This window comes from Humulus lupulus, chromosome 7 (assembly GCF_963169125.1).
Source record: "Humulus lupulus chromosome 7, drHumLupu1.1, whole genome shotgun sequence".
In the NCBI taxonomy this organism is placed as follows: Eukaryota; Viridiplantae; Streptophyta; class Magnoliopsida; order Rosales; family Cannabaceae; genus Humulus; species Humulus lupulus.
The window spans coordinates 167,663,236-167,735,324 of record NC_084799.1 but is presented as its reverse complement, the minus strand read 5'-3'; the positions used below and the strand labels follow the sequence as shown (position 1 = coordinate 167,735,324).

Below are 72,089 nucleotides of genomic sequence, written 5' to 3'. Positions count from 1 at the left end.
GCCACAGCAGGTGGCATAATAGGTGCAGCACCTCTTCACAGAGCTTGTTGTCTCAAGAGACGAATCTGCTCTTCCTGACTTCGTAACCGAGCTTGCATATCAGCAAGTATCTGCTGCCAATTCTCAGGGACTGGCGGAGGGTTCTGGCCCTGCTCATCATTTCTAGCCTCGGCCCATGTGCCAACTAGTCGTATTGATCTTCTTGGACACATAGCTTTCCAAGTTTATCTACAATCAATGACTAAGCAGTCAGGCAATGATGACAGGTTAACTGTCTTTCCATAGTCCACCATTGAAACTTAACCAACAACATGCAATCAAGATGCGATCAAGCATTTAAACATTCATTCACATGCAACAACAATGCTAACAAGCACGCCTCATTATAATCACACAGCAGTCAAGGGCCAAGCCCTATTAGTGTCTCATGCTCCCTATTAATCATACATATTAAAACATTTACATTTCATTTAAGCATTAAGTATGTAGTCACACATATACAGTCACCAAACCCTAAGTCGAGCTTGTCTTTAGCGGTGAGTGTACATGCCCGGCCAGTCTTCAGGAACCCATAAACCTAGACCGCTCTGATACCAAGTTGTAATGCCCCGGATAACCAAGATCGTTACACTGTGTATTTTAAAATAGTGCAAGACTTGCTAATCAAGTCGCTTGAGCAATAATGAGATCCTAAAGTCAATTATCAAGTTAGGGTCAAAAGATTTTGATCATAAACAGTTAATTTTCATTAATATAGATGTTTGGTACATGGGATCCCAAGAACAGGGTATAAGTGATAATTTACAACACTCAAAGGTTTAATACAATCAAAAGCCACTCTAATGGAAAAATACAAGTTTTAGGGCTCTGTCCTTGTACTTTCCCTCGACCGTGGTGGACGAGCAGCTGACTATGTACACATCGCCCCCAGAGCTCTCCAACTCGTGGTTGGTCTAGTTTTCCTTTGCCTTTACCTGCACCACGTAGCACCTGTGAGCCAAGGCCCAGCAGGAAAACCATAAACAACAAGCACATATAACAATAGTAATATTCAATCAATCTTAATTCATTCAGTTCAGTTATTTAACAAAATTCAAGCACAAAACTAAACAATAGTAAACACATCATCTCAAACAAAAATTGTAACCAATTATACAAATGCTCAGGGTTGGCACACTTAGGCCGAGCCCTCTGTTTATTTAGTTGACCCCGACTCGCTTAGACTGAGCTGCGTTCAATACGCTTATCATCTGCCCCAACACTTTTAGGCCGTTCATTCTAGTATACATAACAATCATATAATCACATAATACACATATCCAGAAATTGCGAACCTCACTCCCATTCACAACCACAAGGGTGCAGTCTTCTTACCTCGAGTCCCGAGTGAAGAATACAGAATGGTCCCGAGCACGATCGTCAGTCCTAAGCCTTGGCGATAAACCTAGTCATAGTGTCAATAAGTAACCATCAATTTGTAATCCAAATAAATACTTAAGAAACAATAGCTAGCCTCCCGGACCTCGATTTCTACTAAACCAGTTAGTAGAAATCGTCCCAAGTGCCTAGGTTTGAACCCCCGAGCCTTCCTAAGCCTAAAACCATATCTTCCCTTAATTTCCCATTTAGGGCAACGACCCGCCCCTTGGACAGAGGCTCAATCCTCCCTGATGGGGGACACGAGCCACGACCTGCACTCCTTCGAGTCGCAGCGTGCCTAGCGAATAGAGGCTCCCAGCCTCCAAAACTCATGTGGGCCGCGACGTCTGAAGAACAGGGCCGCGACCCGAGCCCCTAAACCTAGAAAATCCTCCATTTTCTTAACATTTCTCCTCGAGCCTAACCTCAATTCACACCCTAAACCAACATCCAAACCTGAATTTAAGCCTAGAATTCCCATCCTTTGCTCTAAACATTATACCCAAATCATAATCAATTCTTACTCCTATTAGACACTCAAATTCAACTGAAACCCATAATTTACACAAGTTCTAAACTCCCCACTAACTCAGCCAAATTCGATAGATTAGAATTGGAATTCTGACCTGAATTGATGGTCTAAAGTCGTCAAAAACCCTTGATGGACCTTAGCTTTGGTCTTCCTCAGCTTTTAGCTCCAATCAAGCTTAAACCAAGCCTTTTCCTTCAGCAAGCTCATGGCCTCAACACAAGAGGGAGAAAGAGAAAGAATCGTGAGTGAGAGGGTGAGAAAGTGTGTTGAGAGGTTCCACTACCTTCTAGTTATCACTTAGAAACTTACTGAGTGTATATCTTATCTAGAAAGGACCAAATTGTCCCTTAACACTAACCCAGCCCTTCAATTAGGGTGGAATGGTCATTTCCCAATTCCCATGAATTCCTCAAGTGTTCCTATTGTCTACCAATTAATCCCGTCGTGTCCAATTAATTACCAAACACTTATTCATTACTCAATAAATCCCAAAGTATTCTCTAAATTCCAAAATACCTCCAGGCTCCCCCGAGCCAGGTATTAAACCCCGCTGTGATTATTTCGCTAATCCGCTCACTAGGACCGTCTCGAGCCATATACTGCAAATATGTCCACATAATAATGTGGTCTCAACGATATATTACATAAAATGACATTTATTCCCTCAACGGGCCAAAATTACAAATATGCCCTTATAAGCTATAAAGGGCCCACATGCATATCTAATACTCATAAACATGCATATCATAAATCCATATAATCATATTAGTCATGCATGCCACATAGTCACACATTTAACCAATTAGATGTATCTCTTCTATATAATAAGTGTGTAGATAACAAAAATTCTTGGTTTTAACGGTTTTTTATTTTTTTAATGTTTAACGGAATATTCTTATAAATAACATAATATTCTTATATTTAACGGTAGTTTGTAAACACTTAAACTTAAATAAAATAAAAAAATTGAAATAGGATATTTTTGAGATATTTTACAATGATAATTATTTAAAAATAATAAATAATTAAACAAATTAAAATAAGATATTTTTCATATATTTTACAATGATAATTATTTTAAAATAATAAATAATTAAGCAAATTCAAATATGATATTTTTGAGATATATTAGAATGCTAATTATTTAAAAATAATAAAATCATACGTTTTATAACTTAAATAAAATTTAATTAAACTTAAACTCACTTATTAGAATAATATCATATTAAACATATAATATAATCTACTGTGAATTAGCAACAAATTGCTTTTTAAAAAAAAAAAAAAAAAACTAGCAAGAAACTTAAATTTAAAATCCACATATAATATTTAATATTACATTAAATATATAATATATAATCTTTTTTTGTCACTCCCAAATTCCAAAACTAGAACAAACATAAACTTAAACAAAAATAAATAAATTATTTAATTAAAATATGATATTTATTTCAAAGTTTATATGACATTAATATAAATTTTAAAAAAAGAATTAATAAATTCTATAATAAACTAAGCAAACGTGCATATTGCATGTTGCTTGTACCTAGTATATATATATATCCAATTATGCCCTCCCATCACGCTAATCAAGGCTCTAAGCCCTATTAGCGATTTTGGGTCATTACACGGAGGATGCGAGGGCCCAGTGCTACGGACTCTAGCACCCCTCTCGCTATGCTAATTCCTGCTTGAAGAGATGCAGGAGGTGGAAGCTCTAAGGAATTCAGTTCAGCAAGAGGCAACATACACGCTAGCACCGCAGGACATGGAGCATTCACCGGAAGAGCGCATGATGGAGCGGGACCAGTAGGTGTGGTAGTTGGAGGTCAAATTCAGACTCTCTTAGCTTTCCCACATGATCGAATCTGGGATGAAGGCTGTTTCTTTGGTCTTCTAGACCCCTTTGGAATAGTCAAGGGTTGAGAAAAATACTCTGATGGGTCCATGGTTCCTGCAATTTAGAAATCAAACAGTCAGTCAAGGCAGAAACTAAATCCTGACATCACATAAATAAACTCAAGCAAACAACTTTGATAGTAGGTGGGCACTAAATATCCAACAAATCTATGAGCGGACATGTCGAATTACCATTTTTGGTGAGACACAAACCTGTCTCCAGCCAAGTGTACCAAAATTGAGCTTGATTGGGAAATAAGGTGCAACCGTCAGCCCTTTCCATCTCCGTGACTATCGGAGAGAAAAATGTAACAAAGGGAGAAGGATCGAACCATCGAAGAGAAAAAACAAGTCAGTAACTGTTCGTTTTTGGAGAAAGCTCTTACTCTCCATTACTGTAATTGCCCCAAGAACAAGAACAAATTCAACTTGTTCTTGAGGGTTCGAGGTTCATAAATAATACTGACTGAAGTGAACGTAAGTCATCTTTTTTGGGCCGAACCACTATAAATCATTGCCTCATTCATTTATTACTACATTTATTTCTCTTTTCTGTAGCTCTCTGTTCATCATTAATATCTGCTCTTAGGTATTACACACAAAACAACTCTTCATTTATTGATTTGTGCAAGTTGACGAAATAACGACTCAACACTATATATATATTTTGAGTAATAATATACCAATTTTTATTTTTGTTAATTTTTTTATGGTATATAATGCGTTCGCCGGTAACCAAAGCGTCACTCCTTCCTTTTGATTATGTCGTGACGCTGACTGAATCCAATCCATAAACTCGGAAATGAAGTTCGTTTCCTTTCGTCAAGTAGGCATACGAACCACTTTTGCTTTGACTTAGACTCTATTGGAACAAAGAAAGAAGAGGGCGGAATGGAGAAAGGAAAGGGACAAGGGCGGTCTAATTTTATTATCATGGTATATTGTCTTTTTTGTCTTATGGTATATAACATACTATGGTACATATGGTATATGTTTAATAGAATGATATATATATATACTAAGGTACATATGATATATATGTTTAATAGCAACATATGGATATGTTTAATAGCATGATATATATACTATGTTACAAATGATAATTATATTTAATAACATGTTATATCTATTTGGTGTACTGTAGTATATCAAATTAATATACCATGCTAGTATAAAATCAATTGATATGAAATAACAATAACGAAATTTGTATACTATAGCATAAACAATGCATATACCGTGTTAACATGTAATTTTTATATAATATTAATCATACAACTTTGATATACCATATCACAAAAAGGATATACACTAATTATAAAATAATATATCAACAACCCATAAAAAATGAAAAATCAACATAACTTAAAAACAAAGACTAATTGAACAAAATTAATATGCATATACCACGATATTAAAAAAAATTCGAATGTAATAGTATCAATGTAATTTACAAAATGACATACTTGATAATGTATAATATTAAGAAGGTGGTTGGGCTATTTTCCTTCAAAATTAAAAACATGGATATTGTTAGGGGTTATGCCCTAAAAAGCTGTATTAGACATTTTCAATATTAAATAAAGTAAACAATTTAAATATATTTGATTATTAAATTATTATTTAAATAATTTATAGTATATGAATATCAGAAAATTTCATATTCATTTATGATGGTATGATCTTGCATGAGTACGAGAGAATTAAGATCATACACAATGAATAAAATTGTCAACAACATATTAAAGTATGGAATCTTTAATCAATGGTTGCTAGTACGGTTTACTAAGCACGTTATTCAGTGCAAGCAATTTAGATTTGGAGTGCTGATGTAGATAAAATCTTAGTAAATGTCCCGTATATAATTATGATTATATATGACTGGACCGATATGAATTAATTTCTTTATAGAACTTGTCGTTTATTATAAAGTGTTACACCCAGATTTCGAGCATGAGAAGTTATGATCCCGAAATCTAGGCTCGTTAGGTGTAAGCTCGAAATAGACACGGTCGCCGTGTGTCAAACCGTTTCTCTGCAAACAGCGACCTCGAAGGTTCGAGGGATGTGTGTAGCCTCGAAAGTGCTATGAGCTCGCAAATAGCATGGTGTGACACTTGTATATATATCCCTGAACTCTCTCTTGCCTTCTAGAATGGTTCGAGCTCGGAATGTGTGAGTTTGAATGAGGCAACATCGTCAATGTTTACTTGTTCCAAGCATAGGCAAAGTTAGGCGACGAGCTCGTGATGGACTGATATTCTCGGTGAGTTCATGATCAACTGCTAGTCTCGAAGACTTGATGAATCTCGTATCTGAGTTAATCAGTTATATGTGAACATATTTATTGTTTTACAATCCCAATGTTTAAGGGATATTATTTAATCTGTCATCCGATCCCACATTTTATGGAACGTTTTCGTGTATGTAGGAAATAATGCATTAAATAGCATTATATCAATTGATTCACAGAATATCTTCCCGAGATATGTGGGAATGAATTATGCAACCTTCCCTATAAATAGAGAAGGAAGCTCCATTTGTATGGATCGATTTCTAATGATTTGAGAGAAAACTCTGGGCAACTATTCTCTGAAAGTTTCCAGAAAACTCCCCAGTTCTAATAACATAGACTCATGGACTAGGCAAATTTAACTGCTGAATCACGTAAAAAAACCTCTTGTGTTCATCTTTGTTCATTTCCTCCAATATCTTTTTGTTTAATTGCTCTCTTATTTAAGTTGACAAAAAACGACGTCAACAGTTTGGTGCTTTCATTGAGAGCCATTAAATAGTGCGTGAATCTGTTTAGTCAGAAAGCCTCTCGAATTAGCAATGGCTGCAAATGATCCCAATATTCCTGAGGAAGAAATCCTAGATGAAGCTGAGTACCCCCAACGCCCTAGAAAGCAACCTATGGTGAATTCTGGTCCCGATGAGAAGAGCAGTTCATCCGATTCTCGAGGACCACCTGCCCCCAAGGACGATGAGGACATGTACTACAATCCCAAAAGATATGTCCCAATTGTGGAACTAAAAAATCGTCAACTGCGTAAGCAGTTGGCAGAAATTAAAAAACGCAACGTAGAGCTAGCCAGACTAGCTGCTGAAGTGCAAGTGGCACAGGTCCTACCTCCGCAAGATGCCCAGGCTCCGCCTTTGCGGGACGTTCACGTCCCATCGCGTAGACCTCGGGGACAGCTTCGCAAAAACGCAGCCACCCGAAGAGCGGAGCAGCCTTTGCCACCAGCAGAGCAGCCTGCTCTGCCGAGACCCCGGAGAGGTAACCGGGCTGAGGCCCTGCCAACCCAACTGCAGAGGCACCAGCCGGAGTAAGGAATAATCGAGCCCCCTCAGAGGCTCGAACCCGAAATCCTAGTGCTATGCAAAATGTGCTAAAGCCTGATCGTGTGAATTCAGGGCCTTCTAGGCCCCGTAATGGATGATAGCCGCCTTCTCCAGTAAGGCATCCACCATCGCCAATAAAGCATCCCTCGCCAATTTAGAGAGATGCGCAACCGGCCCATCGCGACAGGGAAAGGAGAGATGGGCAAAGATATGGGAATAATGGAACTACTAGGGAGCGTAGGGGTCCCCATCCCGTGAGAAGCCAAGTGTGTCAATCTCAAACTATCGAGACAAGGAGGCCAGAAGGAAACCCATCTCGAAATAACCATGCAACGAGCCATGTCAGTGAAAGCTTGGGTGACACTAGATCCGTGAGTATATATATCCCAGAACCTAGGAACACTAGAAATCAAGGAGATCACCCAGATTTAAGGGAGCATCTAAACCACAATCGGAGGCGTGATAATCCCCTGAATCCAGATCTGAGAGATCATCTCAATGGGAGCAAGCACCCCGCGCCGAGGCATGGAACTAGAGTTGTAATCAACAAAAACTAGTTCCCTCTGATTCAAGCTAGGCCCCTCATAGATCCAGTCCAAGATAGGATTGAGCAGCTGGAAAGAGCATTCAGGCTACTGCAAAATGAACGAAGCCAGGAACGGGATGAAGAGTTCGACGAGGAACTCGAGCCCTTTGCCCCGCATATCTCTAGCACCCTGTTTCCTCAAGGATTCAGAATTCCTCATGTCCCACCATTCGATGGAAATTCGGATCCATAAAATCATTTAAGTACGTTCAACACAATCATGCGAGCCAATAATGTGGGCTACGAACTCAGATGCATACTGTTCCCAGCCTCCCTCACGGGACTAGCAAAAAACTGGTTTGAAAAATATAAAAGACATTCAATTGCTTCTTGGGATCAACTATCGAGAGATTTCAAGAAACAATTTAAGGCCATGGTCGACATTAGGCCCGAGGCGTTTTCCTTGACTAATGTCCGACAGCCGCCAAATGTGTCATTGAAAGGTTATCTCACAAGGTTTAACTTGGAAGTCGCTCGAGCTCATGACATGGACGATAGTGGTCATTTAATGGCTGTTCGAGATGGAGTAATGACTGGAAGTCCTTTCTAGGAAGATATGCAAAGAAAGCCTGTAAGGCCCTTAGCCTAGTTCAATCGACGAGCTCCGAGGTTTGTTAATGTAGAAGAGGTGAGGTTAGCATTGAATATGACCTCTCAGCCTATAACTACAACAACAAACGCAACTGCCTCGACCTCGGCGGACCCTACGACCTCAAAACCCCCTGGGGACAACCCTTCTAAAAGAAAGAAGAATGAAGGGAGTAATCCCGAGGCGGATGGGGGAAAGAAGAAGAAAGGGGAAAGATACTTCCCCGTATACAAGGTGTATATCGAGCTCAATGAGTCTTAGGAGAATATCTACCTGGCTAATGAAAACCAGGTACCTTTCAGACGGCCTGATCCCATGAGAAACCGAAAGGCGAAAATAGACTCCAACAAGTATTACAGATTTCATAGAGATATTAGACATACAACTGATGACTGTAGGCAATTAAAAGATGAGATCGAAGGTCTAATCTCGAGAGGATATTTCGGGCAGTAGGTAAGAATTCAGAACCCCAATCAGGCTTCCACCAGCCAGAGGGCAGCGGCTGTACCACCTGCCTAGAACAACAACTCCCGAGCAAGGGAAGATGAACGACCCCCTTCGATTGATGGAGAAGATGTCATAACCATTTTGGGGGGACCCCATATTTCAGGGTTGGGCAGGAATGCCTAGAAGAGATACGTGAATGAGCTGAAAACTAGCGACGGGTCTCCCTGCGAACCCAAACCCAGAGCTCCAAAACAACAAAGGGTTGAGTCTCAACCCATAAATTTTACTGAGGATGACGTGTCTCATGTATAGTTCCCTCATAATGACCCGTTGGTCATCGCTCTTCAGCTCACAAAAAAGAGGGTGCACCGAGTCCTAATTGACAATGGGAGCTCGGTCAATATCCTCTACAAAGCCACTTTAGAAAAGATGGGACTCGTGCTTCGCGACCTAAAAGCATGTGCAACTACGTTGTATGACTTTTTAGGAGAAGGGATTGCCTGTATGGGATCCATCGAACTCCCTATAACCTTGGGAGACTACCCAGTCTCGGTAACCATGATGATGGAGTTCCTAGTGGTGGATCTCCCATTGGCCTATAATGTACTGCTCGAGAGACTCGCCCTAGTAGGGCTGGGGGTAGTTTTGTCCTTTAGGCATCTGGCCATCAAGTTCCCATCTTCTAGTGGCATTGGGACTCTAAAAGGGGACTAGCTCGCAGGGAGGGAGTGCTACAACATTTTTGTTAGAGGGAAAAAGCAGACAAGTGCGCAAACAGTTGTTGTAATTCAGAATAAGGATGGGACGATCTTTGAAATAGACAAAGAGATCGATCCAAGAATAGAAGAAAGGGCTGACCTCGAGCCTCTAGAGGAGCTCGAAGAAGTCAAGCTCGAAGAAGCCGATCCCCCAAAAACTGTGAAGGTAGGGAAAAACCTTTCAAAAAAGACAAAGTAGCAATTAATTTGCTTCTTGAGGGAGAATCAAGATGTTTTCGCATGGTCACATTCAGACATGGTAGGGATAAGTCCAAATGTGATAAGCCATGCACTTAACATCGACAAGAGCTTTCCCCCGAAGCAGCAAAAGTGAAGACTCCTGAACGATGATAGGAAGAAAGCCTTGAAGGAAGAAGTCGACAGATTAAAGGCGAACCGGTTTATATGAGACGCCTTCTACCTTGATTGGGTCGCCAACCCGGTCTTGGTTCCAAAACCTAATGGAACATGGCGAACTTGCATCGACTACTCCGATCTCAACAAGGCATGCCCTAAGGATTGCTTTCCCCTACCTTGGATTGATCGGCTCGTAGATGCCACAGCTGGGCATGGTCTTATGTCATTCATGGATGCCTACTCTGGATATAACCATATCGCCATGCATGCACCAGACCAAGAGCATACGAGTTTTGTAACAGATAAAGGGCTGTACTGTTACAATGTGATGCCTTTCGGGCTAAACAATTCTGGAGCGACGTACCAGAGGCTTGTAAACAGAATGTTCTCCGAGCAGATAGGTAACAACATGGAAGTGTATGTTGACGATATGTTAGTCAAATCTAAACGTAACAATAACCATGTGGACGACCTCAAAGAATGCTTTATCGTGTTACGGAAATACAACATGGAACTCAACCCACAAAAATGCTCTTTTGGAGTATCGTCGGGAAAGTTTCTAGGCTTCATAGTTAACGCGCGAGGAATAGAGGTTAATCCTAACAAGATCCAGGCTCTGATTGACATGCCCTCACCTCAAAAGCATAAAGATGTCCAGATCTTAACTGGTTGGATGGCGGCATTAAGTAGATTTATCTCGAAAGCTACAGACCGCTATCTTCCATTTTTCAACCTTTTGAGAGGGGGAAAAAAAATTTGAGTAGACAGAGGAATGCGAGCTTCCATTTTAGGAGCTAAAGAAACACCTCGTCGAACCACCCATCTTGTCGAAGACTATCACAGGAGAAATCTTGTACCTTTATCTCGCTTCAACCGAGTACGTCATCAGCGCCGTGCTTGTCCGAGAAGATCAGAAGGTACAAAAACCAGTGTACTATGTCAGCAAAAGGTTACTGGGGGCAGAATCGAGATACCCGTTAATGGAGTAGTTGGCTCTTTGCCTAAGTCACTCATATCGAAATCTCTGACCTTACTTCCAAGCACACCCCATCCATGTGCTAACTGACCAACCACTGCGACAAGTCTTGTCAAAGCCAGAAGCCTCAGGCCGATTATTAAAATGGGCTATTGAGCTCGGAAAATTCGAGATCACTTATCATCCTAGAACGACCATAAAAGGGTAGGCTCTGGCAGACTTCATTGTGGAATGTACAGGAGTATCTGGCGACGAAGTTATAACCCCAGCCCATGAGCTGTGGAAACTTTATGTCAATGGATCTTCCAACGAAAAATGGATCGGGGGTAGAAATCATATTGATCACTCCAACTGGAAGTCGATTTCACTCCGCCTTGAGGTTTGGCTTCGAAGTGCCTAACAATGAGGCTGAATACAAAGCTCTATTGGCAAGACTTCGAATAGCCAAGGAGCTCAGGGCTAAAGCAATACATTGATACAGTGACTCGTAGTTGGCGGTCAACCAAATCTTAGGGGAATCCCAGGCTCGTGGAACAAAGATGGTCGCATATTTAGAAAAAGAAAAAGTAGCACTCGAACATTTCGAGTTCTATGCGATAGAGTAGGTTCCCTGGCTTGACTCGCCACACCTGGCAAGGTCGATGCGCTGAATGTTGTGCCAATTGAGCACCTGTCGACACCCAGTATTAGCGATCCTGGACAAGAAGATGTCTGCATGATTAACTCTGAACCAACTTGGATGACCCTAATAGTTGATTACCTCAAAACTGGCATTCTCCCAGCAGAATGGAACAAGGCTCGGAAACTGATGTATCAGATTCCCAGATACACTATTGTGGAAGGAAGGTTATATCAGAGAGGATATTCTATGCTGTTACTCTGATGTGTGACTCTACCTGAAGCCAATAAAATCCTAAAAGAAATTCATGAAGGATTTTGTGGAGACCACACTTGGGGGCATAGTCTATCAAAGAAAATAATAAGGCAAGGATACTTCTGGCCCACTATCAAGGCAGACGCATTCGAGTATGTCAAAAAATGCGATAAATGCCAACGATTTGCTACAATTCCGTGAGCTCCTCCATCCGAGCTAACCATGATGACTTCCCCATGGCCATTTGCGGTGTGGGGATTCGATTTAATAGGCTCGTTGCCAACCGACAAAGGTGGAGTTAAGTATGCGGTAGTCGTGGTCGATTATTTAACAAAATGGACCGAGGCCGAACCTCTGGCAACGATTACCTCGAAAAAAGTCTTGGACTTTGTGGTAAAAAATATCATCTGACGATATGGAATGCCAAGGAAAATAGTATAAAATAATGGTACCCAATTCGACAAAGAATTATTCACCAATTTTTGTGAGAAAAACATAATAATGAAGAACTTCTCCTCTATTGCCCATCCCCAAGCCAACGACCAAGTCGAAGCTGTGAATAAGACTCTCAAGAGTTCTATGAAAAAGAAATTGGAAGAAGCTAAGGGAAAATGGCCCGAGGAGTTGCCCCAAGTATTGTGGGCATATCGAACTATGACTCGCACTTCAACAGGACATACCCCTTTTTCTCTGGCATATGGATGTGAGTCCATGTTACCAATCGAGGTCAAAATACCCACTATTAGTTGCCATGCTTATGATCAAGCCTCGAATCAATCCCTGCTCGAAGTAAGTCTGGACCTTATTGAAGAAAGACGAGATGAAGCTCAATTGAAGAACGCATCATATCAGCAGCGAGCTACCCGATATTTTAATAAAAAGGTTCGGGACAGGAAATTCAGAGTGGGAGACTTGGTGTTAAGGCGTGTGTTCCTAGCTACGAGGGACCCAGCTGCTGGCGTACTCGGGCCCGATTGGGAAGGACCTTATCAAATCGAGTCAGTTATTCGACCTGGCATCTACAAATTGGCAAGATTAAACAGAGAGTTGGTACCACGAGCATGGAATGACGAACATCTACGACCTTACTATCAATAGTGTAGGAATGATGTCTCCTGTAACCATGCCTGTTCATCTTTACAAAGTTTCTGTTGATAAGTTGTTCAATTTCGAATAAAGTTCATTTTTGTTTCAATATGTTGTATTTTTTGTTTTTTTGCAAACTCTCTTAATTGAATAAGCTATGGTCACACTCATAGGATATTAAGGGGGCATCAATGGTATATATATCATAAGTTTGAAAAAATAAAGTGTTTGGATATAACCAAATGCACGAGCTAAGATAATTTGGACATAACCAAATTATTAAAAATAAAGTGTTTGGATATAACCAAATGCGCAAGCTAAGATAATTTGGACATAACCAGATTATTAAAAATAAAGTGTTTGGATATAACCAAATGCGCAAGCTAAGATAATTTGGACATAACCAAATTATTAAAAATAAAGTTTTTGGATATAACCAAATGCACAAGCTAAGATAATTTGGACATAACCAGATTATTAAAAATAAAGTGTTCGGATATAACCAAATGCGCAAGCTAAGAAAATTTGGTCATAACCAGATTATTAAAAATAAAGTGTTTAGATATAACCGAATGCGCGAGCTAAAATTATTTGGACATAACCAGATTATTAAAAATGAAGTATCTGGATACGACTAGATACGCGAACTAGTGCAATCTAGATATAACTAGATCGAAAATATATAAGTGTATGGATTACGAACCAAACACGACCTAAATAGGTTTGGAACAAACCAGCTAAAATCGATCGACACAAGTTGGAAAAATTAACCTACTGCAAGCTAAGTCGATACCAAGGCTGGAGTATTTTGCAACAAAAGTTTCAACCTCACAACTTTTGGGAGCTACCCAAGGACGAGGAAAAGAAACTAGAAAAGTAGGATATAACTAAACTACCTATCTTACATTCCATATAAGTACTTTCGAGTGCATGGTAAAAGTAAGTTCCGACCTTGACAAATAACGAGATCGGATATGGATATATCAAGCAAACTATGCGAGAATGCATAGAAACTCGAGCCGAAATCCAACATGTGTTTGTATGGATAAACAAACATAAAAGCAGACTTTTAATATAAATATTGCTTAAAATATTTCGATCAGAGAGATGTAAAGCAAAAATATTAAAGTTAAGACAAATATGGTATTAAACTATCAAAAGTAGACTCTTATGAGCTGCAAAATGTTTTTGCCTCAAGGGCATGAATAACAAAAGCTATAAACTATTACAAAAGGTTCAGAGGGACGCAGCCCATGATCGAGATTTAGGAGGCGGGAGCACCCTCCTTAGCCTTCTCAGCATCCTCCGGAGTAGCTTCCTCTACCTTCAGCCGAGCTTTTTATTTGGCCAGAAACTCGTCCTCAAAAGAGCATAAGAAGTTTGTGTCGAGATCGGCATTGCTGGCCCAGATCCTGTACATGGCCAGGTCAACTGCCCGATCCTTCCTCTGCTTAAACTCTTCGAGAAGACAAGCCTTTTCACCCTCTATTATCTCAAAGGTAGCCTTTTTCTCCTCCTCGAGCTTGGCATTTAGCTTCTCAAACTCCTTAACCTTGGAGCTCTTCTCGTTGAGCTCGGCTTTCAGTTTCTCAATTTCAGCCTCCAGCTTTGATTTAGTAGTCTTAAACTCATCGGCGAGCTTCAGCTAGAGTTCCTTTGACTCCTGCGCATAGGACATGCTTGCATGAACCTCATTCTTCACCTTATAATTTAGTTGAGCAACTGCAGTAAGAGCCTAACACACAAACAAATCAAATTAGAGCATGCTCCGAATAAAATCACAATAAATAACGAGGTAAGAGAAATTACCGAGGATATGAGTTTGGTATTCTTGTCATAAAGGACATTAGAGTCATGAGCATTGACTAGGAACTACCATTGAGGAGCCCTAAGATTGCTGATGCTTTGGCCTACCCAAGACAGGACATCCGAGCCAAGAGTGGCTCCGTGAGTCCCGACAGCGTTGTCAATAACATACTCATCAATATGAGTAGAAATCGACAACAGGCGCTCCCGAGTGGAAGCTAGTTTTTTCGGAACTGATCCGAGCATTGGGAGAATCTAGACAGTAGGAAGCAGAGGAGGGGCATCCGCCGTAGGAATGTCAACCTGGGGAGAAGAGGTCGCTACTGAGCTTGGAACAATAGGAGCTGGGGGAGGAGGAGTCTTCTCGGTCCTTTTAGGGACCTTAGCAGGCCGAGCAAACTTACGTGAGGCTCTAGAGAAATTGCTTTGCTTGGCCCCCTCACCACTGGCGAGCATATTCTCGAGGTTGGAATCCATAGTATCTGCATGATCAAATCAAATTAGAAAACAATCTCAAAATGCTCAAATTAGTGTAAAGCAGACAGTTAAATAAATTAAAGACAAATGACATGGAACCTAACTGGAACTCTCCCCCGAGCTTGTGCTCAGGGACCAAGTAATTCCCCTATCTTCGGAGGAGGCTAGGTGAGTCCCTTCCCTATACGTGGAAGTCAACCTCGAAAGCTCCCTATAGTCATTTGTTCCGTATTGGACGGCTATTCCATCCCAAACCTCATTCAGACTATACATTGTGTCGTATTTCCCTAGCCAGCTATCAAACCTATGGACCCTATCATCTACCCAAGACCATACATAAAAGTTGTCCACATCATTTGGGAATAAGATCAGGGTGTCGGGTTTATGCTTAAAGAGGGAAGGAGACCATAAGGCTGAGCTGAGAATGACCTTACCTCTGTCACTTGAGCTTGAGGCTTCATCATTGGCGTCGTTCCCTGAGCATGGACTCCTGCGACGGTGAGCTGGGGATCGTGCCTTTGAGCTTCGCCTTGGATGAAGATTTCTAGTTGGGAGAGGCACAAACTCCCACTTGGTATACTTCTTGTAGGAAGTATCATCTCTTGATTGGTCCTTCTCCAGAAGACCACAGGCACGAAGCTTATCTTCATGAAGAAGATAAGACAGGGAGCGCCTGCCATATGGGAGCTGGAGCAAAGCCTCTTTGTGCTCCTTCATCACGTCTGTGGGGGTAGGATGGTGATAATTAGCTGAAGAATCGAGTACATTATGAGTAATTCGAGCCTAAGAAAAAGTCAAGCACGAAAAGAAAAAGGATCGTAAACTTACGAATTCGTCTGAATGAATAATATTAGGAGGGAGCCAGGCCGTCTGTCCAAAAGAACATCTGCTTGAAGTTAGGAGGATGGTTGGGCTTGTCCTCGAAGATCTTCTTCTCCCTAGGGAAGCTCGAAAGGTAGTAGAAGCCATCTCCTCCCCGAGCTCGGGAGGGGTTGCTTTTCAAGCAAAAAAGATACAGAATCTCTCTTGGCGAAGGCCCTTCCCACTTCAGCTCGTGGTACAACGACCTTAGGGCTGACAAGACCTTGTATGAATTGGTCTGGAGCTGGAAGGACGTGTGTCCAAAAAAGTCCAGAAAGTCCTTAAAAAAGGACTTCAAGGGCAATAGAGCCCCCGCCTTCATAAGCTTGCGGCTCCAAGCCGCGAGCTTCAATTTATTGTCAGGGCGGGCGTCTCTCGGGGTGTAACAACTTCATTCATTGGAGGTCAGAGCTCAACACCTCAGCGAGTGGATAATCCTAGGCCATGGCGAGCTAGGATGTTAGCACTACAAGAGAAAATTCTTTCAATAAGACCGAAAGAATATTATCAAATATATACCATAACACTTTTTGATGTGTTAAGGAAAGCGGTGTTATAGTATGTCAGAGCACTTTGCATAACACTTTTCCATAGTTATAGACATGTGTTATGGTATAGCACATGATAACACTTTTGTTGTGTTATTTTAATTGTTAGATAAGTATTTCATTATGCTATTTATAAATAGATTATATAACACTTTTTTGCACTTATAAAGTAGTGTTATGATACACTTTATAATAACACACTTTCTGCATTATAGAAAATAGTTTGCATAATATAATTTTATGCTTATAAACCAGTGTTATTGTAAAAGATACAATAACACATTTTTTGTATTATTATAATATTTGGATAAGCTTGAATTATTATTATATAAACCTATACATTATAATTATTTTTTATTTCTTTGATTCAAACCCGCTTCATTTAATATACTTAAGACACCCTTAACATTGTTCAAATATATTTTTGAGTATCAATTATATGGTTCATAACACATTTAACCAAATAATAGTGTCAAAATACATTCAAGATTATCAAAAAAAAAATCCAAAAGTCTTAAGATATTCAACACTGCCTAATTAACATAAACAAAACATTCTCACAATAGACAACAAAATAGTCTTAAACAGTTACATATTCAAAAGTAAAAGGAGGAATTCATGATCTTCCGAATGTCAGCACAAAAAAGCCTTCCAAATCTTTTTTTTTTTTTGCACTTCACTTGTTGAATTTGGTAAATAAAACATAAAATAAAAACTAACGAGGTCATGAAATATCATATCATTCATCTAAAATAGTCAATAATATCATGACGCATAACCAAATTTACAATAATTGAGTTTGAATAATAAACAAGTTATTATATTACACAAATTACTATAACTATCTATACTCAAGTGACCTTAGAACTTTAATTCAATGGTGCATAATATTAATTCAAATTGGACCCGATATCATTTAGTCTTTCTCATCTTCCCTATAAAATCAATCATTTAATACTATCATAATCTTGGATTGCATATCGGTTAATGTTGAACAAGCATTTATATAATCACATAACCAAATAAATACCTCTTGGAATAACCTTTTGAGAAGGCCATGCAACTGTTGAACCAACAACTTCTCGTATTGTAAGCATCGCTGTAATGACCCAAATTATTCTAGACTTTGGACCATTAAAACTACTTATACATAGATACTATTCTTAGAAAAACTTACATACAAAATAGTCATAACTTTATTAAAAACTGTAAAACCAAGGTTAAAATACATAAAATTTGGGGTAGGATATGGGATCCCATTGTTTTGAAAATAAAACATATCTTAAATTGTAAATAACTTCGTTACAAGATTAGGGGCGAAAAAAAATACATATAAAGCATAATAAAAAAAAACTTTTTCCTCGAACCGTTCACGCAGTCCACCGAGTCCATTCTCCCTCAATACACAATTCCAAGCTGCGAAGAATCTTCCCGCCGCCATAACTATTTTCCTGCACATATAAAATAAAGGAATGAGCCTAATGCCCAACAAGGAAAATCTACTACAAGCATGAAACATATACATAAATATAAGCTATAAACATATAACATATACTATAAACATATATCATAATTCTAACCCATGTACATGGTAACTATTGGGGTTTGCTAACTAAGCAACTATAAGCCTCAAAATACAATGAGGTTTGCTAGCTAAGCAACTATAAGCCCCACAAACATAAAAGTGTTGGGGTATGCTATTTAAGCAACTATAAGCCCCAAAACATATATCATAACATATAAAAACATACTATAGCATAATCACATAAGCATATAATACTATTCTATTTTCCTTACCAAATACCGGGATGTGAGAACAAAGATGAGATTTTGGAACACTCCTAAAAACCATTAATGAGAGGGTGAGTATTTCTAAAATAAGGAGATGAAAAAGAAATGAATCTAAACCATCGAGAAGAAGAGCTTACCGAAATAAAACCTCAAGTTCAAAGAACTTAATTGCCTAACCATGAATGGAAAACAACAAGTTAGGATTTGAGTAGAGAAAAATTATAAAAACTAATGAAATATATACAAATGAACTAGGAATAGGAATACCTTGAATGCACTTATAACTGAACTACACCTCGATATTGAAATACACACTATTATCCTTACTTCCCAAGTGTTTAATAAGCTTAAAATGATAAAGCCTATAACCCCAACCCAAGTGTATAACACTCTAAAGTAAACCTAGCTGCTTGAAGGCTCTGAACTCAGCTTGAAGAATGAAGAAATGGCTGGGTACTAGGTCATATCTATAGAGTTCAAGAATGAAAAGATCTTCATTTAGCTTGAATAAAAAATAACGACTTTTTAATTAAAAATCATTTGAATATTCGTTCAGTAAAGGCTTAAGACTCGGTCAAAAAGATTATGGACTTATCAAGAAGTTATGGAATAAATGAGCTCGGTTTCAAAATTATTCAAAAATATTTCCCTAGAGCCGATATATCGCCCATGCTAGGCGATATATCGCCTGGGCTCATATTTCCGAGGCTCGTTGAAGTGTTCGTGCGAAGTTCACGTGTTTTTGTATTCCCCGAGTGGCGATATATCGCCCCGTAGAGTTGCGATATATCGGCATACGCTGAAATATTATACACATAATTGCACTTTTTTAGCCTAATTTGAATTGAGTAAATAACTTTGACTGAGTCCTATAACGATTTCAAAGCTGCTGGCAGACTCTGGGAGTTTCAAATATTACTCTTAATAAACTATTCCTCAAAAATACTTAATTTCTCAATAAACATGCACATGACAAGTGTCATGATCTTATTGGTTCTATCTAAACCTTCTTGTATAATAAATATCTTCTTCACAATCAGCAATATTAATCAAACCTTATGTTATAATTAAAATTCTTAAACTATAGGTTAAACTTATAAAATCTATAAGTGTTGCTACGAGTGTCCAACTAAGTCCCGACTTGAACCAAAATCCACAGTAATAACATACTATAACTACTACTACTACTATCTAACTAGCTAAGTAAAGTTCTTGGACTCTACAATTCTCCCATACTAAAAAGAATTTCATCCTCGAAATTTACTTACCAAATAATTCCGAATACCGGGCTATCATGTCCTCCTCCAACTCCCACGTTGCCTCCCGTTCAGAACTATTACTCCATAGGACTTTGACTATCAGAATACTCTTGGATTATAACTGCTTCATCCCTTTATCTAGGATGTTAACCGGTCGTTCCTCGTAACTCAAGTCTTTCTGGAGTGCTATCATATCGTACTTGAGGACGTGAGATGGGTATGACACATACTTTCGTAACATTGAGATGTGGAACATGTTGTGGATATCTGATAGGGATGGCAGTAGGGCTAATCTATACGCAACTGCTCCCACTTTGTCCAATATCTGAAAAGGACCTATAAATCGGGGGCAAAGCTTGCCTTTCTTCCCAACCCGCTTTACGCCTTTCATAGGAGATATCTTCAGGAAGACTTGATCCCTGACTTTGAATTCCACATCGCGTCGCTTGGAATCCGCATAGCTTTTCTGACGGCTTTGAGCAGCGAGCATACGCTTTCTAATCAGCGCTACTGCTTCTTGAGCATTTCTAACAGCTTCGGGACCAAGGAGCTGCCTTTCTCCTACCTCGTCCCAGTGTAACGGCGATTGACACCTTCTTCCATAAAGTAACTCATAAGGTGCCATCCCGATATTGTTGACTGGTAGCTATTGTTGTAGGAGAACTCTATCAGCGGTAAGTACTTATTCCACGATCCACCGAAATCAAGTACACAAGCGCGTAGCATATCCTCGAAAATTTGTATTGTATGATCGGACTGACCGTTTGTGTGAGGATGAAAAGTTGTACTAAGACTTAACTTAGTACCCATGGCTTGCTGTAAACTTCCCCAAAATCTCGATGTAAACACCGATCCTCTATCCGACACTATTGTCTTGGGGATTCCGTGCAACCTTACTATCTCTTGGACATAGATGTCTGTGTATTGATCCATTGTGTATGAGCTCTTAACAATCAAGAAATGAGCGGACTTGGTTACTCTATCTATTACTACCCAAGCTGAATCATGCTGGTTACTTGTTCGTGGCAAACCTGTCACGAAATCCATGGCTATATCGTCCCACTTCCATTCTGGTATGCTAAGTGGCTGCAATAAGCCTGCAGGCCGCTGATGTTCTGCTATAACTTACTGGCATATTAAACACTTAGACACAAATTCCGCTATGTCCTTCTTCATCCTTGGCCACCATTACATTACCTTGCTGTCGTGTGTCATCTTGGTCGACCCTGGGTGAACTGAGTATGGGGTACTGTGTGCTTCTTCTAGAATCGTCATCTTATTCCTTTAATCATTCGGCACGCATACCCGATCCTTATATCTCAATAACCCTTGACCTGATATTGAGAAATCTATGGCGTTGCCTTATCTAACTACATCCATATGTGCTACTAGTGTGTCATCACACCCTTGCCCAATCCGTATATCTTATAGCAGATTTGACTGGATAGACAAGTTAGCCAGCTTACCGATAACTACTATTCCAGCATTGATTAGCTCTTGCTGCAGCGACTTTTCTATTATCTCTTCCTACTTAGTGCATCGGCAACTACGTTTGCCTTTGCCGGGTGGTATAGGATTTTGTAGTCGTAATCCTTTACTAGCTCTAACCACCTACGCTGCCTCATGTTGAGCTCCTTCTGAGTGAAGTATTTTAAAATTTGGTGGTCCGTATAAATCTCACACCGTTCTCCGTAAAGATAATGGCGCCAGATTTTCAACACAAAGACCACCGCTGCAAACTCCATATCGTGAGTTGGATATCGTTGCTCGTACTCCTTCAGTTGCCTTGAGGTGTAGGCTATCACCTTATCATTCTGCATCAGCACGCAACCCAACCCTTACTTTGACGCATCGCAATAGACTACAAACTTGTCGTTAGGTGTCGGTACATAGAGTACTGGTGCTGAGCACAGCTTGTCCTTAAGCAACTGGAAGCTTTCTTCACATATATCATTCCAGTTGAATCTTTGCTTTTTCCAGGTCAGGTTGGTGAGCGGAGTGGCTATCTTAGAAAAGCCTTCTACGAACCTCCGATAATAACCTGTTAATCCCAGAAAGCTCCTTACTTCGGAGGCGTTCTTTGTTCTTGGCCAATCCTTCACAGCCTCTACCTTGGATGGGTCTACTACAACTCCATCCCTGGATATAATGTGCCCGAGGAATGCTACTTGTGAAAGCCAAAACTCGCATTTCTTGAACTTGGCGTAGAGTTGATGCTCCTTTAGTCATGATAGGATTAACCTCAAATGTTCCTCTTGCTCGACTTCATCCTTGGAGTATACTAAGATGTTGTTAATGAATACTACGACGAATTTATCCAAGTAGTCCTTGAAGACCCTATTCATTAAGTCCATAAACGCGGCTTGAGCATTGGTAAGACCGAAAGACATAACTAAGAACTTGTAATGCCCATAACGAGTTCTAAAAGTTGTCTTAGGAATATCCTCTCCCCGCACCTTGAGCTGATGGTACTCGGACCGTAAATCAATCTTTGAAAATACGGTCGTACCTCGGAGTTGATCAAACAAGTCGTCAATCCAGGGTAGTGGGTACTTATTCTTAATCGTTACCTTATTCAGTTCGCGGTAGTCTATGCACATTCGCATGCTTCCGTCCTTTTTCTTCACAAATAGAACCGGTGCTCCCCATGGCGAATGGCTTGGTCTAATGAAACCCAAGTCTAGGAGTTCTTGTAGCTGTGTCTTTAACTCCTTGAGTTCTGTAGGTGCCTTCCAATATGGTGCCTTGGAGATAGGCTTGGTGCCCGATACTAATTCTATCGTGAAGTCAATTTCCCGAGTCGACGGCAACCCTGGTAAGTCATCGGGAAATACTTCTGGGAATTCTCGTACAATGCGGACATCTCCAACCTTAAGCGGTGTTTCCTTTACTACGTCTGTGATGCTGGCTAAGAACGCTTGACATCCGTTTTCTATCATCCTTTGAGCTTTGAGAGATGATATTAGCGGTGTGCATAATCCTGAAACTTTTCCCATGAAGCATAGTCTCTGGCCGTCGGGAGTCTCGAACGTCACCTTTTTGCATTTGCAGTCGATGGTCGCGCCATGCCTAGCTAGCCAGTCCATGCCTAGTATTACGTCGAAGTCCTTGATCTCCAGTTTGATCAGGTGTCCTTCTAATTCTACATCCTCAATCTTGATCGATACGCCTCGTACTATCCGTGATGATAGAACTACTTCTCCCGAAGGCAACTTGGTTACAAACCTAGTTCTAAATCTTTCACAAGGTTTGTCTAGTTTTTCTATCATTCCCAACGAGATATGCGAATGAGTGGCTCCCGAATCAAATAATATATAACATATTTTATTGAGGATAGAAACCTGACCTGTGATCACCTTATTGCTAGCGTCAGCCTCTCCCTGGGTTAAGGCAAACACCCTGGAAGGAACCATCTTATCTTCATTTTTCCCTTCTGGCTTGAGCTGAGGACATTCTTTCTTTCGGTGTCCTTCTTGACCATAATTGTAACATCCCTTGGTGTTTTCCCGGCATTCACCATGATGTTTCTTCTAGCACTTAGTACACTGCGGGTACTCTACATAACCCGACCTACTGCTTCCATTGTTTGTCCGTGCCATATTATCATTGTCAGACTTCTTATTGTCAGGATGCCTTCTTTTCTAACCGTTATTGTTGTTGCTGGACTGATTGCTGTTGTTGTAGTGGTTGTTGTTCCGACTAGTCTGAGGATGATTCTGCTGTCTAGGCTCAGACTTACTAGCTTCTTCTTTACTAACATTAGCCTGCAGCCTTTCTACTTCTATTGTCGTCTCTAGAATGTCGGCATAGGTAGTGTTTCCTGGGTTTGCTAGCTTAACCCCTAGCTTGATCTTCGGTCGAAGTCCTCTAACAAACTTAGACACCCTCAGATAGTCAGTTGGAACCATTTCTGGTGCGAACTTAGCTAATCGGTCGAATTGCCGAGCATACTCTGCCACTGATAAACTCCCTTGCTTCAGGCCAGCGAACTCCTTGACTCTTGAAGCGATGACAGTCGAATTATAGTACTTATTGTGGAACAACTCCACAAATCGGGTCCAAGTCATAGTGGCAACATCATGCGTCTGCTGGACTAAGTCCCACCATATCCTGGCATCCTTCTTGAGCAAAGACGAAACACAGGAGATGCGGTCCACGTTGCCTAGATTCATGTGTGTCAAGATTGGCTCCACATTTCTTAGCCACTCTTCTGCCTCGAAGGGGGTCTGCAGTCCCTTCAAAGTTCGGAGCGTGTTGCTTACGGAACAGCTATAAACTAGCTCCTTGTGCTGAACTAGATATGGCGCATAATTCGCCACTGGCCATCCCTTATATGGACCAACTTGTTGGGGTGCTGAGGCCATTTGCTGTGGCTGTGACTGTGGTTGCGGCGGAGGCTGAGTTTGAGGCTGAGCCTGTTGACGCTATTGCTGCAATAGTTCCTCGACTTGTTGTCGCAGTCTGGCGATTTCCGCAGTGTTGTCAACTGGCGGTGCATTGCAGCTGGCAGCAACACGCACTCCCCTTCTGTGAACTGGAGGGGCTTCATTGTTCACCAGAGAAGTGTTGGAGGCATTTCCATTGGTGTGAGCAGACCTTCGGAGCGACATCTTCAATAGAGTTCTAACAATTGAGAAAAACATGTCAGAACTTTACCCTAATAGGCTCTAAGGCAAAAAATTAATCTAAACAAACATAACTCGGACCTATTAATTATGACTTCTTATGAAAATTATATAAGTCTTCTTTATTATTAGAGTGGGTTTCTATACTTAGGAAAATAAGCCATCTTTATTTTCTAAGTCTGTTTCTAATCATCCTATATGACTTAATTCTCAGGCTCGAAACTCATCTTTGTTCCAAAGTTAACCATATTGAGGGAGGGCTGGGATCAGTAAAATTGTTCCCACTACTATGGCCCCATAACTCTCAATATAGAAACTCGGTTCATTGATTTGTATCCACCCTCACCGAACTTAGTCATTATTTATTAAATTTGTTATTTATTATGATTGCAAAAGAAAATCAAACTCATACATGATAACAAAATAACCATGATATTAATTTGGAAAAAGATTTTCACTATTTACAATCATAAAAGAAAACAAATAATAAATTAAAATAAACACTGAAACTAATCTATTCTAAAAATCGGGATCTTCTACATCTGATCCTTCATCTAGCATATCTTCCTCTATCTCTTCATAGTCATCATTGTCTTGTGCCTCAAAATTCCCTCGAGGAAGATTCGTAAAAATTCTATGTTTTTGTTCATTGGTAAACTGAAATTCCATTTTTGAAGTGAACCTAAGTATGAGAAAATAATATCTCATATCTATCGGCAATTCATCTTCATCATCTATCGTCTCCCAAATTTCTTCTAAGGCTGCAATCACGATAGGATAATCTCTAAAAAGTCTAATTACTAAAACGTATTGCTCTGTTGACCTCATCATGATCTGCTTAGATTCTTGGAGGTGACCTATCTCCCCGTGGAACAAAAGTAGCCTTCGACTGATTCTTTCTAGCACTCCTACGGTCTTTTGGGGTTCTCTAATTCTTTTTAAAGCCTTAATGGCTTGGATATCCTCATAATTTAATGTTCTGTTCATTCTTAACTGAAACATAAAGGCTAAAATCGTTAGCTATACATATAAACATAATAACTATAATCATAAACACTTACTTGGCGGTCAGATTCAGAGCTTTGAGTGTGTGTATCAAGGAGAACTTCATGTGAATGAACCGTTTCTCTGATACCAACTATAATGACCCAACTTATTCTAGACTTTGGACCATTAAAACTACTTATACATAGACACTATTCTTAGAAAAACTTACATATAAAATAGTCATAACTTTATTAAAAACTGTAAAACCAAGGTTAAAATACATAAAATTCGGGGTAGGATATGGGATCCCATTGTTTTGAAAATAAAACATATCTTAAATTGTAAATAAATTCGTTACAAGATCAGGTGCGGAAAAAAATACATATAAAGCATAAAAAAAAACAACTTCGTCCTCGAACCGTTCACGCAGTCCACCGAATCCATTCTCCTTCAATACATAATTCCAAGCTGCCAAGAATCTTTCCGCCGCTATAACTATTTTCCTGCACATATAAAACAAAGGAATGAGACTAATGCCCAGCAAGGAAAATCTACTACAAGCATGAAACATATACATAAACATAATATATAAACATATAACATATACTATAAACATATATCATAATTCTAAACCATGTACATGGTAACTATTGGGGTTTGCTAACTAAGCAACTATAAGCCTCAAAATACAATGAGGTTTGCTAGCTAAGCAACTATAAGCCCCAAAAATATAAAAGTGTTGGAGTTTGCTATTTAAGCAACTATAAGCCCCAAAACATATATCATAACATATAAAAACATACTATAGCATAATCACATAAGCATATAATACTATCTTATTTTCCTTACCAAATACTGGGATGTGAGAACAAAGACGAGATTTTGGAACACTCCTAAAAACCATTAATGAGAGGGTGAGTATTTCTAAAATAAGGAGATGAAAAAGAAATGAATCTAAACCACCAAGAAGAAGAGCTTACCGAAATGAAACCTCAAGTTTAAAGAACTTAATTGCCTAACCATGAATGGAAAACAGCAAGTTAGGATTTGAGTAGAGAAAAATTATAAAAACTAATGAAATATACAGAAGTGAACTAGGAATAGGAATACCTTGAATGCACTTATAACCGAACTACACCTCGATATTGAAATACACACTATTATCCTTACTTACCAAGTGTTTAATAAGCTTAAAATGATAAAGGTTATAACCCCAACCCAAGTGTATTACACTCTAAAGTAAACCTAGCTGCTTGAAGGCTCTGAACTCAGCTTGAAGAATGAAGAAATGGCTGGGTACTAGGTCCTATTTATAGAGTTCAAGAATGAAAAGATCTTCATTTAGCTTGAATAAAAAATAATGACTTTTTAATTGAAAATCATTTGAATATATGTTCAGCAGAGGCTTAAGACTCGGTCAAAAAGATTATGGACTTATCAAGAGGTTATGGAATAAATGAGCTCGGTTTCAAAATTATTCAAAAATAATGCCCTAGAGCAGATATATCGCCTGGGCTAATATTCCCGAGGCTCGTCGAAGTGTTCGTACGAAGTTCACGTGTTTTCGTATTACCCGAGTGGCGATATATAGCCCCCTAGAGCTGCGATATATCGGCATACGCTGAAATATTATGCACGTAATTGCACTTTTTTAGCCTAATTTGAATTGAGTGAACAACTTTGACTGAGTCCTATAACGATTTCAAAGCTGCTGGCAGACTCTGGGATTTTCAAATATTACTCTTAATAAACTATTCCTCAAAAATACTTAATTTCTCAATAAACATGCACATAACAAGTGTCATGATCTTATTGGTTCTATCTAAACCTTATTGGATAATAAATATCATCTTCACAATCAGCTATATTAATCAAACCTTTTGTTATAATTAATTTTCTTAAACTATAGGTTAAAGTTATAAAATCTATAAGTGTTGCTACGAATGTCCAACTAAGTCCCGGCTTGAACCAAAATCCACAGTAATAAACATACTATAACTACTACTAGCTATTACTACTACTACTACTATCTAACTAGCTAAGTAAAGTTCTTGGACTCTACAATCGCATAGTTAGGATGAAATAAATAAGCACCAGGCACAACAAAAACATCAACCCATACACGCACAAAATCTGGTCCAAGAGGAATTTCGTGCAGCTCTAAGTCAGGATCACTAGAAGCCCAATGACCTTCAGCAATAATTGCATCTGACCAATCGAGCAAGTAGCAAGCATTCATTGCTTCTGTAAAGTTATGGCCCTTTTTAACTCCAACACTCTGAAAAATTAATTTTGAAGACAATATATTAGTTTTTTGTTTCCTTAAAAAGAAAGAAAACAATTTGAAGATTTACCTTAGGAGAAAGAATATAGTTGGATTGTGGAATATTGTGGGACTGCCCCTCACATGTTGTTGCTATACCACACTAAATATAAACAACAAGATAAGTTTCATTTCAAAAATACAAATTTTTAGTTATATAAGTGCGAGAAAGTTTTTTTTTCTTTTTCTTATTATTTTCTATGCTCAATGTGCATTGATTTTGTTTGTTATCATGTACACACAACATTTGTTTATTAATTAAGTGCTTAGGAACTAGCTCTATGCTGGACAAACACCCCATTGATAATGTTCCTTTATATATTATATTTTATGACTAGCCTTCTATGCTAATTCTCTACTTATAGTCTCAAACAAATGGCATGTGATTCTATTATGCTTCTACAAAGATATTTCCACTTTTTTCGAATTGCATCACTTAAAAAGTTTGCATGTTATTCCTAAGTTAATTTTTTTTTATGTAATTTAGCCCATTACATATCATTTTGGTGTCTTCTCAATATGCAACTGAAGCATCATTAGACATTGGAATGATTGTATCCTCATTTGTCCATATTATTTATTGCTTCAAGATGTTGTTATGTGTTTTTAGCTATTCATATGTGTTCTGTTTTGGTCCTTTCAGGTGTTATTGTGTTCCATGTTACAACTAAATTGAATGTCTTCTATGTGTTTGCTAAAATGTGTAACAAAATAATAGATTCATACTAACTTTCCTTAGTTGATAAGTGTGTGGTTGAAGATTAAATATAATTATTATGTGAATTATTTGATAATGTATTTTACTTGTTTGTTATATTCTGCATGTTCTTGTTTTGATTGTTTTTTATTTTTTATTTTGACGATTATGTTATCAACCATAGTTTAAGAAAAAGAGAACGTGTTAATTATTGATTATCTTTACCAGGTGCATGTGTTAGATCGAAGAGTAAGAGAGAAGCTAAATTGGGGTACTTGAGTGAGCATCATACTTGATTCTTCTCCTCTCTGTCAGATTGTGTTCCGGGTATGTTTATGTATTCAGCTCATCGAAACCCAGTCTTATTTTTGTTGTCTATCTATGTCTTTAATTTTGTTTTTATTTTATAAAGTTGTAGTAATTTTGTGTGTGTTTTGGTTATATTGATACAAGTTTCACAAGATGTCATTCTATAGATTAGTCTTGTATTTTAAGTCCAGCAAAACAGTTACATATAATTAGTTGGTATTTGATTGCTCAAAATTTTTATAATTATTCAATTGTGGGTGTTGATTGGGCATCCTTGTTTGATGTGGATTTTATAGACTGTTAGTTGACAAAATTTTAATTAATGCCAATGTCTCTCTGATGCAGGGAGGTCTCTCAAAAGAGCTGGAAGGGGACAACTTTCATAACATAAAACAAGCAACATTCTAAAGGATATGAGGAAAAAGACGAGGAAATTAAAGAGAGGAGATTGTAAGAATTCTTTAATATAGACCTCATTTATTTTGTATGTGTGTGTAGTTTATTCAGTTTTTATGTTATATATAGAAATCTTGTTAGGCTAGTTGGCTCACTCTCTCACAACATTCTCTCTCTATGAATCAAGTTGTACATATATTTATATTTATGTTTTTTTTTTGTTGTATTAGTTCTAATCTCTATTTTTTTTGTATGAATGGGGAAAGTTTTGGCATTATTCCGTTGATGTGAAAATGGTCAAGCATAATTACCATTTCAATTCAATTATTTTTTTTTTCTTTTTTGTAATGGACCAACTAATGCTAAGACTTTGGACCATTAAAACTACTATACATAGACACTACTTTCACGAAAACATACATAAGAAACATTCACAAACTTTATTAAAAACTCTAAGTAAATGTTGAAATTCATAAATTCGGGGTATGGGATCCCATAGTTTTAAATAGTAAACCATAACTTTAACTTAATTAAAATTGTTTACAAAACCAAGTGCGGAAAATACATAGAACATAATTAAAAAGACTGAAAATAACTTCATCCTCGAATCGTTCACGCAGTCCACCGAATCCATTCTTCCTCAATACACAACCCCAAGCTGCCAAGAATCCTTCCGCCGCCATAACTATTTTCCTGCATACATAAAAATAAAGGAATGAGCCTAATGCCCAGCAAGGAAAATATACTAAAAACATAAAACATACACATAAACTATATCATAAACATATACTATAAACATATGTCATATACTACTACAATGGCCATTATACTACTTGGGGCTTGTAAACTAAACAAGTCATGTGCTCAATAGATTGGTGGGGCTTGCTAGCTAAGAAAGTCATATGCCCATAATTACTGAGGCTTGTTAGCTATACAAGTCATATGCCCAAGGTCTATAAACATACTATGCATAATGTAACATAAGATAACATAACATAACATAAAATATCATAACATAAGATAGCATAACATATCATATAAACATATAAATTCTATCCTATTTTCCTTACCAATACCAGGATTTGAGAATAAGGACGGGATTTGGAACACTCCTTAAACCAACCATAAAAAATGTGAGTATTTCTAATGAAAGATATGATCAAGAAATGAACTAAACCACCAAGATGAAACTTACTGAAAAGAAACCTTAAGTTCAAAGAACTTAAATACCTAACCAAGAGTGGAAAACAGCGAGTTAGGATTTGAGTAAAGAAAACTAATGGAAATTAAAGAGTCATACAAAAATGAACATAAGATTAGGAATACCTTTGGATGTACTAGAACCGAACTACACCTCGATATAGAAAAAGATACTATTTATCTTACTTCCCAAGTGTTTATAAAGCTTAAATTGATAAAGCTTATAACCCAACCCAAGTGTTTATCACTCAATAGTATACCTAGCAGCTTGAAGGCTCTGAACACAGCTTGAAGAATGAGAGAAATGGCTGGGTACTAGGTCCTATTTATAGAGTTCAAGGAGTTTAAAGATCTTCTTTTAGCTTGAATAAAAATAATGAATATTACTTGAAAATCATTTAAATATTCGTTCAGCAGAGGTTTAAGACTTGGTCAAAATGTTCAGAGGCTTGCTAAGAGGTTAAGGAATAAAATGAGTTCGGTTTCAAAAACGTTTGAAAAACTTGCCCTAGGGCCGATATATCGCCTGGGCTTATTCCCCGAGTGTTCGTCGATGCGTTTGTGCGAAGTTCACGTGTTTTCGTATCCCCCGTGTGGCGATATATCGCCCCTATAGCTGCGATATATCGGCATACGCTGAAATATTATACACGCAATTGCACTTTTTTAGCTTAATTTGAATTGGGTAAAGAACTTTGACTGAGTCATATAACATTTTTTAAAGCTGCTGACAGGGTCTAGGGTTTTTAAATATTTCTCTTATAAAACTATTCATAAAAATGCTTAATTTCTCATTAAATATGCACCTGACAAGTATCATGATCTTATTGGTTCTATCTAAACCTTATAGTATAATAAATGACATCTTTATAATCAACTATATTAATCAAACCTTATGTTATAATTAATATTCTTAAACTATAGGTTAAACTGATAAAGTCTATAAGTGTTTCTATGAGTGTTCAACTAAGTCCCGGCTTGAACCAAAATCCACAGTAATAAACATACTATAACTCCCACTACTATTATCTAGCTAAGTAAACATTCTGGGACTCTACATTTTTACACCATTTTGATTTAACAAAAATAAAAATGAAGAAAACTACAACAAAACTTTTTAAAGTCACCTATTAATTTTGTTTTCCTCTTTATGTGTATGTATGAATCTTCTAAAGTATTTGAATGAAAAAAGAATGACTCCTTGTTTTCTTGTTTGTCTTTGCTTATTCCTATATTATTATATCCTTTTGTTTGATTGGATTTTTAAAATTCAGGTTTCATTATATCCTAAAATATATAGAAACATGGACATAATCTGTTTGATAAAATGCTTGTTAGAATAAAATTAGTAGTACCATATTTATTAACTTGTAAATATAGATTATGCTTTCGGTATGTCTTCATCTTACTGTTATTTATTAATTTTTAAGTAGAAATTAGATAGAATAATCAAAGTTCTTTATTTGTGCATATTAACTTTTAGCAAGCACCTTACAGACATTTTTAAACATATCTATTAAAATTTTCTTCTAAACAATTTTCAATATTGTAATGAGGAAAGATATGATTAAGTTAGTTATACATTATTTAAAAAATAAATGATTATGTACCCAAAGCTAAGTCAAAATAAGAAAAATAAAGAATGGATATATTATTTTGTGTTAAAAATAAATTATCTAATAAAATGATTTTTTATATCTCTTTGTTTTCAGTAATTTTATGGGAAGAAAAGTAAGGGACGAGATCCCTTAAGATTGGGTCTATGAATCATTCTGAAGTGCCAGTGACTCAACTTATTAGTTTGTAAGAAGATAATACATAATTCTAGATAAAATCTGACATCATTTCTCATATAAAAGTTACCTAACCATTTATCAATACCAAGTAAAAAAATTCAAACAACACACAATAAGTTTTCTTCCTTATATCACCGCAACACAAAACAAATTTTCCAGAACCTACTTCTCTAAGATACACAAGTTTTCAACCTTCCGTTATCACCGCAACACACAATTTTAATCTCATAATCTACTTCTCTACGAATGAATATTTAAGATATTCAAACTCCTCTAACATTTGTATGATATTAATAAAAGAGTTAAGAGAACATACTTGCGTACCTCTTGCAATTAATAATCAAGTTAATTAAATTTGCAATGCTCCTTGCCAATTCGATCCACAACCTAAAGAATATAATCAATACCTAAAAGATTAATACAAAACTAAAATTAAATGATACAATAAGTAAAAAAAATCTTTTATATATTAATTTTTGGGTATATATGGTTACCATATTATTACAGTGACTAAGGAAAAGAATAGTCGAAACAAAATGTGTTGAATAAAATTGAAGAATCATCATTCAGAATGTGTTCTTTGTCAGCATAAACAAAAACATTTTTTAAATAAAAAAGAAACCAATAAAGAGCATAAGACATAAGACCATTAGCTTGTTTCAACAATAGTACCTTGATTCTTTTAAGTATTGCAAAATGTAGGGCTTAGATTGTTAACCAAGTAGTCCCAATTTTTTCTGAAACCAGATTGAGTTAAGTTACTGTTAATCCTAGCCCGAATCAAACTAACTGTTGTAACAACCCAACTTATTCTAGACTTTGGACCATTAATAACTACTATACACAGACACTAATCTTAAGAAAACATACATATGAAATAACCATAACTTTATTATAAACTGTAAAGCAAAGGTTAAATACATGAAAATTCATTTAGAATATGGGATTCCATTGTTTTGAAAATATTAAAACAATCATAAATTTAAATCTTAAAATTCGTTACAAAACAAAGTGCGGAAAATACATGTAAAGCATAATTTTAAATGACTAGAAACAACTTCATCCTCGAATCGTTCACGCAGTCCACTGATTCCATTCTCCCTCAATACACATTCCCAAGCTGTCAAGAGCCTTCTCGCCGCCATAACTATTTTCCTGCACATATAAAACATAAAGGAATGAGTCTAATGCCCAACAAGGAAAATCTACTACAAGCATGAAACATAATCATACACATAAACTATGAACATATATCATATACTATAACATAGATATCATAACTCTAACCCATGTACATGGTAACTATTGGGGTGTGCTAACTAAGCAACTATAAGCCTCAAACTACAATGAGGTTTGCTAGTTAAGCAACTATAGGCCCCAAAAACATAAAAATGCTGGGGTTTGATATATAACAACTATAAGCCCAAAACATAAAAGTGTTAGGGTTTGTTATATAACAACTATAAGCCCTAAAACATCCATATATCATAACACATAAAATCATACTATAGCATAATCATAACACTTTTATATAAACATAGCACTTATCACATAAGAACTATCCTATTTTCCTTACCAAAAATACCGGGATGATGAGAACAAGGTCGGGATTTTGGAACACTCCTAAAAACCATTAATAGAGAGGTGAGTATTCTAAAAGAAAAGAGATGAAAAGAATAAACTAAACCATCAGGAAGATACTTACCAACAAGAACCTCAAGTTCAAAAAACTTAGATGCCTAACCAAGAATAAAGAATACTGAGTTAGGATTTGAGTAAAGAAAAACTATAAGAACTAATGAAACAATACAGAAAAGGAACTAAGAATAGGAATACCTTGGATTGCTATACCCGAACTACACCTCGATAACGAAATACACTATAAATCTTACTTCCCTAGTGTTTGATAAGCTTATAATGATAAAGCTTATAACCCCAACCCAAGTGTTTAACACTCTAAAGTAATCCTAGCAGCTTGTAGGCTTTGAACTCAGCTTGAAGAATGAAGAAATGGCTGGGTACTAGGTCCTATTTATAGAGTTCAAGAATGAAAAGATCTTCATTTAGCTTGAATAAAATAATGTCTTTTTAATTGACAAACATTTGAATAATCGTTCAGCAGAGGCTGAAGAATCGGTCAAAAAGATTCTGGACTTATCAAGAGGTTAAGGATTAAAATGAGCTCGGTTTCAAAATCATTTGAAAATGCAGCCCTAGAGCCGATATATCGCCTACCATAGGTGATATATGACCCGGGCTCATATTCCCGAGGCTCATCGAGGTGGTCGTGCGAAGTTACGTATTTTTCGTATCCTCGTGTGGCGATATATCGCCCCCTAGAGCTGCGATATATCGGCATACGCTGAAATATTGTACACGTAATTACACTTTTTCAGCCTAATTTGAATTGAGTAAATAGCCTTGACTAAGTCCTTTAACGATTTCAAGGCTGCTGGCAGACTCTAGGATTTTCAAATATTATTCTTAATAAACTATTCCTCAAAAATACTTAATTTCTCATTAAACATACATACGACAAGTGTTATTATCTTATTGGGTCTATCTAAACCTTATAGTATAATAAATATCATCTCCATAATCAGTCATATTAATCAAACCTTAGGTTATAATTAATATTCTTAAACTATATGTTAAACTTATAAAATCTACAAGTGTTGCTATGAGTGTCCAACTAAGTCCCGGCTTGAACCAAAATCCACAGTCATAAACATACTACAACTACTACTAGCTATTACTATTACTACTACTATCTAACTAGCTAAGTAAAGTTCTTAGACTCTACAACTGTCAACCACTTACAGGTTTTTACTGGAAATAGAAAGACATAAATTCAAATAACACAACAAAAAATGGGGGATTGACCTTTTACCAGCTTTTCTTTGCTACTTCAACTAGACCTTTTTTTGCTCAATCTTCATGGAAGGCAAACAAAGTTAAAGTGAAAGAAGCAAAAATAAGCTTTGGAAAGATTGTACTATACATGAGAAAAAATAATAAAAAGAAGATCACTACCCAAAAAAAATAAAATAAAATAGATTGGCTTACAGTTTTTGTATGCCCTCATCCTAGTACACTTTAAAAAGACTGTGATTCCTAGTCTTTTGTTTTGTTAGAAATTCATAAGAGCACCATTGTTCAGGGTAAAATTGAAGCTTAGTTGATATGGAATGAATGGCCTAATGATAAAAAGAAAAGCAGGCTTGAGATTACCATATGATTACTGTAGAGAAAACAAATTATAGATGTATGTTCCACCTTGGATTTTCTGTCAGCTAACTCAATCAAAGCCATTTTGATGTTGTCATGTACTAGCTTTGATGTTGTCATGTTTATTTCTAGACAGACACTAATTATGATGTACTTACTAGTCAAAATAGATATTGTAGTAGTGTGTCACTATTTTAGACTAATCTTTCAAACCATATATAGAAATAGAATTGTCTTACTTAGATATATGTAAGTTCTGTAGAGTAGAATAGAGTAGAACTGATGATGCAGCAACATTAATTAAGTTGATCTACTAGTGCCTTAGATCAGAACCTAACAAGTAAGGAAATTGAAAAAAGTGAAAGCATAAGTGTACACACTAGCAGTCCGAACTAAAAAAAATTAAGTTTTGAGACAGCTAACTAGAATCAATTCTAAACATAAACCACAAATCTTCATAGAAGCATAAAACACAACTAGCTGAAGTGTTTCCCACTTTCCATATATAATAAAAGTATTGATGTCAATCAAGATTACTTTTTTGTAAGAAGCTCCCAAGCAAGCCACAAGTACCCTAATAAACATCAAATTTACACAAAAACAACATACAAGAAGAAGACACCCTGAACAAGAAAAAAAAAACTAGAGCAACCCTTACAAAATAGAGCAAGCTGCTTTTTGTTTTAATCTAAAAATAAATAAGTAGAAATTGGCCAGGTCCAAATAAGGCAAAGATGGAATTTTTATATATTTCTATCATAGAATGACCCATTTTAAATTTCAATGAAGCAAAAACAAAAATTGCTGATGTACCGATATATATAAATAAAGTTGTTTGAAGAATATAATTTGGCCAAACAATGAAAAATTGTTGTGTGACCATTAAAGTATTTTGCAAGGCTCAACAAAAACAAGAGTGAAACCTTACAAGATATACACATAGAACTAGGAAAGTAGCCACTGATTAGTCACTCTCAAACAAGTAAACCCATAAAAGCAAAGACTGGGGCTCTCAAAGACATTCTTCTATTGGAACCTTAATTAAAATAGTGGAAGCATGATATACCGAAGTAAATTAATATCAATATCCTCCCTAGAGTAAACACACTAAAAGAAAACAAAATCACATCCACCAAAATAGTAAAACAAATAAGACATAATTGAATCCTAGTGTCTCACAATTAAATTATTACCCCAAGACAGCAATATGACAATAGTTATCTAAAACATCCAAGTCATAAAAAACAAAAATTACATCTCACATATATACTCGAAAATTAAATAACAAACCTAAGACATAGATTTAAAAGTTACAAATTACCCAAGTAACATAATCTACAAATAACTTGGTAGGAAAATAATATAAAACAATTGTTGAACCTAAGAACCAATCGTCTCTTGCAAACTATGAAAAGTAATAACAAAAACTTAAACAAGTTTTCTATAAGATAACTAGTCCTATAACTCACACCTTCAAAAGGAACAAACAAAATAAACATAGAACAATAAAATTAGAAAACTGTATTTTTGATTAGAAAACTGTATTTTTGAAAAGTGAGATTCTGAAATGAAAATCTAAATTTAGTGACTAAAAACATGTTTCTGAAAATGTGATTGGTTCAATGTCAGGAAACTGTTTTTTAGTTTTAAAAAACTGAATCTGTGATTGGTATTAAATTTGAAAATATAACAGAAACTGAAAACGTGATTGGTTCAGCTGAATCTGAATATTATTTTTATTTTTATATTTTATATACATAGGTTGTATAATATTAAATTTTAATTTATCTACAAATTTAATTAAGTAAAATTTAATTATATTGATAAATTAAAATTTAATAATAGTGCATTGATTAAATTCATAACAATATTGCATTGTCGTTAATTTTGATTTTTTTTCTAAATTAAAGTTACATATTTTTAATTAACTAAATATTATTGTTATAACTAAGCCACATTTGTCCAGCAATGTCATCTCTAATATTTTCCATCTGAGCCATATAAGCTTGACTGAAATTAATCTGTGGTGCCTCAGAAATTCCTGCTTCATCTCCTTCTTGTTGGTTTTCTATTGTTGTATTAGATTGGCTTTCAGTTCCTTCAATATCTTCAACAGGTGTAGCATCAACTGAATATTGTTCAAACATTCTATCATTAATAGAATGCATTTTGATCTAGTTGTGGATAGCGCAACATGCTATTGGTATTCGACGTTGCTTTCCAAGCAAGTATGGAGGCATTGACTTCAAAATGGGAAACCTGGCTTTAAGAAGTCCAAAACAACGTTCAATCACATTGCGCAATGATGAGTGCCTATAATTGAATAACTCCATCGCACCTCTAGGATGGTTCCCTCTTCCTCTAAAGCGACGCAAGTGATAACGTTCACCACGATATGGTGCTAGAAACCCAGGCATATTTGGATAGCCAGAATCAACAACATAGTATTTACCTATATTAAAATCACTTATTATGAACAAGGGAATGTGAAAGAAAATTATAATGCATCAAGACAAGTGTAATTTAAGACCTGGTGGTGGCATGGGAAAGTTATCGTCTTTTCTAATTGCATCAAGAAGCACTCGAGAGTCATTGGCTGTTCCTTCCCATCCAGCGTAGACATAAGTAAACATCATATTAAAGGAGCATGCAGCCATTACATTTTGTGTTACATCTACTTTTCTTCCTCTATATGCAAGTTGTTTTAGAGCTGGTGCAACTGCACTTACATGAGTACCATCAATTGCTCCAACACAATCCTACATAACAAATCAGATATATCATTACCAACTTCAATTAAATTAATATGAATTATAACAAATTTTTTATTAAAATTAATAAATAAAATTTACCTTAAACCATGGGAAATACTTCGAATTATTTTGAATTTCTGCTTGCACAGTATTAAAGTGAAGAGGCTTTATTACTTCATTTCCTAAATAACACAATGCATCTAGCACTCTGCCAAACTGACGACAAACAGTTTCTACCGAATGTTGATATCTTTCAGCCACAGTCCTAACTCGTTGGTTGTGTGTTACTATCCATAGAAACATGACAACAACTTCTTCAACACTAATTACCTTGTCATGTTCTATGACTTCCATTTCAACTAATCGACGACATAAAGATCTAAAAGTATTAACGTCCATTCTAATTGTGTAAAACAATCTATCAGGATGTCCATTTAGCAGCTCAAGTAAATATTGACATCCAGACATATTTGAAGTGCGTAGTGGTCCTCTAATCTGTTGAGATTTTTGCATCTCATGTATTCGATTAGCCATGAGAACTTGACCAATTAATTCCTCGCTTGATGAAGACGAAGTATCACCAAATAATATTTCAAACTCCTCATCCGAATCATCCATCTTAGGTACCTAATTATGACAATAATAAAAGTTCAATCACGACAATAAACACAAAGTCAAGTTCATTACACATTATCTAAGAAAATGTAAACTTCATGGTTTGGTAGTTCATAACAGACAAAGTCATAATAAATAAACAATATTAAATCACTCCAACAATGAATCAAGATAAGCACGTCGACGCTCCTCATTCATTCTCATGAATATTCCGCGCCATTCTGGAGTTGCTACAAACTCATGCAACGCTTTGAGGTATATTTTGTTATCCAGATTTGGAATACCATCAAGAATGCTTTGACAATCTTCCACATTGTAAGAATTAGTGACTTTGCTGGTTTCCTCGCTAATTCTTTTTTCTCTCGATTCATAATACTTACGCATAGTCTCACTCCGTGTTAATGATGCCTCAGTCTTAGAAGAAATACTTTTTGCAAGTTCTCCCATCACTTGGTCGAAGGCAGAACTAGCCCCTTTGTTCTTTTTCTCTTTTGGTTTTGGTGCATCTGGTGGAGCAGAAGTAGCTCGACGACGTACACCAGTAACTTCTTCTTCCTCTCCATAATTATCACCATCAAATTCAAAATCAATATCAACATGTACTCCAGTGCCAACAAAATGACGCTCTTGTTGGCGTTCCTCAACTGAAGAAGGCGGAAGTTGAGTGGAGGCATAACTCATACCACCAGTGGCTGTTGTATTATTGAATATTTCTCCAAGCATCTTATAATGTTGCAATCCTTTTTTTCGAAATCTCTTGGCATTTGGATATTTCTACAAAAATCCAAAAACACACAACATTACTACATAATAGGAATTTAGAATAATCAAGTAATCAACAACACAAGTATAGTATAAGTCTATTACCTTTAGATAAGTGTCCCATACTTCATCACTTGCCGTAACAGTATTTGTTTGAGGATCCCACCCCATACCAGTTTGTTCCAAAAGATGAGAAAATTCTCGATGTGCCTTTCTCAACCGATTGAATTTGGATTTCAATTGAAGCATTTTATATCTCTTTCCAAAAGAATTAAATATGTCATTTTCTATTTTTAGCCATCCTTTTTTGTCCAAGGTTGTTGTTTGTAATCCTTTTTTAGCCTCTTCATACAAAAGACCAATATAATGTGATTCAATAGCCTCAGGCCAAGAAGCATGATCGTCAATGTCTACATTCTTCGCATCCATCTAATCATAATTTTAACTATCAAAATCTATGTCTTCATAAATAATGCTTATTATAAATTTATTAGCCCAAGTTTTCAAAATCAAACATTCAAATCAAAGAATTCCAAGATATAAAGAAAGTAGAGAGAGGGAGAAAAAGAGCTCACATCAGATATTGCATATTGAGAACAAAGGGACTATAATGGTTCACTACTAAGCTTGTTCTTTACATTACAATATACAACCATTGAAAAAGTCAATTTTACCATAAATATTTAATAAAGAAATAATTATGCAAATAAGATTTTCTTTGTGTTGCAATCAAAATCTAGGCACAAACTAATACAAGTCCAAGAGTTGAGTTAGCTCACAATCAATGAATCAAAAGCCTACAAAAAAAAAATCAAAAACAAATATACTGAAAAGTGTTAGCATACATATCCATAACCATTACTAGAAGCCAACTCACTTGAAGAATGGGGTATTCATCCATAAGTAAGACTCCAATCACTAACTCCAAGCACTCACAATTATTAACACACTAACAATCAACTTCTGACCCTATAAAAGCATCACTTACAGAATAAGAAGCATGTATTCATATCAATAAGAAGCATGTATTCAAAAAAATAATTATCATGCATCTTGCATATATTAAACTTAGAACAATTAATAAGCATTTGTAAATACACTTTATCAATCATAGTAAATACTAAAAGACAATACTGTTTATCAATCAATAAGCAGTGATCATTCAACAATACTATTTAACAATCATTATAAAGTTCAATAAAACCAATGCATTTTCTTCTAAATGATGCTCACAATATATGTTATTTGTATATATGCATATAATTACCAAATCAACATAATAACAGAAATTCAACAACACCAAAATATTACATAGTTTAATCAAATTGATCTTCATATATGAGGTGAGTTGTTGATTTTATTACAAACTTCTAGATGAAAAATTTCTAGATGAAAAATTTCATAGCTTTATTTTTACAAAAGGCTAAAATAAAGGCAGAATACAATAAATTCAAAACACAATAAAACCTTCCAACCAGGTAAAACATTAACCCCATATGAACTTCTAATTAACAACTAAGTCAATCAATTTTGCCTATACCAACTAGATAAGCCTTCAAAGAATTTCTTAATTTTTTTTCTATTTACTCTAATCATAAGCTACTTATATGATTCTTACAATGGATTTAGCACCATTAAAGCTTAATGAAAACAAAATAAAAAAGACAAGAAACTATCCCCAATTAAATAATTCATAAATAATAAGTATATGACCCATACATACATACAAATATATATGAGTTTCCCAGAATTCTTTTCCCAACTAACGAAACCCCAGAATAATAAAACTTCAGCACAAAAGTCAGTCTTAAATAGCTTATCAAACATAACACAGAAACTTCAGCTCAAAAACCTCAGAATAATAAAACTTTAGCACCAAATTTCTGTCATTTTCCCGTAAAACACATGCAAATAACTTCATTTCAAGATCTTAGATAACATCATACCCTCACCTCACTTCAACTCTAACACCACATACAACAAAAATATATGTATAAATATATATATATATATATGCATCTATATATGCTGAATCATTTCAAAAAAGTCTTCTTTTCTTCTTTTGCAATTTTTCTAATTTTTCTAGAAACTAGGAGAAAGAAGAGAAGTCATTTCATTATATATATATATATATATGATGTGTAAATATATCAGATGAAAATGAATTTTTTTTTGGAGAGAACAAGTCTCACCGTTTCTCTCATTCACTGGCTTCAGCTATCGAAATCAAAAAGTCTTTCTTTGGTAGTTAGCATCAAAATTACATCACCCATATGACTTACAATCACCAGTTACATTAATAAATCCAAAATCAAAGGTATAAACCATAAGTTCAACTGAAAAAACAAATGGGTATTTTGATAAATCAAATAAATTTTACAACTATGATTAAGATAATCCAGAACAAAAAGAACTTGTCTCACCTTATATTTATGAACCAAGTCTCCGCCTTCTTCAACGATGGTGCAACTCAAGTAAGCCACAGCTTTGGCGAGTTGAGACTCTGCAAATTTGCCAGTACAAAGAGACAAAGGTGAAGAAGAGGAGAGAAAGATTGGATATGTGAGGGAGGAGGTAGTCAAATAAAAAATCTATCGTGCTTGGTATTTAGGTTTTAGAATTAGGATTTTGAGAAAACGATATATTTGCGTTTCCAGTTTTTGTGTTAATTTTATAATTCAGATTTGAAAATAATTTTTGAAAACACTTAACCAATCGTATATTTTGGTGGGCCCCGCATATTTTCAGATTTCAAATTTATAAAATTGAATTTGGATTTCAAACCAATCAAGCCCTAAGGAACCATAATATAAAGAAAACATAGCTCTATAATTAAAACAAATACATAAGAAATGTAGAGCTAAAAGAAAGATCAAAACCAAATATAATCAATAAATTATCTAAGTCTTTGGTTCTTTCTAGAACATCAACAAGACCTATATCTCACCTCTGCAAAGACCACCCATGAGAAACAAGACCTCCAACCTATGTTGATACTATATACGAGGCCCAAACGCACCTCTGTTGAGATCCCGTCGTGATCACTACGAGTCCACCAACCCACGCGCAGCGTGAGAAGGAGGGGTCTGAGGAAGGGAGAGAGAGGTCAAAGTTTGGGTTAAAAGGGAAAATGACAGCCGCTAAAGAGGAGCTTTTGGTTGTTCAGCTTTGGGTACTGAGGTAGGAAATGAGAAAATGGAGAATAGGCAGGAGGGACACGCCTTATTTTTTGTTTTTTGTTTTTTCAATTACACTTTACCGCCTCCTAAGCTAAGAGAATATAATAATTTTTAAATAGTATTATAATCATGTGTTGTGGAAATGAGATTTTGGTGTAGTGGCAGTAGGGTTGATTAAATTTCTCATTTAATCTTGGATGAGACCTAATTACAATATATTTTGTATAATGTGATTATTATTATTTGTGTTATGGATATATGATCTTTTTTTCTTTATGTATGTAATTTTTTTGTAAATAGGTATGATTCAATTTTTGGTAATATATATTATAGTTATTTAGAATATCCTACAAATTTTTCAATAAATTCTAAATAATTTAAAATGATGAAAAAAGAATTTCAAACAACTTATATATATAATTTCTATATTTTTTATAGTGTTGTGAGTTGAAATTTTTGGAAATCTCACTAAATATTTATAAATTAGAGAACTATATTTGCACCCCATAAATTTATATATATACATCTCCAAACTAAATGCATCTCATTTTATAAGATAAAAAATATATTTATATATTATTACACACTATACATTTATTATATTAAGTCTTGTTTTGAACACCATTTAAAAAAATTATGTATAGCATTTATTAAAATTGGAGACTTAAATACAAATTTGATTTTTTCTTAGTAAAATATATAATTAAATACAATAAACTTACTTTTATATTATATGATTTGTTTTTAATAAGACAATATATATAATTTTAAGAGATTAGAAAAACTCAATTAAATAGGAAAAAAATTAAAATTTTAATTTAATTAAGAATTAGATGTACTCACTAAGTATAAAATTTTATAAATAGAATTAAAATTGTAAGGTGGTATATATTTTAATTATTTACTCAAGGATAAATATGTAATGAAAAAATATATATTATTTTTAATAAAATGTCTTTATAATATTTTTGAGTGTAAATAACTTTCCTTATAAATTTTATGTCTTTTACATATACAAATTTAATATTTTTGTATCTAAATAAATTAATATTTTTTTTGTAAATTAACGGCATAACTTCATTGCACCACATCTCAAATAGTCACTTTCCTGTTTGTATAACAAACTCTATAAATTTTTAGGAAAGCGGTGTTATAGTAGAAGTGAAATATAAATATTTCATTTGAAGAATAAGAAAAGGAAGTAGGTTTACACTCAGAAGAACAAAAGAACCTGGGTCAACAAGATATCCAACTCTTTGATAGGCTCAGATAACCTTGATTGATCTTTTGAAGCCAAAGTCTGTAATGTATAAATAAAGATCAGAAAAGGTACTGTATTGTAAGCAATCCAATGTAATAAATCTTGACACTATCAAAGACCACAACTGGGAGAAGGTAAAATATGAGAACATAGTAATATAAAACAAAGTGCCAAATTGCATATAAACATTAGGAAGGCCTAGATATACGAGGCACACAACTTACGTTTACCTGCATTTTTTTACAGCTGAGTTTATTCAATACTAACTATAAACATATCTTGTTTTCAATATAGGAAGTTATATATAACAATTCAAAAATTGGTAAAAATATATCTGGTACACATCTAACATTCCTCACCTGTCCATTAAGGAGTTCTCGAGGAATTTCAAATGAATTTCCAGCAATTACAACTTGAACTATTTGTGCTGCAATACCTTTTTCCTGTTCATTTTTTAGCTCTAGAAAGTTAGTATGCCAAAAATTTGTCAATTTTTGAGCCACATTAAATTAGATAGACAATATAAAATGAACCTCTTCATCTCCTAGATGTCCAGTAATGTGATCAACAAGAAGCTGAAACTGGAGAGGGTTAGAGTTGCCACTTCCAACTCGCAACCTAGATACAAAAACAACATATTTGTCTTCTTCTGCAAGGAGTGAAAACCAATGGTCATATTTCATAGCAACGGTATGACTCAACTGTTTCTTTATTGGCTTGATTTACATGATTCTACTTCTTATGTCCTATCTATGAGAAAAAAAGACCATGCACAGAGTTCTAACGAACATTAGGCAAATTAAGAGATTGTACTTGATTTAAGTGATCTCTCAATTTGTGGAGGTAGGCCAACTTCCAAAACATCTTCAAGAACGAAATCACTAGGTCCTACTTTTCCATGCAAAGCAACAACCGCCCCTGTCAAAATATCATGTTAATCAAAAGTTAACAATTTTAAAAGGCATACCGAATGAAATCAACAAAATATTTCATACTCTAGTCTAATACTTTGTTCATGAAAATTACCTGTAACATAAACAGAAGGCGAAAGAGCATGGCCACTAAGCTTAACTCTTCCACTTTGATCTTCTAAGACAAGGTAATCATCTGTGTGCATAAAATTATGTACCTTGACAAGTGGGGCAACAGTTCTCTGTAAACAGAAAGATTGCAGACTTTTATTTTCTTAATATTCCATTCTTATTCAAATCCAATGATCATGTATCAAAATATATGCACCAATACAAGCAAAAACTATACCTCCTTAGAGTACTCCTCAAGAATTGAAGGTTTGAGTTTCATGTGCTTGTACAAGGTTCCAACAACTATGCATTCCTTCCCCTCTTCTAATTCCAAAACAGTACGTACTGCAAAAATCAGCAGGAGAACAAGATTTATGAAAGCCATAGCTCGAACGGATAGCTAAACATCAACATAACTACACAGAAAAAACCTACAAAGTAGTAATAAAAATAAAACCCAAATCAAAATAAACATGCAACCACAATGCATATACAAGATTGAAGCAAAAAAAAAAAACAACTAATACAACACAACTAAACCCCTTTTGAAATTAGTCTTAGAATTTCCAAGGACCTGGTAAATGAGATTTCCAATTAGGAGCAAGGGAATAGAGAATAGTCCTCAACATGTGAAGACGAGCAAAGTAAATCTGACTATACTGTTGACCCCTGTACGTCTCTTTCCGAATCTCAAACTTCTCATCCTACATTAATAGTAAAAACTTATTATTATTGTTATTATTATTATTATTCAAATTTGCTCAAAGTATATTATACAAATTAAAATTGAAATTGAGATTGAGAATTGAATTATAAAATTTGTCAACTGTAATTGAGGGTTAGATATCTAAGAAACATAGAGAAGGGAAAGAGCATTTGGATTGTAGTGCACCAAAATTTTTTTTTTTGATTATTTAAATTTTGTGCTTTATTTGATTTAAATGTTAAGTGTGATGAATTGTTTTATTTAAGTGTTGTTATTTTATTTAATTGTTTATTTGTTTTATTTGATTGTTTGTTATTTTATTTAATTGTTAGAAATGTTTTGGTTAATTAATTTAATAAGTGATTAATTGTGTAACATGTTATCTTACTATTAGTGTTACATTTTATTTAAGTGTGACAAATGGGGTATTTATGTGAGCTATGGTGGAATGCACTAAGGTGCATGATAGATAGTAATGCACCCTAGTAATTTAGTGTGTGCTAGTGCATGGTAGCATGGTGCACATGTGTAGATTTTCTACACATTTTAGGTTTCCTTATTTTAGATTTAATTGAGTAATTTATTTATAAAAAAAAAAGAAGAAAAGAAAAGGGAAATGAGGAGTGGGCGTGTGACCTAGTGGGAATGGAATATTTCCTTAAAATGGTAAAAAAAATCAAGACTTGAAGACCATGATCATTTGGGGATAGGCATGATCATATCTTATCTCTTTGTATATTTTTGAAATAAAGAAAAATCAAGGAAAATAAGAGAGAAATGGAAACTTACCTTAATATTGTTTGGGGAGACTTTATGAGAGGATTTGTGATAAAGGGGCTAAGAAAGGAGAGAAGAGCCATTGCTCTTGTGTGTGTGTGTGTGGCTGCCGTGACCTAGAGAGAGAGAGAGAGAGAGTGGCGTGTAGAGAGAGAGAGAGAGAGAGAGAGGAAGAAAGAAAGAAAGGAAGAAGGAAGAAGAAAGTGAAGAAGAACCCCCTAGAGTATGTCTTCTTGTTTTCTCTTTTACATAATCTTTTTATTTGATAATATGATTTTGATTGTGTTATTTTCTTGTGTGTGTTTGGGTCTTTCCTTCTCTTCATGGTGGCTTTCCCATAAAAACCCTAGGCTTGAACAAGGGTGTGGAGTTTGTGGTATTGATCTTTTGTGTTCTTGATTCTACAATCAAGAGAGGTAATGGTCTTTTCCTTAGCCTTATATTGTTTTTGGTGGGTTGTATATGAGGTTTTGCTAATGGTGCTAATGGTTGATTTTGGGTAGGATTGATGTATAGGATTTGGATTTTTGTGAGGGCATGATTTGTGTTTAAGGGTTGTGATGTTGATTTTGCTATGCATAAAAAAAAAATTGTTATAATCTATGAACACTTGTAAGGTGATTTCGGCCTAGGTACACCCAAGGGTGTTCTTGATATGTTGTGTGATTTACAATATGTTTGATCCATGTTTTAGGATCTATGATATATGGGTAAGAGAATAAGTGGTAATCTTGATATTTTGATCATGAAATTTTGTTAGATGCATGTTATATTTTGAATGATTAAATTATGAGATGCATGAAAATAATGATAGAAATATGCTAGGTTAAAATAAGGCATATGTGAATATGGTATAAATTTACTATATGCTATTTTTATTGAAAAGGTTTTGTTGGTTTTCATAGAATTGCAACAAATGATTTTAAAAGGATTCATGTGATTATGTTAGTAGAATCATGCATATTATAAGAGCATAATGAGATTATAGGCATGAATGATTTTATGTAATTTTTGAGACAAAGGTTGAGTTTTACAAAGAATTAAGCTTGCTGTTTTTTTTTCAAATAATTGGGTAAAAGTTGATAAAAAGATGAGTTGCATGCATAAATAATGTTCTTGATGAATATGTTAATTTTTATGAAATTAAAAGAGGATTTTAAGTCTCATGTTATGATATTTTACTCAATTAATTTCCTACAGAATTTTTATTGAATTTTGAAAAAAAATGAGTTTATAAAATTGAATATGGTGATTTTAATGATAAAAAAATGGTTGCTGGAATTTTGTAATAAAATGAGAAGTAAGTTTCACTAAAAATGAATTTGATTAATTTTTGGAATAAATTATTTTTCCTAAGTTATGGTAATATTGAAAAATGATATTTTAATGGTATGAATGCATATTTTGATAAATAATGATTTTTCTTTATTTTGATTGAGAAAAATATTTAAACTCTATTTATTTGTGATTTTTGAATAAAATAAATAGTGGCTGAAAGTTTGTTTTAAAAATGTTAACAATTGTTATTAAATTGTCACATATGGGTTTTTACTACTTAGAAACTAAGTCTTAAATAAATTAAATCAAAATGTATTTTTCCACACTTAAAATATATTTTTCACATCATTTTTGTAACACAATAATAAAATATATTTTTCTAAAGAAACATGTTAAAATAGGTATTTTAATTAAATCCAAGCTTGTTGGTTAATTCTTGGTAAATTAATATTTATTTAATGAAAATGTAACATATTTTATTTTGAGCTAAAATAAAATAAATTTATAAAATAAAATAAAGTTTTTGAGAAATTTAATCAACTTAGAAATTTTAAGAAAAATAAAGCATGTAATATGTCTATTGATTTTCAAACAATAAAAGCAAGAAATGTAGAATTATCGTTTTTGAAAAACGTCTTTATTACGCAACGTTCCCACGTATGCATGTTACATGCAAATCAACTTTTACGTCCAAAATCATGATTATTATTCAAATATGTAATTTTTATAAAGCAATCATGTTAGTAAAATGGGTAGAACGGACATTATTCTTTTGGCGATAATTGCATGTTTTAGTGTAACTGTATTCATGAGTGCATGGCCCATGCACACATGAGTTGTATGGAAGGGCAAAATAGTAATTTTATGAACCTAAGAAACGTTATTTTGATTATGATATAGGCTCGTTGAAAAGATTGTGAAATTCTTAGCTTGGACCTGAGGTAAGGAAGTTAGATAGATTTTATGATTTTATGCTATGAATGGTAAGACTGTTATATGAATGAACTGTTATGAAATTATGAATGCCTTAATGTGATGATCTGTTGAATGTGATATGTGTATGGATGTTAGATACATCAAACAGAATGTGATGTTAGATAATCAAACAGATTTCGATGTCATATACATCGTACGAGTTACTAAGGACATTGAGACGTGACTCCTAGGGCGGACGCGCCGAGGTTATTCAAGGACCAGTGATCTCCTGTTTACCTCATAGGGTGACATGGACAACTAGCGTTCCATGCTCATCATGTATGCTGTATGTTGTGATATGATGATATGTCACATTTATGTTATGATATGTTGATATGTCACATTTGTGTTATGATATGTTGATATGTCACATTTATGTTATGATATGTTGATATGTCACATTTATGTTATGTTATGATGAAATGTTACGATTATGTTATGATATACCATAATGTTTTTAGATGAATGTTAGTATTTGGTTGTTTGTTGTTTTTCTTACTTGCTTATTTGCTTGTACTTCCTTACTGGGCTTTTAGCTCACCCCCTTACTTTCCTTCCAGGTAGCAAATAGGATTTCTCTATGGCACGCGTGGTGACGTGAGGAGTTCTTCATCATGGGGTGTATGGCGTGGGGCAATCCTATGGACGATAAAACGATCAACGTAGAACGCCATTTAAATTATGTTTTGTTTTAAGGGACTTTTTCCTAAATTATCAGTGGGACTCTGTTATTTAACTTAATTGGTTTTCTTTGAACTCTGCATAAAAACCTATGTTTTATTTTAAACTTATGGCGCCAACTTGCATGATTTTTAATAAGTCCCCCTGAGACTTTAATAATGGATGGTATTCTTTTATAAGCTATGTTATGCCACTATTTTGTAAGTATTAGTTTAGGGCGTTCTTTACATGGATTTAGCTCATAAATGTCAGAGTTTTTTTTTCCTTTCTCACTTACCAATTTCCATAGTTCCTCGAGAACCAAACGGATCGAGATAAAGAGAGAAAATAAAAAATAAGAGAGAGGAAGTAGTACTGGCCGAAGAGTTATAAGATGATTGTTTTCTCTGGAACATCAGAAACGGGGCTCTACAACGGAACGGAACGGGTGCAGAATCGCGCTTGGGAACAACAATCAAATTGTTAATTTAATCCCACAAGATTTCTAGATATACCTCTTCACATGCATATATATATTGAATCAAAGATATGAATAGAAAAATTACCTCAGGTCCTTCCTTACTGTTATCTGTTTGTATGGAAAAATCCTTGAGATCTCACACCAAGATCATCCAAAATGTTCTTAGCACACAAAGAACGAGTGTGGGCTCGCTATACAAATAATAGGCAAAATCTATTTATCAGATGTTCTCAACACATGAGATTTGATAAAGTTTGGACCTAGGTTTTGTGAAGAACAGTGAGTTTTGTATGTATCACGGTTCTCTTTCCCTGAGAGAGATTTCTAGATATTTTTCTATCCCTGAAAAAGTTAAGTTCTGAAAAAACCGATATCCTATTTTTAATATTTCCTATATATTAAAATAAAATCTTAGTTATTTTAAACAATTTGAAAATAACTAATCAGTTATCAGATTTTTGGTTAAATAATAATATTTTAATCATATTACATATCTCATTATTTATTTAATATTTAAATAAGTAAAATTGTGGAACCAAGAAACTTTCATAGTCTCTTATGTGTATAGCACAGTGACTGTGCACTGTGCTACACGTGTACCACATGCCAGGGATGACATGTGATTTTTCCCAATTTTTATTATTATTTAAATACCAAAAAATCCCCAAAATAAATTAATTCAAAATTAATTATATTTTTGTTAAATTGAATAATTAATTAATTACACATAATTATACAATAATTATACATAATTATACAATAATTATGTTTGATGCATAGAAAAATATTTTACTTATCAAATAAGTCCTTTTGCCCATTTTTGTATTTACCTTTGCCAGTGTTTGTTTGAGCCATTTCGGAGACTATGGACCTATAACATTAAGCTCCAATAAATTGAAACTAGATAATTAAGCTCTTTAATTATAATAGTTAATTTATTAATTCTGATATTTCTCCACTATAAATTCAGAATTGCACTCTTTATGTTATAGATATACTTTTACAGAAATCTTTTCTTAAGTCGTCCATTGATATAACCATCTTACAATAGTTCAACCCTCTAATTAATTAGTTCATAAATTAGAATGGAAGAATTACCATTTTACCTTTCTAATTTACTTCTTATTCCTTAAGTACCATTAATTCAATAGTGAATAATTAATCTATAATCTAATTATAGATTTGAGCTCAAAATCATTCAGTTCCAGAATTAACCCTTAAGGGAACTAATATACGACCCCTTAGGAAAGATTAGATTCCGTATTGTTGATACATGTTCCCAGCCATCCATGATATTAAATCTCCAAAACAAAAGTCATTAGCCTCATTCTTTGAAGAGACCTTAACGAATGAATCAAAAGATTTAATAAACATGAACAGGAGTTCATGAACACTCAGGATTTATGTTGATCTATAAATGATCATCAGTTATTGTTGACGGTAAGAACTCGTCAACGATTAAAGGTTAGAAAACTTTGATTTCTATACTACAGAAAGCTTTGAATCAGATGGAAAGAACTTAAATCAACAGAAGAAAACCAGAGCAACAATGAAACCACGATCATATATTTCCTAAGTATCTTTCATACACTCAGTTTTCCAACCCCTTAACCTGAGGGGTTGGAGCCTATTTATAGGGGGGCTCTATTGGCCCCTGATACAAACAAGTCCCAGGAGACAGGGACGTACGCAGGTACTCTGATAGTGTAGTGGCTCAGGGCGTAGTGGTGTCTACCCTGATAATGCCAGAGTCGTGGCCTAGGACATAGTACTGTCGGCTCTAGCGTATGGTCGGGGGTGTCCAAGTGGTACCACTTCTCTTCGTACAGGTCCATACCGCCACTACTCCTCAGATGCAGATGATAGGGCCGTGCCTCTGTTCTCTCCGCAACCGTACGCCCCGTGTCAGGACACGTGTCCTGTACCCGGTCGTCCTCATCAATCCCCGTTTGATACCCAATGCTGGCTTGGCAATCCCATTAAGTGTCTCTAAGTGCTCTTCATGCCAATGTCAAGGAGGCTTCGGCCTGTATGTGTCATGAGAAGCCAAGGCGTTAGGAGTCGAGGCTGGCCTACGCAGGTCACATGGAGGCGAGGCTGAAGACACAGGCAGCGCAACGTGACCGCACCCTCGCATAGCGAGGTTGCCCCTCTTCCCCCCGGGTGCAGGCGTGGCGAGGCTCGGGGCACGGGCGCCACAACAAGGCCACACCCTCGCACAGCGAGGGTGTCTCGCTTAGCGAGGCTGACCTTCTTCTCCTGAGTGCAGGCGAGGCGAGGCTCGATGCTTGAAGGGACGGGGCGCACGCAGATGGCCTGTCGGGGACCCTCGCATAGTGAGGGTGACATTCGGATTGGCAAGTGGCCGAGGGCCCTCTTAGCCCAATTCCCTCACCATCGTGCGACGTCCTTATCCCCATGTGCTGACAATAAGTAGCTTTCAGGATGTCTCGTAGTATAGAGCTTTACTTGTGAATATAATTCACAAGGGAAAAATTTCCACATTTACACTTCCCCCCGAGTCTATAAGTACACTTTTAAGTGTGTTTGTAGCTCTCTCTATTTCTCTTGCTTGACATGTGTGGCCAACCTTGGGGGACATAGCCTTGGAAAGTTTTCCAACGTCGCTCAAAGAAATACGAGGTGAGGCTTCGAGTTGTGTTTCTTTATAGTGTCCAAAGAAACACAACAACCACCTAACTCTTGGGGGATCCATGAAAATTCCTAAGATTGCATAAGGACCAATCATCCTCAATTGCGGATCCCAAGGTTACCCATACTCTTGATCTCCACCATTCATAGGGAGATAGATCCAATGGCTAGGGAGCCTTGACTTTCCTTATAAATGTTGCGATAATTTTGCTATGCAAGTGCACACAGTCGCAAACTCGTAATAAAATGGTAAAACCAAGTATCGTCCTCAAGGACTGAGTTATCAATTACCAGTCAATTAATTTCTTGTTCTATTTGATGAATTGAAATTCTTGACTTTTGTAAAATACAGCAAAAGAACCAGTAAAGTGCAGAAATAATAATCGACAATTAAATAGAATAATAACTAATAGTAAAACTTTTAATTTAATCACTGAGAAACAATTAGGATATTCAATCTCATCAACTATCCTCCCTATTATTCCCTAATGCAAAGTGTGAATTCTTCTTATTTTTACCTAATTCAATTAACAAGTTGATATAGCAGCCTATAATCATACTATGAATTATAAACTCAACCTAGGTGACAATTTCCTATATTTCTATGGTAAATTGAACCACAAAGGTAGCATTAATTTCCACAACTCAATAATAGTTACACAATTAATTCAGATACTTTCGTTCTAAATTAAAATTTTGTCCAATATAACCATAGCAAAATTAAATCTCACTTCTCAGATTTTGACTTAAAAACATATGAATATGACTAAAGATGGCCAATCAATAATCACTCTATAAGAACAGATTATATGGAATTGAAGAAGATTGAAGAAGAAGGAAATTAAAATTGCATTAGGTCATAACAGAGATTCAAGAGATTCAATTGAACATCCTAAACAGAAAATTAGTTCATAGTCATAGTGCTAATCACAACAGAAATTAAAGATAACATCAAGAAGAAAAGAAAAACATGTAAAAATACTCTAAGCTTGAGCCTTTAAAACCAGAACTCCTCCCTTCGTCTGTACGTACCCTTTTCTTCTCCTTTTTCGTCATTTAAAACCTAGGATTTCAGATTTTAAAGAGGCGGGCCGCGGCTCTACATACACTATGCCGCGGCCCGTATCACAATTTCTGGGCAGAAGATCCTCTGAATGCCGCGGCCCTCTAAAGCCATGCCGCGGCCCGCATCGTCGCTTTCTGGGCAGGGTGCCCATCTATGCCGCGGCTCTATCTAGCCATGCCGCGGCCCGAAGACTTCCTGAAAAACAATGCTTTTGTTTCCCCCCTAGCCGCGGCTTCACTTTGCTCATGTCGTGGCTCTTAAGGGAATTCTCAATTCTTCAAGTTTTCATCCCAAAATTTCACCAACACTTCCAAATTGTGTTGAGAACCATTCTTGATCGAAATATGATGGAAAACTTGGTTATTTCTTCCCTTTCTTTGGCATTTTCTTCCAATGCTCAATTCTTCCTGATATTCACAAAAACAACCAAACAAAGCATAAACCCGCGCTAAATGAAGGAAAAACAAAATAAATGACTACTAAAAACATCACCAAAACATAATAAAAACTAGACTCAACAAACTCCCCCAAACTTAACCTTTACTCGCCCTCGAGTAAAGACCAAGTTAAACTAACAAAAAGAAACAAACACAAACGAACAAGCTAAACCATCATTACCATCTACACTGCCTTGCCAAAACTCATGAAATCTCAATTGCAATATTTATAACTAGAATTTCAGCTCAATTGCCTTAAAATCCAACTTATACAGTTCAATTAGGGAAATCAATAATATATCATGAAAATGACTACAACACTTGGATTCTATCATATATGCTCAACTCATTCCAGACATTTCCACAAACCAACATCTGCAATATGCTTGCATTACTTGACCTTCTCCACTAATGTCAACAACACATGTTTTGAAATCAAAAGGACTTTCACAGGTTATAGTGTTAAGCTTAGGTAAGGGTAGATGAAATTCTCATTTAGGCTTAGTCGTTACCATAAGCATAAAAAAACTTGAAACCCACCAAATTTCTCTTTACCACACCAAAAATCACCCTTTTATACAATTAAAGAGAGAGATTACAACACTTTTCATTATTTTCTTCTTTTCTTTTTGTATCATTTTTGCTTCTTTTTTTTCTTTTTTCTTTTTCTAGACTTATCACCTTTTTTTTTTCAAATCACACTCCCCCAAACTTATTATTTTCTATATATATATGATCAAGGAGTGTGACAAAGTGATATTATATATTTTTTTTTTCAAAGACTTCTCTCTCTCTCTTCTTTTGTACAATCATACTATATTCCAATCATACCAATTCCTTACTATTTTTCCTTCTTCTTTCCCACAAATTATATGCTTATGATAACAAAAGGAAAGGAAAACACAGATAAAGAAGTGAAGAAATTTAGGCACAAGTAGTATGATCAAGAACAAAAACCAAGTTTAAGGCTCAAAAAGGGTAACTAAGGATAATTAACTCAAGGTCGGCTTGAAAGGCACAATCGATCCAATAAAATTGCCTAAATCACTTTTCTAAACACATGTCATCAAGAATTTCGCCTCAAAAGCCAAATAATGCAAGTTCTATTAGATTCAAATTGTCATTCCACCAACCCTAGTCAAACACATATAATACAATCCAAAATGTTGTCTTTTCAAAACATATTAAAAATTTCCCACAAAACTTTCTAAATTCAACTCTAAAACAATTGAACCAAGCACACAGTTGAATTCAATTTCCTTTTCATGAGCAAAGACAAAGCAACTACAGACAAGAATGATGGTTTAACATTTACACTAACCACAGAAAATAACACAACAGACTAAAGAAACTAAACTAAACAACGCAAAAAAAACAAAAATAAAACAAAATAAGCTCCCCCCCAAACTTAAGATGCACATTGTCCCCAATGTGATAAAGAAAAGAACAAGGGAAGAGAACTTACCTGACGCCACATCAGTATGGCGGTGGAGGTGGTGGAGGTGGCCACTGATATGGAGTGTACTGTGGCGGTGGAGTGAAATAATTCTCATTAGCTGAACTCATAGTCCACCTCGTGACCAAAGTATTCAACTCCTCAATGTGAGCCCGCCCATATTCATTTTGTTGCACCATAAAGTCATTATAGTGCTGATTTTGCGCCTGCTGCGATTGGATTAAATACTGATATTGTTGAATAATGTAATCCAATCGAGCATGCGTACGCTGCGTGTGCTCATCAATCGGTCCTCCAATTGCCAAATTTTCAGGTGGGTTGCTGGGACCTGCTTCTTCTACTTCCTCCTCCTCAGCTTGATCAGGGTCCCCTGTTTCATCAGCCCGGCTGCGCTTATTTGGCTGAGTAGAGGCAGGCTGCGTAAGAGAGGCTGGAGGGAAGGCCGTAAACAAGGTCTGATTGATTGCCCCCATTGGCCTCCTGGTTAGATCGGTGGGAAAGGTTGGTACCTCATAAGTGTTGCATAAAGTCGAGAGGAAGGTACCATGGGCGACACCAGCTGTAGTGTTGAATCTACTGATGTTGCGAATGCTATAGCGAATAATGCGGCCCACATCGACCTTCTTTTGGGTCATGATAGCATACACTAACAAACAACGCTCTCGATCAACAGAAGACAGATGAGACGTCGGCAGTAAACGTGCACTCACAAAATAAACCCACGCCTTCGCAACTGGGTTTAACTGCCACCTGAACAACTCTTTGGGCCTCCCATTATGATAACTGAAACGTGCCCCTTCCATACTCAAGACCGCAGCCACCGCATCATAGTCTGGCTCCTCGAAATGGGCCAACTGCCAGTGTTCATCCTCTTGTGCAGAAAATGAGGGAAGATCCAGTAATTGGTTGAATGCATAGGATGTTGTAGGCACCAATTTGCCCCTGACAAAATTATTCTGTTCTGCATCTTGATATGAGAAGTTGGCGAAAAATTCATATATAATAGAGCAGTTGGCTGAATCCGCATAGGTCGAGTCACAAAACAAATTCCATCTACGTCGCACTATTTCAGCTTTGATAAGTTCATAACCAGGGTGTTGTACAGCAGGGGCCTCATTAAGGTCAAACCCCCTTTTCCTTACCACCGATCTTTTATAAATCTTTTTAAACAACTCGGCAGCGTCCTTATTGAAAAATAAATTAGTGTCATACTCAGCTGGGGCAGGTGGTGTTGGTGGTGGTTGAGTGCGTGATGAGGATGCTTTCTTGGAGGAGGTGCCTCTAGGGGGATTTTGCTTAGGACCCATAATATCTTTCAAAAAGAACCAACTAAACCCCCAAATATGCTCTCAAGAACTTGAGTATAATTTCCTTTTTGGTGTCACTCCCCCCCAAACTTACTAATTACCACAATCAACAGCCCCAAACACAAATGACCACAATCAACAATTGGCAAAACCCTTAATCTTCTCACAAGAACAACAAATAACAATCCACAACACCACAATGCAATCTAATCTCCAATAAAAAGCATTAGAATAGAGAAGATACACTTACTTGAATGGCACAAAAATTCTTCTTTTGGTCTCCTTGACTGATGGAAGTCTCAAAAAAAAAAAAAAATAGAGAGAAAAAGAAGTTTGGAGTGTGATGTAGATTGTGAGAGTGAATGAATGAGACAATGGCTGATTTAGGGCTTTTTATCCCAATTTTCGGACTAGGGCCGCGGCATTACCTTGACTATGCTGCGGCCCGCATAAAATTTCCAGGATGGAATGCCACGGCCCTCTCGAACATATGCCGCGGCCCGCCTCATTATTCTGGGAAATCATAGGTTTAATGCCGCGGCCCTCCTCATCTATGCCGCGGCCCGCCCCTATACTGCCAAATTTGTGAGCCTCTGGAACCCCCAATGCCGCGGCATCATATGGCTATGCCGCGACCCTTAAGGAATTTTGATTTTTTTGATTTTTTAAAGTTTTTTTCATTTTTCACGTTTTTCACGATTCTAAAAGTCCAAAAATAAACCAAATATCCATTGTTTACAAATACAAAAGTAAAATAAATAACAAGTAAAAATATAGGGTGCCTCCTACAAGCGCTGTCGTTAACGTCATTTAGCCGGACGCTGAACCCCTCTTCAGAGAGGCTTCAGAAGGAGGTTAGACTTCGCTTGATCAAAACTACCACCCAAGTAGGGCTTCAATCTCTGACCATTGACTTTAAAGGAATCACCTGAGTTGCCCCGAACTTCTTCAGAACCATATGGAAAAACTTGAACTACAGTGAATGGCCCTGACCATCTTGACTTCAGTTTGCCAGGAAACAGCCGCAGTCTTGAATTGAAAAGAAGTACCTGCTGCCCTGGTTGGAACTCTTTTCTGATTAAGTTCTTGTCATACCAAGCCTTTGTTCTTTCTTTATAAATCTTGGCATTCTCATAAGCCTCATTTCTGAACTCGTCAAGTTCATTCAGTTGCAACAGTCTTCTTTCACTAGCGGCACTCCAATCATAATTTAACTTTTTCATAGCCCAAAATGCCCTATGCTCCAATTCGACTGGTAGATGACACGCTTTACCAAACACCAACCTATAAGGAGACATGCCTATTGGTGTTTTGAATGCAGTTCTGTATGCCCAAATCGCATCATCTAACTTTTTCGACCAATTTTTCCTCGAACTGTCAACGGTCTTCTCAAGGATGCTCTTGATTTCTCTGTTCGAAACTTTAGCTTGCCCATTTGATTGAGGATGATAAGGCAAAGCTTTTCGGTGATAAACTCCATAATGAGCCAGCAATGCATCCAGTTGCTTATTCACAAAGTGTTTCCCTTCATCACTAATCAGAGCTCGGGGAGAGCCAAATCTAGTAAAAATATGTTTATGCAGAAAATTAAGCACAGTTTTACCGTCATTGGCTCTAGTTGCTGCAGCCTCCACCCATTTGGATACATAATCCACTGCCAATAGAATATATTCATTGTTGTAAGACGGTGGAAAAGGCCCCATGAAATCGATGCCCCATACGTCAAACAGTTCCACCTCAAGAATCCCTTGTAGAGGCATTTCGTTTCTCCTCGAGATATTGCCAGTTCTCTGACATCTATCACAAGCCTTGACAAACACATTGGAATCCTTGAATAATGAAGGCCAATAGAAACCGCTTTGTAATACCTTAGCCGCCGTTCTTGATGCTCCAAAATGCCCTCCGCATTGTTGAGTATGACAGTGATTAAGAATGGACTGCATCTCTTCTTCAGGAACACACCTTCTGATAATCTGATCAACACAGTGCCTATAGAGAATAGGTTCCTCCCAATAGTAGTGTTTCACCTCAGAAAAGAATTTCTTTAATTGCTGCTTTGACATTTCAGAAGGCACAATTTTTGCAACCAAAAAGTTCACTATGTCTGCAAACCACGGGACAGCTAAAGTCTCATTTACCCCAAACAACTGCTCATCAGGAAAGTGATCATTGATTTGCACTGCTTTCTTATTTTCAGTCTCCTCCACCTCAAGTCTAGAGAGATGATCAGCTACCACATTCTCGCTGCCCTTCTTGTCACGAATCTCCATGTCAAATTCTTGAAGCAACAGAATCCATCTAATCAGGCAGGGCTTGGCATCTTTCTTTGACATCAAGTATTTAATGGCAGAGTGATCAGTGTAGACAATCACCTTGTTACCAATCAGATATGGTCTGAATTTATCGCAAGCAAAAACAATAGCTAGTAACTCTTTTTCTGTAGTGGCATAATTCAGCTGAGCATCATTTAGAGTCCGACTAGCATAGTAAATAGACCTGAACACCTTGTCAATCTGCTGTCCCAGAACTGCCCCCACTGCGTAATCACTGGCATCACACATCAACTCAAAAGGCAATTCCCAATTCGGAGCTATCACAATTGGAGCAGAAATCAGCTTTTCTTTCAAGAAATTGAATGCCCTCAAACATTCGTCATTAAAATCAAAGACAACTCCATTCATAAGTAGATTCGAGAGAGGCTTAGACACCTTTGACAAATCTTTGATGAATCTTCGATAGAACCCAGCGTGACCAAGAAAACTTCTAACTCCTTTGACTGAAACTGGTGGAGGCAGCCTTCCAATGGTAGAAATTTTCGCTCTATCTACCTCAATTCCCTCACTTGAAATTTTATGGCCAAGAAAAATCCCCTCTTTCACCATAAAATGGCATTTCTCCCAATTCAACACCAGATTAGCCATCTCACAACGACGCAACACGTTCTTCAAATTACCCAAACAGAGGTCGAATGATGAGCCAAAAACAGAGAAATCATCCATGAAAATCTCAATACACCGGTCTACCATGTCTGAAAATATGGCCATCATGCACCTTTGAAATGTTGCAGGGGCATTGCACAGTCCAAATGGCATTCTCCTGAAAGCAAATGTGCCATAAGGACATGTAAAGGTTTTTTCTCTTGATCCTCTGGTGCAATAGCGATCTGATGATACCCAGAATACCCATCCAAGAAACAGTAGTAGCTGTGGCCTGCCAATCTGTCAAGCATCTGATCAAGGAAAGGAAAAGGAAAATGATCCTTCCTTGTTGCCTTATTGAGCTTGCGGTAGTCTATACAAATCCGCCACCCCGTTACAGTCCTTGTTGGAATGAGTTCATTGTTCTCATTTTTCACTACAGTCATTCCACCCTTTTTAGGCACCACTTGCACAGGGCTCACCCATGCACTATCAGAAATTGGGTAGATCACCCCAACATCCAACCATTTAAGAATCTGCTCCAATACTACATCCTTCATGGCTGGATTGAGTCTTCTCTGGGCCTCTATGGATGGCTTGCTATTCTCCTCCAATAAAATTTTATGCATCACTGTCGCTGGGCTTATTCCTCTAATATCTGCCAATGTCCACCCAATGGCCAATTTATGCTCCCTTAGAACCCTCAACAATTTCTCCAATTCTACATTTGACAGGTCAGCTGACACAATGACCGGTAAAGTTTCATTCTCTCCCAAATAAGCATATTTCAAGTGATCTGGGAGGACCTTTAATTCCAACGGTGGTGGCTGCTGAATGGAGGTTAGCGGTTTATCAGTCGCATCCGCTAATTCTTGGAACTTTTTCCAATATGGTAAGAAAGAGTTGATCCAGTTTACACATTCTCTGATCTCAGCATCCTCATCATCATCGCCCTCATCACCCAATAATACTGCCTCTAAGGCATCACTGCTCATCCTTCTCTTGGAGATTGCCTTTTCTATCATATCCACACTAAAGCAACTATCACTAGCCACCGGATACTTCATAGACTTGAAGACATTAAAGACCACCTCATCTCCTTGAACTCTCAACTTAAGCTCTCCTTTGTGAACATCAATAAGAGCTTGGCCTGTGGCTAGAAATGGCCTACCAAGAATAATAGGAACATCTGTGTCCTCCTCCATGTCCAGAACAATAAAGTCAGCGGGAAATATGAACTTATCCACTTTCACAAGAACATCCTCAATAATACCTCGTGGATGTGTTAACGATCGGTCTGCGAGCTGTAAAGTGACAGTTGTTGGTTTTGCCTCCCCCAAACCAAGTCTTTTAAACACAGATAAGGGCATCAGATTGATACTTGCCCCCAGATCACATAAGGCGTGCTTACATTCAAATTTGCCAATGGTGCAAGGTATGGTGAAACTCCCCGGATCTCTCAGCTTTTGGGGTAACTTCCTTTGTAAAATAGCGCTGCACTCTTCAGTGAGTGCTACAGTCTCATAGTCCTCCATTCTCCTTTTCTTTGACAGAATCTCCTTCATGAACTTAACATAACTGGGCATCTGCTCCAAGGCCTCCGCAAAAGGAATGTTTATGTGCAGCTTTTTAAACACCTCAAGAAACTTAGAAAACTGTTTATCAAGGGTATTCTTTCTAAGCCTCTGAGGGTATGGAACTCTAACTGGCTGCTCCATAACAACTGGGGGACTCTGTTCTGACTTCTGATGGTCTTCAGTAACCCTTTCTGAATCAGACTGTGCACCCAACTCTTTTTTATGAACCACTGCCTGTGGAGGTCTAGGTTGCTCTGTTTGCTTCCCACTCCTCAGAGTAATTGCCTGAACTTGCTCCTTGGGGTTGACTTCAGTATTACTAGGCAAGTTTCCCTGGGGTCTGTTATTGAGCATATTGGCCAACTGCCCAACCTGTGTCTCAAGGTTTCGAATAGAGGATCTGGTCTCAGTCATAAATTGAGTCTGAGTGTTAGTAAGAGTCAACAGGGCAGCTTGCAGTTCATTAGGTCTCTCAGGTTGAGGCATTGATTGTTGAGGCCTAGGCTGCAGTGATGATGAAGCTTGATTCATAGGTGGCTAAGGCATGTTATTCTGAAACTGGCCCTGAAACTGAGGTTGTTGGCCTTGATTATTCTTCCACGAAAAATTTGGATGATTTCGCCACCCTGGATTGTAGTTGTTGGAGAATGGATTATTGAGCGGCCTTTGAAAGTTTCCCACCGCTTGAACTTGAGCATGATCCATTGGGGTGTTATTATTACAGATAGGGCACTGATCGAAAGAATGAGCACCACTACACATTTCACACCTCACTGCCATCTGAACCGCATTAGCAAATACACTGCTCTGTTGCAACTGCTTAGTCAAAGAGGCTACTTGCACTGTTAAAGCAGTGATTGCATCCAGCTCATGCACCCCAGCTACCTTTCTAACTCCTGATGATCTTTCCTCTGACCACTGATGGTTGTTTGTAGCCATGTCCTCCAGCAGCTCATAAGCACCAGTTGCGCTCTTGCTCATAAAAGTGCCACCTGCTGCAGCATCAATAATGGTTCTGGTTGTCGGACATAAACCATTGTAGAAGTTCTGTACTAGCATCCACTGTTCAATGCCATGATGAGGACATCTTCTCAGGAGTTCCTTAAACCGTTCCCACGCCTCATATAATGACTCTCCGTCATTCTGGAAAAAGTTATTTATCTCTCCCCTCAATTTAGCAGCCTTTGACGGAGGGAAGAATTTGGATAAAAATTTCTGAGCTAGATCTTGCCAAGTGACAATGGAGTTTGGCTGCAGAGAGTTCAGCCAACTTTTAGCTCTGTCCCTTAGAGAAAATGGGAAGAGCCTAAGCTTGATTGCGTCATCACTCACCCCATTATATTTGAAGGTTCCACACAACTCCAGAAAGTTGGACAAATGGGTGTGAGGATCTTCAGAGGGCAACCCATTGAATTGCACAGAGGACTGCACCATTTGTAAAATAGCAGGCTTGGTTTCGAAGTTGTTGGCCTCTACAGCTGGTGGGCGTATACTATTTTGTACTCCCATCAGAGTGGGTAGCACATAATCTCTCAGGCTCCTCTCAGCATTGGTCTGAGCCTGAACCCCTTGTACAACTCCTGGATTTAGACCATTCCTGCCATCCCCATCATTTTGTGCCATCATCACAGAATTCTGGGCCTCGCTCTTATTCTTTCTGATTTGATTGCAGGACTTTTCAATCTCGGGATCCAAAGGAACAAGTGTGGCTTTTCTTTTTCTGCCACGCATATACCAAAATTCACCTGAGATAGAAAAATTTAGCAACTAAACAGATTAGAAGCAAATAAATTAAAATCAAATTAGAATAAAAATTAATTAGACTGATATTGATAATTATTTTCAGTCCCCGGCAACGGCGCCAAAAACTTGTTGCGATAATTTTGCTATGCAAGTGCACACAGTCGCAAACTCATAATAAAATGGTAAAACCAAGTATCGTCCTCAAGGACTGAGTTATCAATTACCAGTCAATTAATTTCTTGTTCTATTTGATGAATTGAAATTCTTGATTTTTGTAAAATACAGCAAAAGAACCAGTAAAGTGCAGAAATAATAATCGACAATTAAATAGAATAATAACTAATAGTAAAACTTTTAATTTAATCACTGAGAAACAATTAGGATATTCAATCTCATCAACTATCCTCCCTATTATTCCCTAATGCAAAGTGTGAATTCTTCTTATTTTTACCTAATTCAATTAACAAGTTGATACAGCAGCCTATAATCATACTATGAATTATAAACTCAACCTAGGTGACAATTTCCTATATTTCTATGGTAAATTGAACCACAAAGGTAGCATTAATTTCCACAACTTAATAATAGTTACACAATTAATTCAGATACTTTCGTTCTAAATTAAAATTTTGTCCAATATAACCATAGCAAAATTAAATCTCACTTCTCAAATTTTGACTTAAAAACATATGAATATGACTAAAGATGGCCAATCAATAATCACTCTATAAGAACAGATTATATGGAATTGAAGAAGATTGAAGAAGAAGGAAATTAAAATTGCATTAGGTCATAACAGAGATTCAAGAGTTTCAATTGAACATCCTAAACAGAAAATTAGTTCATAGTCATAGTGCTAATCACAACAGAATTTAAAGATAACATCAAGAAGAAAAGAAAAACATGTAAAAATACTCTAAGCTTGAGCCTTTAAAACCAGAACTCCTCCCTTCGTCCGTACGTACCCTTTTCTTCTCCTTTTTTGTCATTTAAAACCTAGGATTTCAGATTTTAAAGAGGCGGGCCGCGGCTCTACATGCACTATGCCGCGGCCCGTATCACAATTTCTGGGCAGAAGATCCTCTGAATGCCGCGGCCCTCTGAAGCCATGTCGCGGCCCGCATCGTCGCTTTCTGGGCAGGGTGCCCATCTATGCCGCGGCTCTATCTAGCCATGCCGCGGCCCGAAGACTTCCTGAAAAACAATGCTTCTGTTTCCCCCCTAGCCGCGGCTTCACTTTGCTCATGCCGTGGCTCTTAAGGGAATTCTCAATTCTTCAAGTTTTCATCCCAAAATTTCACCAACAGTTCCAAATTGTGTTGAGAACCATTCTTGATCGAAATATAATGGAAAACTTGGTTATTTCTTCCCTTTCTTTGGCATTTTCTTCCAATGCTCAATTCTTCCTGATATTCACAAAAACAACCAAACAAAGCATAAACCCGCGCTAAATGAAGGAAAAACAAAATAAAAGACTACTAAAAACATCACCAAAACATAATAAAAACTAGACTCAACAATAAATACGCCAAGGCTTGAAGCCACTTCTCCACACCAAGACTTGCCTAGCCTAGTGGCATTCTCTCCAACTTATTTTCAAGAGTTCAAGGGTTTTATCCTCCTCCAAAGCATTCTTGAGGTACCCCTTCTTTTATTTTCGTTATTCATCTTCCTTTCTTCTCTTTTTTTTTTTTAATAATTTTTTTTTGTTTCCTTTTCTTTTTTAGCTTTGTGGTGATGCTGGGCATTCTCTTGCTCCTACGGTCTTGCCCCTGCTCCTTCGCAAGTCTATCCTTGTACCCCTTCAGCTTTGTATTCCCACAGGTATGCCTCCTTACTCTCTTCTCCCTTTTGTTTTGCATTGATTACGTGAGGGTAGAATTGATGGTTGCACGAAACTCATTCTTCAGAGTCTAACATTCTTTTCGTATAGCCTTTCCAGTACCCATACATAGGCCCTTTTCTCATACCTTCACACGCATGTTGTAGATATAGAGTCACCCTTATGCGTATACTCCTTCGAGTCTTAGCTGGTCCATGGCGTCTAGGCGATGTCCCGGTCTGTCCAATGTTGAATTTATTAAGTTGTCATCCTCCGACTCAGGGGTCGACGCGCGTAGACCCTCTAACCGCGGGGGTGTGCGGGCGCTATACCTCCGGAGACTGTCTTACCTCAGACATAAAGCGTGCGGCCTGGAGAGGGAGCTAGAATCCCATCCCAGGGATGCGGGTTCTGGTCTCTCCCCCCAGCAAGCGACATACATTTCCCAGCTACAATCAATCGTCCAGGATTGCCTTTCTGAAATTGCTTGCCTAGAAGAAAACTTGCCCCCTGAGCCTTTTTCCTTTTGTCGTGATGAGTCTCCCGATCATAGGGATTCCTCCTTCGAAGACGGTAGACGTGAATTGGTTGAACCGGAGTTCCTTTCCATGGTTTCGCCCGTTCTTCCTCTCCTATCCCATGTCTTGCGCCCTAGGGTCAAGCAAAGCGCTGGTAGACATAGGACATTTGGGGGATCTTCCAGGACCCTCAGAAAGTCTGTTGCTCATAAACTGCCTATCTTTGTCTAGGTACCCGAGATGTCGAAGAGAGCCTTGGACACTTCCGATGAAACCGGGAGGTCCACACTTACCCTGAAGAAACTGGGCAACATGCTGAAAGCTCATAAGTTAGCCTTGAATCTCAAGTTCGTTATACCAGAGCGCAAGGAACGCGTGTCTGCACTGCCGAAAGGGTTCGTGGCATTCAGCGATTCCTTAATCCGATCTGGTGGAGCTTTGCCACTTCACTCTTTCTTCATCAAAGTGTTGGACTACTTTGAATTGGCGCCAATACAATTGTCCCCCAACTCCTGGGTGATGCTTAGCTGCCTATATGTGTTGTACCGTCAGGTGTACTCTAGGGGACCTTCGATAAGCGAGATTCATTACTTTTTCATCCTGAGGGAGAATACATCGGCCCCCGGGTTCTACCAACTCCAGAAAGCTGCGGCCCTTAAAGGGAGTTCCCTCGTGGAAGGATTTATTTCCAATAGGGGGTCGTGGAAGTCAGACTACTTCTTTACTTATAGCGGGCAGACCCAACACTCTAGCTTCAACACCCCACGTAAGGCTATTCTCACTTTGATCCCATATATCAGAGGTTTCTCTTATTATTCGACTTTTCACTTTTTTTTATAGCCTTTCTAACTGTGGTTATTTCTTTTCGTTTGATGGCAGGTCTCTTAGGGGTTGTTGGTCCCAACCTAAAACGGTCGGCTCATGACCGAGTAATACAAATCCTGCCCATGGCGAAGCGATGCAAACAAGCCAGCGCCCTTTTCACAAAGAGCAATCTCCACTTGTACGGGTTGCTGACCCCGGACCAGACAGTTACCCTATGCTCCATTTCCTCTGAATCTGAGGATCCACGCCCCGCGTCACCTGACCCTGCGTCACCCATCCCTGCGGGTCCACACCCTACGTCACCCGACCCTGCGGGTCCACGCCCTACATCACCCGAATCTGTGGATCTACCCCCAGCGGCACCCGTACTTGAGAGTCCGTGGGTCTATGGTCACGATGAAAGAAATTATGATGAAGTAGCCGATAGGGATTATGTCTACCCCCGGGGCGACCATATGGACGTTGAGGAGACCATGGTGTCTGAGAACTATTCCTGCTTGTACTCTGCTGTTGGCAGGGCTAAGGGTGTAGCCGATGATGGTCATACTGGCGGTGCTACCTCTCGGATGTCGCCGTCAACGCCCGGCGGCGAGTTTGCCTTCGATGCCCCTGTCCCTTGCCCCTCCATGCCTAGAAGGAATTTTGTCATTCCTCCTTTTGATGGGACTCCTTTACCCCCGAGGAGGTATCCCAAGCAGGCATCTACAGGCGCCTCTTTACCCCAAGAAACGACTTCGCACTCTTCTGATCCCCGCACCACTGCAGATGGGTCAGGGCCTTCTCGGTCCCCATCCTTGCCAAAGTAGGCCTCGGCTGGCACTCACGCCTCCCCCAACCTAGCTCATGTTTCTATTCCTGAAGACCATCCTCTGGCGAGCCAGTATGGGGAAGCCATGAGCCATCACTTGGGAAACTTTCCCAAAGGTGAATGGGGGACGCTGCACAATGTCCTCGAGGCTGAGCTGGAGAACGCCTATATGCGAGCCTCCCTGCAGGTATTTGTCATGATACTTGGTTTATTCATTTATGATGGCCATATATATACATTTTATATTATTTCTGGTATATCATCTGACCCTTGAGGCTTTGTTTCATATCCTCGCCCTCACTTAGGCTTCCATCTTGAACCATCGGCTGCTCGCCTCCCACTCTTCCTCGGCCCAACGGTTGCAACACGAGCTTGAGGAGGCACTGGGGAACCTATCAGTGGCCGAGACTGCAAAGGATGCCTTGTCAAGTCAACTGGCTGAGGCGGTGTGCCAGAGGGATACTGCCTTGGCCTGGGCTGCATTAACCTCTCATACCAACATTCAGCTGGAGGCTACCATCCAAACTCTAAACGGGAGGATCGCTGTGCTCGAGGCTGAGCTTGTGAACGTTGAGGATCGCATATTCGAGAAAACGTTGCATGCTGTCTGGAGGACTAACCCCACCGTTGACCTATCTCCTTTTGGGGACTATGCCGTCGAGAAGATTTCTGAGTGGCAGGGTCGAGGTGGAGATTTGTAGGTTCCTTTGTACTCAGTCTATGTATGCTTTTGCTATGTAATCCCTCGCACCATTTCTTCTCTTTTTTTATTTATCAAACTTAAGGGGCTCTGCTAAGTCCCTCTTATTACTATTGTTCGTGGATTACATATTTTTCTTTGATCTGATGGCGATAATCTTTCTGGTGCACCTTGATTATACTTGTAAGGACACGTTAACCCGTTGGGTTGTTGGGGTCCTTTTACATTCTTTGCGCGTGCTTGTTATTTTTTTGCGAGAAGCGTCCTTCTCGTCGTTATACATAGTACTATTTTTTTTCAAGGGTCCCTTGTAAGACCCTTTTTGGCTAGCCGGCTTAATGGCTGATCTAGACTTATCAGGTGATTCCCTCTTTACGGCCTTGCCTCTTGGGGTGTCGGCCTTTAGTTAGAGGTCATCCTTTTAAACTGTTCCCTTGATATTCATAAGGGTAGCTAATCCTTCTGAATATAAGAGATTTATTATTATTATATATATATTTCTTTAACTCTTGTTGTCCTACCTGATGAGATTTATCTTGGCGGGGACTTTAGTTGATACTCGCGTAAAGAGGCAAATAACATACGAAGTGGTGAACAGTTTCATTCATAGCAGTCAGATTACAACGATATATAAATAGATAAAAGGCTTACATCTACTTGGGAGGTTATCTAGGTAACCTCTTTGATTCTCGTCTACTAAGATAGCATAACCTGCAACAAACTAAACACAGCTACTGCTTGCACTGGGAGTGGAAGTCTTACTGGTAGTACTTCCTAAGGTGTTCCACATTCCACGCTCGAGGTATGACGGTGTCGTCCATGCGCGCCAGCTTATAGGTGTTTGGTGGTATGTACTGAGTGACTTGGTACGACCCTTCCCAGTTCGCCCCAAGTACCCCCGCCCCCGGGTCTCGCATGTTGGGGAGTACTTTTCTTAATACCAAGTCACCTATTCTGAACGTTCTCTCTCGCACCCTCGAGTTGTAATACCTGGTTACCCGCTGCTGGTATACTGCCACCCTCATTTGCGCCTTTTCCCTTCTCTCTTCCAGCATGTCCAAGCTTTCAGCCATTGCTGCATGGTTGGCCTGATCCTCGTATGCCTGTATCCTGAGGGACTCAACCTGCATCTCAATCGGGAGTACGGCCTCGTATCCGTAGGCCAAGGAGAATGGGGACTACCCAGTAGTCGTGCGTGGGGTGGTTCTGTAAGCCCACAACACATTTGGTAGCTCCTCTACCCAGGCTCCCTTCATCTTTTCTAGCTTTGCCTTCAAGTTCTTCTTAAGGACCCTGTTTATGGCCTCCACCTGTCCATTGGCCTGTGGGTGTACGACCGCGGAGATACTTCTCCTTATCCCCCTTCCCCTACAATACTCCTCGAAAGTTCCCCCCTCGAACTGGGTACCGTTGTCAGAAACAATTTTGTAGGGTACTCCATATCTACAGACAATGAATTTGTTGACGAAAGAGGTGATGTGCTTGGCTGTTATCTTCACGAGGGGTTCTGCTTCTACCCACTTAGTGAAGTAGTCCACTCCTACCACCGCGTATTTCGCTCCACCCCTGCCTGCAGGAAGAGCGCCGATCAAGTCTATCCCCCAGATAGCGAAGGGCCAGGGGCTGGTCATGCTAGTCAGTTCACTTGGGGGTTTCCGAGGGTAGTTGGTGTGCCTCTCGCATTTGTCGCATTTTTGGGCAAAGTCATGCGCGTCTCTCTCCATGGAGGGCCAGTAATATCCTTGTCTCATGGCCTTCCTAACCGTGGAGGGTCCGCTCTCATGGTTGCCACACTCTCCCTCATGTATCTCATGCAACACTTTCAACGCCTCCTCCCCTTCCACACATCGCAGGAGTGGCATTGAGAACCCCCTCTTGTATAGAACCCCTTCTACCAAGGTGTATCTAGCGGCCTTGTACACCAACCTCCGGGACTCATTTTTGGCCGCAGGCAAGGTTCCTTCCTCCAGGTATCTTTTAATCGGTTCGATCCACGACTCCTTCGGGGCACTAATCATATGCGCGTCTGCGCTCACGATGCTGGGTTTGGGTAAGTAATCCACGGGTATCGACTCCAAGACATCACTGTCCTTGGTGGAAGCCAGCTTCGCGAGTGCATCAGCATGGGAATTCCTTTCTCTGGGGATTTGCTCTATGCTATATGCCTCTAACCGTCCTAGATAGCCCTTCACCCTTTCCAAATAGGCTGCCATCTTGGGTCCCCTCATCTGGTATTCCCCCTTTACTTGGTATACCACCAATTGGGAGTCGCTAAAGATATGAAGGCGCGTCACTCTCAGCTCCTGGGCCAAACGCAAGCCAGCCAGGAGCGCTTTGTACTCCGCCTCATTATTGGAGGCCTCAAACCTGAACCGGATCGCGCAATACATTTTGTGTCCCTCGGGCCCTGTCATCACGACACCCGCTCTGGATCCTCCCTCATTGGATGCCCCGTCAACATGCAGGCTCCATTCTTCCAAACCCCCCCGCTCTTCCTCTATAACAGGCTGCTCCCCTTCTTCACTTCTTCCTCCATTCGGCTGATGGGTGAACTCTACTATAAAGTCTGCCAATACCTGTCCATTGATGGAAGCTCTTGGGGTATACACAATATCAAATTGACTCAACTCGATCGAACATTTCATCAGCCTCCATGAGGTCTCAGGTTTATGCAAGACCTGCCTCAAGGGAGTATCTGTCAGGACTTCAATCGCGTGCGCATGGAAGTAGGGCCTCAGCTTCCTCGAGGCTACCACTAACGCATATACCAACTTTTCAATCTCTGGGTAATGGTTCTCCGCGTCCACCAAACGCTTGCTTATATAATACATGGGTTGTTGCTGCATTTTCTCCCCTTTAACCAAGGCTGTGCTTATGGCATGCTTAGACACTGCCAAGTACAGGTATAGCCTCTTGCCCTTCTCAGGTTTCGCCAACAGGGGTGGCTTCCCCAAATGCTCCTTCAGCTTGACAAATGCCTCTTTGCATTTTTCATCCCAAGCGAACTTTTTTCTCCCTTTGAGGATGTCAAAGAAGGGGAGGCACTTATCGGTGGACCTTGAAATAAATCTATTAAGGGCCGCCACCCTTCCCGTTAAGCATTGCATTTCCTTCTTGTTCTTTGGCGGGCTCATCTCTATTAGGGCCTTTATCTTATCAGGATTGGCCTCGATGCCTCTGGAATTGACGATGAAGCCCAAGAATTTTCCTGAGGATACACCGAAGGTGCACTTGACGGGATTCAACTTCATTCGGTATTTCCTAAGTGTGTCGAACATCTCACCAAGGTCCTTGTTGAGCTCTGTTGCATTCTTGGTCTTCACTAACATATCATCCACTTACACCTCCATGTTCCTCCCTATCTGGTTAGCGACATCTTATTTACCAACCTCTGATAAGTGGCACCCGCGTTCTTCAACCCGAAGGGCATTACCTTGTAATAGTAGAGCCCTTTATCTGTAATGAATGACGTGTGCTCTTCATCTGCTGGGTTCATTGGGATCTGGTTCTACCCCGAGTAGGCATCCATGAAACTCAGTAATTCATGTCCTGCCATCGCATCTACTAGCTGATCTATCCTTGGGAGTGGGAAGCTATCCTTAGGACAAGCTTTATTCAGGTTCGAGAAATCGACGCAGGTCCTCCATTTCCCATTTGGCTTTGGCACGAGTACTGGGTTCGACACCCACACAGGGTAAAAAGACTCACGGATGAACCCGTTGGCCTTCAGCTTGTCGACCTCCTCTTTTAATGCTGCGTACCTTTCTGGGTCTAGCGCTTGCCTCTTCTGCCTAACAGGCCTCGCTTCTGGGGAGATATTCAGATGGTGGCACATCACACCGGGGTCTATACCCACCATATCCTCATGACTCCATGCGAATACGTCTAGATTATCCTTCAAAAATCTTATCAACTCCTCCTTCATGTCACTTTGCAGGCTTCTCCCTATCTTCAACTTTCTTAACGGTTCTTCCGTCACTATAACCTCCTCTACTTCCTCCACTGGTTCCGCTCTTGAATCTTCCACGACTCGAGGGTCTAACTCCTGTGGGTTCCCCACTGGCACACGTAACGCCTCATGTATCACCATGGCCATTTGTCCCTGCGGTTTTACTGGCGTGCGGAGTGAGGTGTTGTAACACTCCCTTGCCACTCTCTGTTCTCCTTTCATGCTAGCGACCCCTCCTGGAGTCGGGAACTTGACAACCAGGTGGTATATTGAAGTTATGGCTTTCAATTCTCTTAGGGATGGTCTCCCCAATACCGCATTGAATGCCGACGCGCAATCTACTACGACAAAGTTTGCTATGACTGTAGCCTGTCGGGGTTGCTCCCCCATGGTGAGTGCTAACTCGATCATCCCTAAAGGTTGCACCGAATCCCCCGTGAATCCGTATAAGGACGATTTGCAGGGCTTTAGATGACGAATGCCCAGTCCCATCTTTTCTAAGGCAGGGTGATATAGGATGTCCACCGAGCTCCCGTTGTCCACTAGGACTCGATGCACGCGCATATTTTCCAACTGAACTATCAGCACCAGCGGATCATTGTGGGGAAAATGTACCCCCCGCGCATCCTCCTCAGTGAATGTTATTGAGTCATTTTCCCCCTTGAAGC

At 37.8% G+C, this 72,089-nt stretch overlaps 1 protein-coding gene, 1 long non-coding RNA gene, 1 other non-coding gene and 1 pseudogene across 4 annotated transcripts; 2 read left to right on the top strand and 2 right to left on the bottom strand.

Moving 5' to 3' along the window:
* Positions 1-32,874: 32,874 nt before the first annotated feature.
* Positions 32,875-45,642, bottom strand: LOC133792350 (DNA polymerase delta small subunit-like; annotated as a pseudogene).
* LOC133789995 (protein ALP1-like) lies at positions 37,174-37,853 on the bottom strand. Its single transcript, XM_062227615.1, has 2 exons — positions 37,705-37,853; positions 37,174-37,626 (listed from the first exon to the last, which is right to left on the bottom strand). The coding sequence occupies exons 1-2, from the start codon at positions 37,829-37,831 to the stop codon at positions 37,349-37,351; spliced, it is 405 nt and encodes a 134-aa protein (XP_062083599.1). The 5' UTR covers positions 37,832-37,853; the 3' UTR covers positions 37,174-37,348.
* A 90-nt stretch (positions 45,643-45,732) lies between the features above and the next one.
* Positions 45,733-49,258, top strand: LOC133789994 (uncharacterized). 2 transcript variants are annotated; one of them, XR_009873836.1, is made up of 3 exons: positions 45,733-46,665; positions 48,428-48,468; positions 49,063-49,258. It is a non-coding gene; the product is annotated as an uncharacterized LOC133789994 (long non-coding RNA). The 2 variants fall into 2 exon arrangements; XR_009873835.1 differs by lacking the exon at positions 45,733-46,665 and having other exon boundaries at positions 48,298-48,468.
* Positions 49,259-62,125: 12,867 nt separating this feature from the next.
* On the top strand, positions 62,126-62,232 carry LOC133793066 (small nucleolar RNA R71). The gene has a single exon (XR_009874528.1). It is a non-coding gene; the product is annotated as a small nucleolar RNA R71 (small nucleolar RNA).
* The last annotated feature ends 9,857 nt before the right edge of the window (positions 62,233-72,089 follow it).

Bases quoted from the DNA above. Each gene is read 5' to 3' on its own strand.
- LOC133789995 (XM_062227615.1), bottom strand. From the start codon at position 37,831: ATGGCTGCATGCTCCTTTAATATGATGTTTACTTATGTCTACGCTGGA. The intron at 37,627-37,704 runs GTCTTAAATTAC...ATTTTAATATAG, and splicing joins CTTTCCCATGCCACCACCAG to GTAAATACTATGTTGTTGAT.